The 72,089-nt window shown below is 45.6% G+C and overlaps 1 protein-coding gene across 2 annotated transcripts; it reads right to left on the bottom strand.

Annotated features, from left to right (window-relative positions):
- Positions 1–30,291: 30,291 nt before the first annotated feature.
- Positions 30,292–45,702, bottom strand: LOC115328054 (sterile alpha motif domain-containing protein 3). Of its 2 annotated transcripts, XM_040217929.2 has the most exons (8): positions 45,547–45,702; positions 42,368–42,564; positions 38,167–39,098; positions 36,935–36,998; positions 34,612–34,780; positions 33,597–33,718; positions 31,675–31,793; positions 30,292–30,365 (listed from the first exon to the last, which is right to left on the bottom strand). In XM_040217929.2, the coding sequence occupies exons 2-6, from the start codon at positions 42,561–42,563 to the stop codon at positions 33,601–33,603; spliced, it is 1,479 nt and encodes a 492-aa protein (XP_040073863.1). In that variant the 5' UTR covers position 42,564; positions 45,547–45,702; the 3' UTR covers positions 30,292–30,365; positions 31,675–31,793; positions 33,597–33,600. The 2 variants fall into 2 exon arrangements, with proteins under 2 accessions (XP_040073863.1, XP_040073864.1); XM_040217930.2 differs by lacking the exons at positions 30,292–30,365; positions 31,675–31,793 and having other exon boundaries at positions 33,625–33,718; positions 34,643–34,780.
- Between the last annotated feature and the right edge of the window lie 26,387 nt (positions 45,703–72,089).

Here is a 72,089-nt window from a genome sequence, read left to right as displayed (position 1 = left end):
AGGAAAGAGAGCCGTGTTTTTTCGGCCCGGGTAAGTGAACTATGCAGCACAAAAAAACTCAAACGCCGTGAGAACGTGATAGCGATCGGGAAAGAACGCGGAAGTTTGAGAATATGATGTTACCTGGATCAAAAGATTATTGGTGGTGGTGATGCTGTTTAAAAAAAAAATAATCTGAACGAAGGAGTGGGATGCAGGGTGATAGGTTAGTTTCCCAGAAGAGGGGACAGCTGTATCATCCTGCTGATAAGTGGGGTGAAAGGGGGACAGAGGTGAAGAAGTGAGGGGAGTACACATCAAAGTTGGGATGCGAGTCTTGATGGCAACAAACAGTCGAGGACTGCCATATTCAAAAGCAGCGCGAATAACACACGGACAAAGAGAAGAGAACGCAGATGACGAGGAGCTGTTTTTCGATATGGGTTATTACCAACTAGCCCAACATTCTAGTAAGTCCAGTAACGCTCGAATCCTTGAAACGGCCTTTATAACCGGGTACATCATTTTCTCCCTTCCACAGATAACACGTACAAGGGGAGTTGGCGTTGCATTCTTTGTGAAAGAGGACGTTGTCTTTGAAGTTGTACATACTGCCACTATCAGTGATAAACATATTGAAGCACTTTTTAATAAACTTCCTTGAAGCCAAATAATTGGAGTGGTCTACTGTCCTCCAAGCACCACAATGACATCTTTCTTAGACAAATTATAATCGGTTTTTGTACAAATATCTCATAAGCATACCTGCCGCATTGTAATCCTTTGAGAATTTAATATTGACTTGGCATGGGATACGCACAATGATTATACTCTACTTCTTGAATCCTTTGGCTTACATAATATTATACGTAAACCCACTCGCATTACCAGCACTTCGAGTACGTTGATTGATCACGAGGTTTGATAACATCGATAGCGGTGCGTGTGCCGGAGTTTACTCGGATCCAATAGCGGACCATCTGCCTATTTTTGTTGTCTTGCAAAACCAGTTGTCTGTAAATGCGAATCTTTGTCCTAAAATACGGACCAAGGTAAACTATCTCCTACTACGAAGTATATTAGAACAAACAAATTTCCATGCTATGTATAATCATGACATGAACAATGAATATCAAAACTTTGCTCATACTCTTAAAAACGCAGCATTGCAGAGCGCTGAAAGTAGGCAAACAATATAGAAATTTTTGGACAAACCCCCCCCCCCCCCCCCCCCCCCCCCCCCCCAGTCTCGGGGTTTCGTCCAAAATGTTAAACCTTCACCAGCTTGTCTGCGCCCTAACTTTTTGTTAGATATAGAGAGCGGGTCTGCCCTTGGATGACGAGTCAAATTTTAGGCGTACTGAAAAAGAAAGACACCTGGTGTCATAAATGGAAACACAACAAAAGAAGCAATTATTATTTACGACAATTTAAGCGATTACGAAACGTATATTTTTCTCTCATGCGGAAAAGGAAACGGGAATATTACTCCTGGCTTATCGAACAAGCCAACGGGAATGCACAAAAGATTTTTGATAAAGTTAATCACGCCACCGGCCTTCGCTCGAATCGACATGTGCAACCCGTACTACCCGACCAGAAAATTGTAGACAATTTTAATGACTACTCCACAAACATAGGTCCTCTCCTAGCAGCACAATTGCTACATGTGATTGTTTGCACAAGGTTAATGGCTTCGGTTGTTCATACCTTTGTTACAGGAAATTCAGATGGTTGAAATTATGTCAACGATTAAAAGTCTTCGAGTAAACAAATTGGCCAGGCTCGATACCGTTCCAGTAAAATTAATGAAAGATAGTACAGACATTTTAGGCGTTCAGTTTCTACCCTTGTTTAATAATTTCATTGGAAAGCGCAATATATCCTGATGAGCTCAAAATAACAAAGGTTGTGCCAATTTTTAAAGAGGTAGATACTTCCGAGTCGTCTAGTTATTGGTGCGAAATCCGTTATCGAAATATTTCTACTTTATTTGGCGTCGTTTACAGACCGCCCAATAGTCCTGTATCATATATTGAATTGCTGGCAAACTATCTTGATCGCATGCTCACGCCTAATAAAAAATGTGTGCTCACTGGCGACTTTAACCTACCTGGGATTGACTGGAATGCGTTAGCTATCTCGGGCTATCATGACGTCGAGAGCGCACGCCTGCTTCTTGATTCTGCCTTTTTCCACGATCTTAAACAGATAGTCACTGTTCCCACTCGAGTCACAGAGACAACTCAGTCAATCCTAGACCTTATTTTTATCAAAGATTTTCCCGGTGACTGTACAGTCTCTACCGCAAATGGAATCGCCGATCACAAACTGGTAAATCTAAATTTGCTTATCAAAAAAACAACACCAACGCCCCCCCTTAAGACTTTCATTGATTTTTCAGCTGCAGACGATGAATCAGTTCTTGATTGTTTACATTTTTCTTTCACGAATTTTGAGCGTATCGATGACGTCTCTCTTCTATGGGAAACGTTCAAAAGCCTCGTCACGTCCTGCATAAATCAGTTTGTTCCGATCCGTCGAAAACCAATCAGAAAACACAATCCATGGATTAACCGTGAGATTATTCACCTTAAGAGGCGTGTCAAACGCAAACGAAAGGCAAAAAATAAAAATAGCTCAGAGCTGAACGTCTTGAATGATGAATTACTCAGTAAAATACGCATCGCACGTGATAAATTTTATGGGCAAACTCTTACTTCCTTTTTATTAGAATCACCTCAAAAGTTTTGGCGTTTTCTATCTGATACTAGTGAACGAGTCGAACAACTAAGAATTAATGGTATTGTGTCAACTAACGGTAAAGAAATTGCAAATGAGTTCAATGCCAGTTTTCACAGAGCGTTTACTACACCCGATTCCCTTTTGATTGAGAATGACAATTATGCCTCTTCATCCGCTTCTGTTAAAATGCCAGATGTGGTGCTCAGTCATGAGGGCATATTTTCGCTTTTGTTGAATATCAATGTAAAGAAATCATGCGGTGCTGATGCTATACCTAATTCCTTTCTTCACCGCTACTCGGAAATAGTCTCCGAGTACCTTTACTTGCTTTTCAGTGCCTCACTTAATCAATGTTCCTTACCAGCAGATTGGCTAACGGCTAGAGTAGTTCCAGTATTTAAATCAGGTGACAAATTAGACGCCGGAAATTACAGACCTATTTCTTTAATAAGCACATGTTGCAAGTTACTTGAGCACATAATCGCTAACCATATATCTCGTTACCTAGAGTCGACCAATTTTTTTGACAAGAACCAACACGGATTTCGTAGAAACGTTTCCACAACGACTCAGCTAATATCTGTAGTCCACGATTTTGCAGCCGCGATGGACAATCGTCACCAAATCGACGCAATTTTTTTAGATCTATCTAAGGCGTTCGATCGCGTGCCTCACAATCTGCTCATTGATAGATTGAAAGAGGCAGGACTTCCTGATAGGCTGGTTCGTTGGATACAGGCCTATCTACAAAACCGCTCTCAATTCGTTGAACGTGATGGCTCTAAATCTGATAACCTACAGGTCTTGTCGGGTGTACCACAGGGCTCCGTGCTCGCACCGTTACTTTTTTTGATTTATATTAACAACATTTCCAAAAATATTGATGAATGTGTTAGTGTTAAATTGTTCGCGGATGACTGCGTAATGTATAGCCTTGTCAAAAGTTCTTCCTGTCAGACTACATTGAATGAAAACCTTTGTAAACTTGCGGACTGGTGCGACCTTCAGAAAATGAAAATTAACTTCTCTAAAACCGTCTCAATGACACTGACTACTAAAAAAAAGCCCCTTTCTTACATTTACCATATTGGCAACCAGTGCATTCAAGAAGTTTCCTCTGTAAAATACTTAGGTCTCACAATTAAAAACAACCTAAAATGGGACCAGCACATCAACAACATATGTGCCAAAGCGTTCAGAAAGCTATGCTTTCTTCGAAGAAAACTCAAAGGGTGTCAGTCGGCTGTGAAACTTGTAGCTTATCGTTCTCTGGTTCGCCCAGTTCTAGAGTACGCCTCTATTGTGTGGGACCCGTATTTGGTGAAAGATATTGCGGAGGTGGAGCGGATCCAACGTCTTGCTGCAAGATTCATCCTATCTGACTACCGCACTTCATCATCAGTAACTAACTTGTTAAAGCAGCTTGACCTCGAACCGCTCCACCTTCGCCGACAAATCTCTAGGCTGAAGTTTCTTTACTTACTTTATAACAATTCATCTGGTCTATCAAGTGACACTTATCTTCGCCCTGTGCCACAAAGGTCAGCTCGACTAAATCATTCCAAAGTCATATGCCCATACTATGCCAGAACTAACCTTTTTCAGAAGTCATTTTTCCCTAACACAATTGAACAATGGAACTGTTTGCCGTCATTGCTTATGGAATGTACTCATGTCAACCAATTCGATCATTTGTTAACTAAACTCCTTTTGTTACCCTCCCCTGCTTGGGCAGCGCCGCTGCCTGCAGTATATGTAAATAAATAAATAAATAAATAAATAAAAAAAAAAATACTTTGTAAATACGTTCAGGAATTTATCAGTAAGTACAATATTCTCTGCCCGAGTCAGCACGGATTTAGGCCGAACAGATATACCTCTTCCGCTGTACTTGTGTTAACCCAGCTTCTTAATAAAGTTCTTCATGAGGGGGATCGGTGGCCGAGTGGTCTAGCGCACACCAGCTCGGAGCACGTGAAGCGAAAGCTCGCGCTGCAGAACCCAGGGATCCTGGGTTCGAGCCCCACCCCCTGCCCGTTTCGATCTGGATGAGCATCGTACCGGCGTGCGGTCGTGTATCACTACTGCGTGGTGCACGTTAAAGACCCCAGGCTAGCGGCTGGACCGCACTGGCTAAATTGCTCATCTACAGCTGGGAGACTCGTCGCCCCTGTGAGGCAGACCAAGTTCTAGGCTGTATAAACACACACACAACCCAATTATTATTATTATTCTTTATGACAATAAAATTGCTGTAGTTGTTTATTTGGATATAAGTAAGGCTTTTGATACAGTTAATCACACTATATTATTCAATAAGCTTCATGAGTACGGTTTTAGAGTAAAGATATCAGTTATTTAAAAGTTATCTTTCTAAACGAACACAATGCGCAGCGATTAATAATTGTAATTCTACACCACAAACAGTGCTTACAGGGGTACCGCAAGGCTGTTTTGGGGCCCATTCTTTTTTCCCTTTACGTCAATGATCTTTTTTTCTTTTTAAGTCATTCTGAGGCACTCGTACATGCTGATAATACAGCATTAGTTCTTGTAGGGGACAAAATAAGTGAACTACAAGGTAAAGTAAATGAAGAACTTACTAGGGTCTTAACGTGGTTGACTAGTAACAAACTCACATTTAACACTAAGAACTAAGTACACTGTGTTTCACTCTTGGGGAAAGCAAACGAATTCTGAAGAACAAGCTATACACTTAGATAACGTGCAGTTGCTGCATATTTCCTGTTACAAATATTTAGGTGTCTTGTTTGAAACCGATATTCTCTGGAAGAATCAAATTAAAAAGTAGGGGCTCCAATCTAAGCTGCGAAGGTGGTTGGTCAGCGAAGCTGTGGTATCACCTGCAACGATTGCCTACTGCACTATACGAAATTCCGCCGCCGGTCGCAGCACGCCGCCGCTGGTCGTATTGCCGTTTCTTTTCCCTTTGCCGCCCCTAGTGTTGACGCTGCTCCTCGGGAGTCCTAGCTATGCGTGGCCCATTCATAGCGGTGCTGCAGCAACAATGAAATCGGTTGCTATACTCCGTTTCATCTTACGTGTAAGCGCAGCGGATGTTTCGAGCCATCGGAGCCAATCGGAGGCCGTGTGAGTGTCACGTGATCTTAGAAAGGGGGCACAACGGCGCGCGGAAAGCGTATCACGGGCCACGTCCACAGAGCGGGATTGGCTGGGATTGCTCGTAGCATCCACTGCGTCCGGACGTAAGGTGAAACGGGGTATAGGTGAGTTCTTCTTTTATACATGAAACGCTAGTGACGTCACTCCCCGCGTCGCAAGCTGCCGTCGCCGCGGCAGCTAATGACGTCAACCCTTTTCCAAGCAGCTGCAAACTTAATCTTTACCGGGAAACGTGGAAGTGTGTTTCTATTGCTCACACGCGCCTTATCCTCCGTCCTGAGGTTTTGATGCTTGGTTTGTTGATGCTTGTTTTGTGGTTTTTTTTATTGAAATACTGAGCTGTATGCTGTATGTCTGCCTTTAAAGGAGATGTTATTTTGCCTTCAATTGTTCGCCAGGAGTTTTTTGCTTACATAGCCAAGGACACGAAAATTTCCTTGGCTGGTAGAGGTATACAGCTTCGCTGTAAAACATATGTACAAAACTTGCTCACGGTTTCTACACACTGCTAAAGGCCCGGGAGTTCTTTAATTCGTATACACTGCTCGTTGTATAATTTGCTTTTGTACATAGTTACTTGAGCTACTATACAGTGTCTTGGGGCGGAAGATATACCACGTATTTAGAGGCACTCAGTCAATTACAGAAAAGGACTCTGAGACTCATTACTTACTCTATATATACTGAACCAAGTAGTCATCTATTTCGATCAGTTGGTGTGCTGCGACTAGATTTCCTCTACAAATTAAAGATAGCTAAAACAGTCTTTAAAGCAATAAAAACTAACAATCGACTTCCATTACATCTATTTAAATTACCATTACGGAATACGAGGGCTGCAACAAATAATCTGTTTAATTTGCCACCTTGTAGAATTGTTTATGGAGAAAGGCTTATTGAATTCAACAGTGCCCTAGTATAGAATGATATCCCTACCGACATCAAATGTAATTTCATATGTCCTGTCTATAATTTTGAATTAGTGTGTATATTGTTTTGTGTATACCTTGATAAGTGCGTACATTTGTTTTCTTTGCCTGCCGCATTGCAAAGGTTATTTTTAATGTTGAACCTGCGACTAGCCTTCACGCCTATGAGTCCATGCAACGATTGTGTATTTAAATACAATAACAAATATTAAAGAAAGAAAAAGAGAACATAAATAAAGAAAGGAAGAAAGAACGCTTGTTCGCACTGCACGTGATCCGTTGGGAACAAAATTTTGTCGTACACGGAGAAGGTATGGCGGCTATGTTCACATTTTCAAGGAAACTTTTACGACAGTCTGCAAGTAATGGGCACGTCCATAAAATATGGTCAAGGTCTTCCACCATATTGCAGGCTTTACAAAGCGGGAAAGAAGAGCGCCCAATGAATTGGAGCCTTGCTTTCGTGTTGGCGCATCCGACTCGAAGTCGATGAAGCGCCTGTTCTTTTCTTTTGCAATTTTTCCCCAAATGAGATGTGGAGGAGATCCTGCTGGCTGTCTCAGGGTCAGGTTGTAGCATTCTAATGCTTCTATAAATAAAGGAATTGGCCGAATTTTCTGTGTGCACAAAGAAGCTTGGTGAGCAGTCGGAGTAGGCAGCTGTAGTAAGAGCATCGGCGTCTTCGTTACCTTGGATGCCGACGTGGAAAGGAATCCATTAAAAATAAAAGGTGTTTCCATTTCTGCCTGCCATTTGTGCAAGTTCTGCAGTTGTTCGAGCAAAAGGGGAAGGATTCTTCGGGTTCATGAGTTGGCGTATTGCTCCTTTTGAACCCGCAAAGACTACAACCGATTGGGGAGCTAAAGGGAGGGCTGTCTTAGTGATAGCTAGCCAGATAGCCATTAATTCAGCTGTTGTGGTGTCGAAGCAACTATCAAGCTGTCCCCTGTTGCTCAGGCCAAGCTCCGGGACAGTGTACGCTGCTGTAGCCGTGTTGTTCTTAACACTGCCATTAGTGTAAATATATAACATTCTACCGTAATCTGTGTGTATTAGTTCTAGTGCAATTTTTCGCGATATCACCGCTGCTACCCGCCGACGTTGGGGTAAGTGAAGAATCTCCGTGGCAACTATGAAAAGTAACTTCTGATGTGGTGGTGGCACAGGTGGGACGTTTTCAGGATAGCCGATTGAGGCACGGACAGCTTTGGCGACTTGAACAAAGCGAGAAGGGGTCGGGTTGCAAGTTTGTAGATTAATCTGGAAGTTGACTGGGCGCGGAGAAGTTTAGTCATGTGTCGTACAGCCCTCTCATGGGCCTGCAGCTCTAGTGGTGAATCACCTGCTTTGATTAGTGTAGGTAGGCACTGCGAAATTTTAGGGAGGCCTAAGCATATGCGTAAAGCTTTCCTGTGGAACAGCTCGAGCTTCTTCCATTGCGCGTTTAATATTGTCAGAAGAGGGAGAGCGTAGAGGAAGCGGTTTACAATAAGTTCTTTATAGAGGCTCAGTATTTTATATTGACTGCTTCCCCAGTCACGACCGCCGATGCGTTGCATTGCACCGAGAAGCTTTTCAGCCTGTGATAAGACTTTTTTTTTTACCGCAGGTTGCCAGTTTACTCTGCTGTCAATAATGACACCGAGACATTTGACATTGTTTTCTCTGCTAATCCGCTTGCCATACAACTTCAAGGCTGAATATTCACCTCGAAGGTGTCCACGTGGTCGGTAGGTTAGTCCAATTGTTTTTTCTGTAGATATTTTTAGCCTTGCGTGGTGCAAAAGTAATGTAGCCACACAGAGGGCGTGTTGCAGCGTGGCTTGTACTGTAGTAGATAAAGTGGTGGGCCCAGTGCACCACAAAGCAATATCATCGGCGTAGATCGCGCAATGTATTGAAAATGCTTTCGATTGAGGTAGCGCAGGAGGAAGTCCAGCCATCACTATGTTAAATATTAGCGGGCTTAGGACACTTCCTTGTGGGACGCCTTGAGTGCTATCTCGTGCAGAACTCTGCTCTTGGTAACTTTACGTAAAATATTCTTCCCCGAAGAAAGGCTTTAATGAAGTGGTATATTTTACCACCAGTTCCAATAAGTCTGAGACGTTCAAGAATGATTGTGTCTGGAAGAGCATCGTAAGCCCGATGTATATCTAAAGATGCCGTATGTACGATTTTCTTTTGTGTCTTTGCTTGTTCGGGGGATGAGGCCAGGTGTCCCATTGCATCTGTTTTTGAGCGATATTTCTTAAATCACGAAATCTGATGAGCAAAGGAGTCTGTCTGCTCTAGCTGCCAGTTTAAGCGTCAATAAACCATGCGCTCCATCAAGTTGCAGAGGCAAGAGGTAAGAGAAAATGGTCGGAACAAAGAGGCTTGAGTTCTTTTATTTTTTTCCAAATTTAAGAATTGGCGTTATTGTCGATTTCCGCCAGCATTCGGGGATGTCTCCAGAGCTCTGATGTCGTTGAGATGAGTGAGAAGTACAGGCTGATGTTCGGTGTCGAGATTCTTTAAGGCCTGTTTCGTAATTCTATCTGGCCCTGGTGCCCCTCGTCTTCGGCAACAAGAAAACGCGAAGGTGAGTTCAGCGAGCGTAAAGGTATTAATGCAGGCGGTGGTGCGCCATGCAATGTGTGGCTCGGGTGCGGAGGGGGCATCCCGTGGCAGGTTGACTTTACGCGCGAAATCGCTTGCGAAAATTTCGGTCAGGCTTGACATAGTGATGTTGCTTTTAAAAGCAATAGCCGGAAAATGACAGCTAGGGAAAATCAGAGTGAGAAAGCATTTTACTGTTTTCCAGGGTGTTCGAGACCCCGAGACCGTGTTTAGGAATTCACTCCGTTGATGCCACTGCGTTCTTCCGAGCCGAACTGTGTGTTTTCAGAGCACAGCCTCTATTCACCTTGATACGGTCCAGTCTCCCGCCTTGTCTGTTCTTCTAGCAACTCTTTGAGGTCGCCAGCAGCCGCACGAAGGTTTAAAGTTATAAGTGAGGTCAGAGATGGGCTTCGTTACGGGGAGGTGGGACGGACATCAGCTTGAACAGACAAGAACGATATAGATATCAGCTGACCACTTTATGACTTTTCTTCTTGATTGGGATACTTTTTCAGGCATCATTCGGATGGGGAGATGGTCACTACCCCATGAGTATGGCTCTATTTCCCATACCATTTGGATATCTTGGGAAGCAAATGTGAGGTCCAGTATGCTGGCATTTCTTAGGTGTGCTCGGATGAAGGTTGGTGTCCCTGAGTTGAGGCATTTGAGGCCGAGGTCCCTCAAAACGTCTAACAGTGCTGTGCCTCGTGATGTGGTCACATCACTACCTCAAGCCGGGTTATTAGCGTTAAAATGTCCACACCATACTAAGGGACCCGGACAGCGTGCGCGAATTAGCCGTATTGATCAGCATCCCAAGGCTGACCTGTGCGAACTGGATATGACTCTAACGTCCCGCCCAGACAAGCGCAAAGTAACGTCAACGTGTTCGTCCATTACGGTGTTAATGTCTTCAAGGCTGACCTCCATTTGCAAGATGTATCATTTTTCGAAAAAATGATGCTCGTGACCTTCCGCCTGGATATGTGTTTTGCTGTGATATTCGGCGTATGGTGAAAGCCTGTGCGTACTTCGCCGAAGATATGACTCTTGAAAAGAAACAACATCCGTTTTTGTTTCTCTCAGGCGCTGGCGGAGTTCTCGTAGGCGTTGTTTAAGGCTGTCGGTGTTTCATTGAATCACGGCAGGGGGGACTTGTGCAATTCGTGTCCTAGGACGTCGTTTTTTTTTGTTTTTTTTCTGGATTTACCTTTAGTGCTGGTTATTCAACCCATCATGAAGCACTGAACATTTTAATACTGTTTCCATTGAGAGCAAAGCTTGAACTTCAGCAACTTTGCTGAAGTTCCTCCCGGTAGGGATCGAGTGATAGCTTTTAGAGCCGCAAATAGCATTATAAGCAAAGCATTCTGTTAAAAGTTGCCAGATGGGGCAGGTGTCTTGTGTTGACTTGATTCAGGAGTCCTCAGTGTTGTTGCCCTTCGAGCTCGAGGGTAAGGCGTAGGCCGTCGAATTTCTGATGATTGGCTAGATTCTTCTTGACGGCGGCCGTTGTTTTGTTTAGCGTTGTTTGGGAGATGCGGGAAGTTCTGCTCATTAACCATCAGATTACGCTCCACGGTTGGCTTTACGAAATCCGGGTTCACCGCTGTTGCTTTTGTTTGGGAGATTTGCCGTAGTTCATCTCTGTATTGCGTGCAGATGTTGCTGCCTTCTTGCTGGGGCATAGGTCGTGATGCCGGATGAGGTCCACCACAATTCGCGCAGCAAGATTGACGCCTCAGTGAACAGTCTTTGTGGCTGTGTGAGCTTGCGCAGATCTTGCGTTTCTGTGCGCCTTTGCAGTACTTATCCATGTGGACATGCTTCTGACAACGGAAGCATTGCATGGCAATTCGGAAGTACTTTTGTACGGAATGGCTCGCAAAACCGAGAAACACTTTTGTTGGCATTGGTTTGTGAGGTCGAAATGTGAGGATCACACTCTCCTGGAGCTTGACTGTTATAGTCTCATCGTCAATTCGAATGTACGATGCTTGTCGACGGACTTTTGTAACTCCGGAGTATTTCAAGCACTCCAGCAGCTGCTCATCCTTGTATTCTCGTGGCACCCGTGTTATTTTGCCGACGCTTCTGGAGTAGGATGCGGGAGCACTGCTTGTACACTGAATTCCAGCGAGAGAACAAGCTGACGATGTATCGGGTACCCCTCGAACATTTGCCTTTTGAAAAGAATATGGAGAAAGATGAAAATTTTACCTCAGCCGACGTTCAAGCCTATCGCCAAGATAAGAAGTAAAACTGTGCGCTCCTGAGCACCTATTTCAGTAAAAAAAGAACTCAGCAAGAAAAAAAAATATTATCTTTTCGTTTGACAATGAAATTTTATTTACATAATTACCACAAACGTTCATAATGACCATCCCTGTTTTGGCGATATTAGGCTTAGGTAGACGTCGACTCAAACAAAATTTGTGTTTCTCAATCTTTTTTTTCTCCCTTTCGAATCCTGCTAACGTTACGTTTTTAAGCTTTCGCGTCTATCTATCTAAACCATGAGCGTCACAGTCTCACGGAGTTCAAGCATTCTGCGATGCATAGTTTATTAACCCGGGCTGAAAATCACGGTTTTCCTTTCTTGCGAAATTCCTTATTTTGCTTTCTAGTGGGACTGTCCTACGCTTGGGAGCTATAGGCCTATACTTCTGTTTTATAAGTTGTGCATTCACTAGATCCTGACAAATTGCGCCAAGATCGTGAGCAGTTTCTTTTTGCCTTCTCCATTCTTGGTGAGCTGATTTGAAACCGGGGCGACAGGTTCTATAAAGCCATTTTTTGTGTACTGATGTTTTGTTATTTACACACCAGCTGAACAAGGACGAATCTTGCAGCTCCACCACATGGAGCGTCGTTATTCGGCTGCACTGAAAAATAATTTTTCTGCCTTAAAGAACAATATTATTGTACGATATCTGTCCAGATAAGCATGACTGATAAATTGCTTGCATACGCAGTGCAAAAGGCAATTTTCAAGAAACCTACGACCCTCTTAACAAAAATTCAGGCTAACGTTTATCTTTTTTTTTTCTTGAGAGGGATGGAGGCTGCTGCGATGAAGATGCGAATGCTTTGTTATTGTGCACACCAAGCTTAGTTTTGGACGTCTTGTCTTTGGTCATACGTGACAGCCTGCTCCGTTCTCCAAAAATGACAAATGTTTCCAGGACTTCAATGTGGACTATCCTCGTAGACTCCAAAAGTAGAACGCGCTACCAGCACGTTCGGACTAAAGGCTCATTCACCCTGCCCTATTTCCTTACGCTAATACCCAATTCACACGGCAGCGTAAAGGTAACTTTAGCCACGGCCGGACTGGAAGCGCGCGCTCTCTTTCTCTTCGTACGGCCTTTGGAATCCCCCGGGAGTCAATGGCATTTTTTCTCCTTATGTAGCTCGCTTGCTTGCCGCCAGGGGCGCAACCACCTCACCCCACTTAACCCGACTCGGAGAGTCCCTTCGAGCTGCTTCGCGCTGGTGTTCGAGCTTCGTAGGTTGTTGTTTTGGCAACGGTTCCTCAGAATACTTCTGATTAACCATGCAAAGACGGTCACGGAGAGAAACAAAAAATCAGCTGGAGATTTGCACAAGCCCCCGAGGAAGCACTTTAGGCTGCAATATGCACTGTGCGAAAAGTGTACAGACTACTGCGCCCTCGTCTAGAGCAGCTGGCCGACTTCATGTGCGGCCTATAAAATTATGATGGACACCACGGCAATAGATAGATTGGGCCTGCTTACATTTCACGAGAGTGTGCGAATTATTTATCATTTAAAGTTCCTCCACGTAGAAGGGGTCCGTCTCCTCTTGTTCTTGAGTTCCAACAGACGTCCTGAAGGTAAAGACGAGCATAGGTTTTTCGCAATTGCATTCGCTGTCTCTACTTACTACTTTTCACTCCCGAATCTCTCGGAGGTGTGCGTCAAATATTCACCATTTTGGGCTCATCAAAAGCGCATCAGATAGTGGCTGAGGGTCTAAACGTAAGGATTAGGTGTCCAAGGCTCTAAAAGTCTCGGCCGCAGTTGCGACAACGTTGAGGTACTGTCAAACGCGCTTTGTGCAAACGGCAAAGGCTAGCCCAGGTGTGAGCTGACAGCGACCCCCGCGAATTGCGGCGGGAGGTGGCGATTGCCCCAATTACAAAGGCCGTAAGAAGAGAAAGAGAGCGCGCGCTTCCAGTCCGGCCGTGCTTTAGCTTAGGTCCCTTATCTGAAGGTACCTGTAGTAAACGGCGTTCTTGATCACACGATAAATAAACAGAGCACTTTAAGTTGATGTAGATTGCATTCGTGCTAAACCGCGAGAGGAGCACGGGATAATTATTCCTCAAAATCGGTTTCACGCGCAGTTTTTGTATTGTTTGTGAAATATCACATTTAAAACCTAAATATTATTTGTGTTTGCTTTTGCGGCACCTTGCTATTTTCTCTGAGTACAAGGGCACACCTAAATGAGTTGCTTTAGAACGTCCGACCCGTCTGGCCACACTGGCCCTAAATCATCTGCGTTTACGAGTTTCCGTTGCGAGGTGGGCTACCGCGTTGGCCACCGACGCCAGTCACGCCATCGAAAGAGATAGACGACGACGTGGGTAAAAGGTCCTGGGCGGAGTAGTACGCCCTATTGGAAAATCTCGATGATGGAAAGATGACGGAAAAGGCTCATACAAGCGTAACCGTAATATGGGACATCCTATACAAGCGAAAAAGGCGGCTCCAGTATAGTGGAATAGGGCGGAACGATACAGGTGGGCGGAACCATACAAGCGTGTCGTATTATGGGACATCCTATACCAGCATAGTGGATATAGGCGGAACCATGTAGGCGGACGGAACCATACATGCATAACGTAATATGGGACATCCTATACCAGCAAAAAGGCGATACCAGCATGGTGGAGCCATATGGCTCCAGCGTGTTGGTTTCGCCTTTTCACTGTTGTACAGGGCGATTTAGTTTTAAGCTTTACATATATGTTTAGAAAGGTCGTGAAAGCTATATTAATGCGGTTTGTGCAGGCGAGTTATACGGCCAGGCGTACGTAGTATAGGAGTCGTAACGATCAGTCAGATAATTAAATACAATTTGTTAATCAACTTTTTAATTAGTGAAAATTAAAATATGGTTTCAATTAGAAACTTGCTGAGTCATTGAAAACCACAAAATCAAGTTTTTTTTAGAAGGATATAATTCAGGGGTAGCGTTTTATGCATTCTGTAAAAAGCTTTATTTGGACGAGTTTCTAGGTTTCAGTTTCTTATCAGAGCTCATCTCTGCGCCCACGGTCCTGTTCCCCAGGGGCATAGACACGCAACACACATGCGCCTTGCTTCCCTTCATCCTACGAGGGAGGCGAGGGGGCGGCTTCGCACTGCGGTCACTGGGCAGCTGGACCGCAGGTGCAAAGATGCGCTCTGGTAAGAAACCGAAGTCTGGAAATGCATCCAAATTGACCATTTTTTATAACGCCATAAAATGCTACTCGTCTTATATCTTTACAAAGAAAATTGATTTAGTGTGTTTTGATGATGCTTAGCAGGTTTCTAATTGGAACCATGGGTCTATTTTCACTGATTAAAAATTTGACGAACATACTATACTTAGAGAGAGGCTGAAGCAGTTTTGTATTTGAGAAAACACTTTTAAATCTTGTTCATTCGACCTCCAGAATCTCAAATATCAAAATTATTTGCTAATTTAATTAATCAAGGCTGCATAGTCATTTTTAAAGCGCTGTGAAAGCACCTCCCTAGAGAGCGACGTCACAACAGCAGCTTTCAAAATCTTTGTTCACGCATCTTCAGCGCCTATCAAAGCTATGCACGCACATGCTATTTTTTAAAAGGGCAGAAAAATGTGTCACGACTGGTGCCAGTGCCGGAGAATATACCTAGAAAACTTGCGATTGGACGCGCGGCCCTTAAGCGACACACGCTTGGCGGCCGAAAGGTCTTCTTACGATGTCACTGTTGGTGGGATGTTTTTTGTGTTTTCTCACGTTTAGTTATATCTTTGAGGAAAACGAACGGGATATTCAGATTCGCGGGATAAAACTACGCTAGAATGAACCTCCATCTAGTTTTCTGAAAGAAGTCTGGCACATCTCTGTAATAAGCCGACGGATCATTACAAATTAGCCTTTTATACTATGCCGCCCTGGCCATATAACTCACGTGCACAGACCGCGTAAATGTAGCTTTTACGGCTTTTTTTAAAAAAATCTGTAAAACATAGAAAAAAAACTCTGTAGAATGTCCCCCAATACGATACGATTGTATGGTTCCTTCCCCGCTTGCATTGTTCAAGAAAGACTTGTGGACATCCAGCGTTTCATTGGAATGCTGGATGTCAGCGAGTCTCTACATCAGTGAGTGGTTTCAAACAAGCATGGTGTTTGCACACCAGTAAGCTCTTATCCGAGGCTCACCAGGACCACTAAGAGCAGAGGCGAAATGTCGTGACCTGGTAAATTTGGTTGCAGGTATTTATTTTTACAAGAACTGCATGCAGCAAAGCTTAACTTTGCTTAAAAGAAGATTATTAAAAATTCAATACTGAACAATGGTGTCCCTTGAGCTGTCAGACCAAACTCCCACTCTTGCCACTCAGGAGTTCCTAACTTGTGCGTAGAGGATCAGCACAACCCAGATTTGTGCTGCGAGTGCACCTGCAATATAAAAGTTGAATAAACATGAGATGAAATATGAGACGTTTACAATTCTCTGTAACGTGAAATTAGAGCACAGATTTTGAAGAGGAGGATGGGAAGGTATGCCCCTCCTCCCCCTCCCCTCCTCCTCTTCTGCTCCCTCCCATTTAGCAGGAAACTTCCCTGAATTTAGCGGGAAAATTTCCCCACTAAATTTAGCTGGTTAAGTTTCCCACTAAATTTAGCGCAGAAATTGATGTCACATGACCTCAACACAAATGCAGTTTTTCCGCTAAAAGTAGCAGGGAAAATGACGTCGCATGACCGTGTCACGTCAGCCATAAAAAATTCAGTTTCTCAGCTAGACTTAGCGGAAATATTAACGTCACATGACCACAACATTAATTCAATTTCCTGCCAAGTTTAGTTGGGTGGTTACGCCGACAGCGACGCCGCGAAACGCAGAAACGGGTGCTAAGAGCTGCGCTAAAAACTAAATGCATCAGGTGAAATAAAGTGAACATTAGAGATACTGTAAGAAAAAGAAGAGAATCTAAGATACCTTTCTCAGATCCTTCCTTTTGTCCGTTCTCAAATGTTTTGATTTCAAGAAATGTTTATCTCTTTATTCATACCCAGAGAACCCCTCCCAGTTTCAGCATGAATGCAATAAATCAATGCAGACTAGACCTTGTAAACTATAATCCACATGAAAATTAATGTTTGCCACATAGTCATGTATGAGTCAGTGGCTCAGATCTCTAAATACATTTGTATTGAGGAACATTCTTGAATAAAACTTCTGGGCTTCGAATTCAACAGTTTGTACTTCCATAAGGAACACTGTATGGCACTGATTTTTTTTTTTGTGACACATCAGAAACAGCACAGCACTGTCATCCTCGCATACCTAACAAGAATTTGTATTTTTTTTTTTAGCATGACATGTGCTATTCTAATGCCCATACAGCATCCTTTAACAAAATTTCCTTTGTAGAGCTTTTTATTGGTTCTTATTTAGCTCGCACGACAGATTCGGTACCTTGAATTCTCACTCGGCATCAACAGTTTTATATATTAATGTAATAGCGAAAGACAAGATGTATGGACTTGAGTACGACTCAGCAAGCACAGATGTTGAGAAAAGTACTGAAGAAAACTCAAATGTCAAAATAAAAATAAGCTGGAATGTGGAATTATGGACATGGACATGAATACAGTTAGCAGATTCAATATGAAGAATATGTGTTAGACGCACGCTCAAAGAAACCTGTTGCATCTATATTCATTCAAATTACTTTGCAGAACCCAGCGCTGCAGTCTCAGGTGGGAGTTCGCTGAATGAGTCTACTGAAAATGAGTGTAGACGGAAAAAGCAGTTTGATCTGCGATAATGAGCATTACATAAGTGACATGTCATTATTACTGTTACAGTGCCGAATGTTCCAAACTGTCAGTCGCATCATTCTGTGAGTTCCCTCCGTACATTACAGGGTTTGGCTCTCTCGAATGCTTTGCGAGAAAAATGATGAACTGGAAATATCTAGAGTAGTTCTAGAAAAACTATTTCCAGAATCTTATCTCAGCATCGCAAAGAATATAAAAAGTTTCTAAAGACAAGGTTAGTGCAGGAGTTGAATAAACTAAATACTTTGTTTTTCGAAACCATCTTGCCGTAGTAAACGTATGAAGTTCCCCTAGGTAGAGCTAGTCATTACGGATGATTGTGCCCATTGCGTACCATAAAAATTTAATTTGCGACCTAAAAAAAATTTACAAACTCAATTAACTCTGAATAAGTGGACCACTTGGCATTAAAGATTGGCCTCACCATGACTGGCTGCCAACATCTACATAATAATTTCCATGAACCTATGTATTTCAAGAAAATATTTGGTGCGAGCTGCTTAAAACACAATAGCACTTTTTAGCAAGTGCTGATTGTTGGGCAAGTTGGTACGGTACGTTAGAAAACATGATTGTGCTTTGAAGACGGGGACATAGGAAGGACAGACACCACAGAGTGCTAACTTTCAACTGATTTAATTCAAGAACCTCGGCGTAGAAACACACTGCATCACCGCACCACATCTCAACCAATCCGTGGCCCTGCCACGGACCGCAAGTACGCCAACTCCTTATCCGCCAAGTCAATTGACGCCACACTGACACAACACGTGCCGGAACTATTTATAGCATCAGCCTCCATAATCTCTCTAACAGTCATATCTTTGTGCCTAGCAAGAACAGTAGACTGAGCAAATAATGGTTTGCACTCGCAGTCATGATCTGTCGTGTCACTGTCATGACTGCGGGTGCAAACCATTATTTGTTTCGTCTATTGTTCTTGAGAGGCACAAAAATAGGACTGTTAGCGAGATTATGGAGGCTGACACTATAAACAGTTCCGGCACATGTTGTGTCAGTGTGGCGTCAATTGACTTGGCGGATAAGGATTTGGCGTACTTGCGGTCCGTGGCAGGGCCACGGATTGGTTGAGATGTGGTGCGGTGACACAGTCCGTTTCTACGCTGAGGTTCTTGAATTAAATCAGTTGAAAGTTAGCGCTCTGTTGTGTCTGTCCTTCCTATGTCCCCGTCTTCCAAGCGCAATCATATTTTCTACCGCACTTTTTAACACTAATAGAAAGCCTGTAGTGGGCCACAACTTAAGCAGTTTTCACTTCATTATAAAGAGCAATTACACATATGTGAACCATGAATATAGGCCTGCACTGAATTTTTTTCTTAAGCTGAACGTGCTATGCTCTGTTTACTATATAAATCTTTGCAGAGCTGACAATGTGCAAGTTCCTGTTTTTTTATATTTCACATGTCCCGACTGGTGAGTGTGGTAGGGACATAAGATTGATGACACCAACGAAACACAATGATTATTTTAAGAATTTGTTTGGGTATAGCACGAGCAAGGAGATCTGCGGGAAGTTATTTCTGTGACACCGTCGAACCTACATCCGCGGGCTTTAAGTTCACATGTTAATCATGTCTGCAGACTCCTTTTTGTAATTGGAATTTCATCCAACCCAAGATTTGAATATGTTTTTTTTTCATTTTAGGCTTAGTAGTGCTTTTGCTGTTCTATTAATAGGTAAGAAAAATGCTTATTTCAAGTGGCATACCTAACACCTGGTGGCACGAGGACTCCCCTGTCGTGACGCAGACCGAAAGTCACCGCCAGGGAGATACTGCGATGCTCTTGTTGCTGGGATTACCTCCCCCATGGTCCTGCCCAGACCACAGAAAAAGATTGAGTCCAAGCTTGTGGCCACTAGGATCTCCAGATCTTGAGGCACCCAAGTAGCTGAAAATAAAAACAAATCACAATCAAGTACTTGGCAGAGCTACATTAGAATGGCTAGCATATTCTTTCGTGATCAGCACATAGATCCTCTTATTTTAGTCATAGTCACCCCCCAGGACAAAGCTACGTAGGCGCTAAAATGATGGGTACCGAATTTAGGTGAATGATCAAATGCATTCATTTAACCCCCTTTCGCCCCAACCTGAGACTTCTGTCAAATATTCACATTCAACTGTAAAGACTACAAATAAAACTACTACTGCAATGCAAAGCCGTATAGTGGGAGAGTTTAGCCAGCGGGTGTGGCAACGAAGGCGCCAGAGAGGAGGAAAGGGAGGAGAACGCCGAAGGAGGGAGAGAGAAGGCAGCAGAGAAACAAAGAGGAGACGACCACCATTTTGACGCAAAGCTGTCTGCACGGAGCACTGTTGAGGCTACGTGTCGTCTGCTACGGGCTTATTTATTTTTTTTGCCTAAATAAAAGTGCGTTCAAACATGGAGGAACTTCTTTTTTTAGGTTTTTAAGCCACCGAGGAATAACACTATATCATTTTATTGCCAGAGCCTGCCAAATAAAAGGAAAGAACCGAAATTTGAATATCGATCCCATGCCCGGCGAATGAATGAAAATGGCGGCCCTCCCCGCTCAGCTGGGAGCAGCCTAGAGTTCACGCGCATGCGCTCACGCCTCTTGCTCTGTGCCGCGGGCTGATCAGCTCACTCGGAAGGGAGACGTTACGGCAGCGAAATCATAGACTGCCAGACTCTCCCCATATATGGCTCTGCTGCAATGGAAAGATTTTCCTACCCTCGTGCTCAGCGAGTGTCGACTGTGGATACCAACTCCAGTTCATACACTCGCTGAACATGAGGGTAGAGTGTACCAGCAGAGGGCAGGTGTCTGTATACAAAGAGTTTAGTTGGCACACCAAGAGGCTAACGAATAAGAATGGGTACCACTCTGAGCAAAATGCCAAAAAAGCGTGGATCTCGGCTTGACACTAACAGCAGCACACAGTATCTATTTTAGTGACAAAGGGGTACTAAATCATTATTTTCAGCTTCCTAACTAAACTAAATATTCTTCCCGGCTTGCTTTTTAGGAAAATCTCCAAATTTACAAGAACTACTAAGACAATATCTAAAAAAAAAAAAAGCAATGGCAAAACCAGCAATCGAATTCGCCTGCTCTCCAGTAGCACGACATCTATGGCAGGCAGACCTGCAGAATGAGCAAGCAGTTTAAGAAACAGTATGTCCTATGTATAATTTTTTTTATGCTGCAAAGCAAGCGCTGGAAGGAGGTTTCACGACATTAACGAAATTTCTTGCAATCAGTTGAGAACAAATTAGAGCAGTGAACTTGTCCTTGCTTCTGGCATAACGTTTTAGTGTTGCCCATGGAAACTCACATAAATTTGAAAATAAAAACAAAAAAGACTAACCTTCATAAAAAAATCTAACTTTGGCAAAGAAAAGTTATCTTGGAAAAAATATGTACAATACAGTTGTACAGCGTGCATTTGTGTGCTTAACCAATTTTGAGGCAAATCGGCGACAATGAAAAGAAGACGTTTGAGTACAATTAGAATTAAGGGAAAGACAGAAAGGATGCATACCTACAACAAAAACATTTAGAACGACCACGGGCAGGAAACTCTGGTGAGGCTCTCGGAGTGACTCCCTCATATGGGCCTGCGCAGACCACAGAACAAGATCGGTCAGAGCTTGCAGCCATAAGGTGCTTCATACCATGAAGTTACAGAAGCGGGTGCCATTGGAAGCAAAGTGCATTTCATTTCTCTGAAAAACGAAGAGTTTAATAGGTAGCTTGCATTCATAAGGTGATACAGTCATGAATGCACAGACTTTTCAATGCAGCGCTATATCACCAACTTGTTAACCATGCCGGGCAACACTAAAAACTGAGAGCATTATTTTAAACTATCTCAGCTTAAAGTTAACCACGACAGAAGCTTCAAGCCATCCTTGCAAATTCAGTGCACAAAGCAAGCCATGTGACCTTCTAGTTGGACGCCATGGTACGTCGAGCTTATAATCATGCGTCATGCTGTTTTTGCTGCAAAGGCTTGTAGTTTCAAAAGTGGTCCAGCTTAAAGAGACTAAAAGTATAGACGTTTATGAGTGGGGCCCTCATTTAGTCTGCAGCTACATTGCGAAATAGGACGTTCCAACCGGGATGTTTGCTGCCTGTAACCACACGACCAGCTTGTGCCCAGCGATTGTTCGAGCTGAATACATGTCCTCGACAGTGCCATTATTTGACAAGCATTTCTATGACTGTTAAACATGACTGACTTACAGAGAGACTCCACCTCAACGACTAATGACTTGGGATACCTAACTGAATACTGATATATCAACTAAATGCAAAACAATTACCTGGCAAGCATTAAATTTTTCAAGAGGCTGGGTCGACTCCGCATTAAGTTGAAGGAGTCGATGCGTAATAGGACAATACAAACAAAAATATGCCTTAGAATTCCTTTTGCACCCCCAAAATGATGTGTTTTTGAAGGTAAGGTACACAATGTTCTTGATTTAGAAAGTGCCTCAGCTGTACAAATGCATATGCAATAAGGGCACTTGCCAAGCCTATTCTACTCAGCTCTGTGCAGGTTAAGCTAAGTTAGAGTATAGAAGTACATGCTCACTGACACCATCAGAAAGGCAGGGAGAAGTCTCCGTTGTTCGACCTCCAGCCCGTCTGCTACCTTCGATGACGTTTCAGCGCCTGATGAGCCTGGAGCGAGCACATCTGTCTAAAGCGGGGTGAAAAGCACAAGCATGTGCTGGAGGACGCGCAGTCATTCTCTTTTTGTCATCGGCTATACTACATATTTTTAGTAAGACATATTTTTAAGTGAGGAAAAGTACTGCAAATATGCAGTCCACCTTAAAGATAACAACAGTTGCCATTCACCATTTTCCAAATAAGTGCTCCCACGTACCGGAACATCTACACATGTGGTGCGTGAGTAGGTTCAGGACTGAGAGGCTAGAAAACGAAGCGCTCGCAAGGCTTGTCTGGCCCTTCCAACCATGCGGGTACATTCGTTGCAAGTTCCCGATTTGTAGACAAAATGATTTAGAATGAGCAAATCTTGTCTACGCCCGAGGTAGAACATTGAATTGCGATTCCCCCATATTGTGCGAACCATCCTTCAAACTGCGGTACCACCTGCAAATAAACTATGTTGTGCTGCGGCACGCGTCCATGCTGCCTGCTTCAGAGGAAAACCACTGCTCGTGTTGAAGACGACATCCCACAGTGGACAGGCAACAATTTTTAACGAACAAAAACAAAATTGATATCATTCAATAGACACAGATAGGCTCACAAAGTGTCGGCACCATGATTGTTGTTGTTGGTTTTACTCTTGCATACAAACAAAGGTGACTTCCTCTCTCCTCCGATGGACAGTAAAACCCCCTTATCTTGGTGGCCCCTATTTCTTCTCGAATCGGTCACAGAGGACATAATCGCAGTCACTGAATTCCGCAAAATTAAAGGTCGCGAAAATTAAAGGTTCGCCAACATTAAGGGGTTTACTGTTCTTCTGAGTGTCACATGATGTTAACATTTCAAGGAGGCTGAAGGTATTGGTTTAAGAAAAAATTGACCTATGAAAAAAATGCCCTTCTCCAGGTTAGGCACGCGAGGTTCTTTTGCACTACCTATAAGGTGGCAAGTTTATTTCGGCAGAGCTTTTGGTAAAACGGAGTCACAAAAGTAGCTATACTTGGCGTCAACTATTTTGTGCTGCATTATAAAGCCAGAGTAGATTCCACAGTGCGTGCTTCAGCAGAGCACTGTTTGTTGCGAGAGCATATGTGGTTTAGTGTTGCATCCCATTTGCATAATCTAGAGAAACTAGCGCTGACAGAGTTGGAGCACTCCAAATATTAACAGCCGACTGTAGAAACATTGAGAGATGCACACATGCGAACTGTGCATTTCTTAAAGGTGGGTTCGAGCAAAGGTAAAAACAATATCTATACTTATGGCGGCCATACTTGCCTTTCCCAAGCACGACCACTTTTCCCTCGGTAGCACCATCCAGTAAGAAGCACCAGCAACACGCCCATGAGACGCCGCCGCCTCCTGGATTGAATGACGACCCGCCTGAGGTCTTGGAAGGAGATCCGGAACACTGCTTTAGGCCAGATGTTGTATCTGGTGGGGCAGAGACTAAAAGTAAAAATTAACAAATTTATCTGAAGCGCTACATTCCTATAGGACAGCAGTATTTTTTTTAGGCCAGTGATTCGCTTTAATTAAACACAAATGGTTGGTTTATATGATGAACCATCAGCCCCTATTTTTCTTAAGTGTAACGCAGTGTCTAACGTTACGTCCGACGGAACCCGAAATAAAAATTAAAGTTACGCCCAACGTAACTGTCAAGCATTCGAGTTACGTCCGACGTAACCCAAAATAAAAATTAAAGTTACCGTATTTACTCGAAAATAGGTCGAACTCTATTTGTTGGACCCACCGAGAATAAAAAAAAAAAAATTCAAATATAGGTCGACTTTTTTTTTTTTATTTTTAAGAACAGGGGAAATTTTGGGCAAAAGAAAGAAACCTTTATTTACATCACTTCACAGCTTGGTAGACATCCTCGCAAATCCGCCACAATACTTCACTGACACCGTCGAAAGCGACGAAAGACAAACTACAAAGACGCAAACAAAGCCGCCGTGTCGCCATGAGCAACACGCGAGCCGAGCCGCCTCAAGCAACTAACAAAAGTAACATCTTTTTTTTTTGTTATTTTTTTGTGCGCGTTTGCGAGGATGGAGGACAAAGTGCATGGCGCATCGCGTTCCTCTCCTTCCCCATTGCCCAGCAAGGGGAACGCTAGAGGTGCGATGGCGAAATCCAATGCCCCAAGAGGTGCGCGCGATAGCGGCATCGGCCACCGCTGTTGTTTTCGGTTGTTTAACAAAAGCTTTTGGAAACAAGAAGCGGCGCAGCTCTACGGCAACGCCGGCTCGGTGACTCGATAGCTTCATGCCTCCGGTACGGTCGCAAAATTTGGTCGCGAATGTAGGTCGAAATTCTTTAGTCACGATTTCCGAAAAATAAAAAATAAAAGAAAAGAAAAAAAAAAGGTCGACATATATTTGAATAAACACGGTAGTCAGCTGCGCGACGAGACACACATTATGAAAGCGATTGGTGCGAGCGATCAAGGTGATGAGCGACGTTTTATAGAAGCCCAGGAACCGAGCGGCGCAAGCAGCGAGAGTGAGAAATCTTCGTCGCTCGGCGCCGGCACATGAGCTTCTCGTCGTCGCTCGTCTCGTTGATCGCTATATTGCTTACATGCTGTTCAGAAAGGTGCTCTAAGTGGTTACCATTGCATTGGGACCAGCCTCACATCCAACCGTAACCAGTCTTGACTTTTTTTTAAGCCGCCCAGGTAGAAGTTAGCATCGTACATACATCGTTTTCAAGCATGGCTCCTCGTTCATTGCTCGATTTACTTTTTCGTAAATGACAAACCGCAATGAAGCACAATTATTCTAGTTCAAAATTGTCACGAACACTTGGCACGCATGCTTACACTGTAGCGCACCTAACGTAATTTAAAAGTAGAACGAAAACGGGACGAGATTCGCTTACCGCTTCACGGAAACAGAGTCCTTCGGATCCTGGGCCTAACGGCCGAAATCGGAAGTCGCCTGCGGTCCGGCGATCGGACGAGTTGAGCCGGCCGCGCTGTGCTGACCCCGGCTGACCACGCCTGGTTGAACCATGAGAGGCGTCGTCGAGTTGAGAGCCAGAGACGCAGTAGAAACGGACCGTAAAACATCTGTCCCGTAAAACGCAGAAGGAGCCAGCGCCAAAACCGCTACGTCTGGCTGCGTCGCCATCTCCGCGACGACCGGAAGCGTGTAAACCGGGACTGGCCGGGAAGTTAGAAAAGGCGCGGCAGCGGAAGCCACTGGGCGGAAGCTTTACGTTTCGGTTTCGCTTTTCTCCGACATCGGCCACGGTCGCGGGCTGGTATGTTTCCGGCTGGTTGCGACGACGCGAGGGGCCACGAAAAGACGCCGAGTTGGCCGAGTACGAGTCACGGCCCACGATACGAGCAACGGGCCATTTGCCCCTGTCGACCGGCGATGCGGTATCCGCGGCTTAGTGTCACGATCGGTTTGTTGCCGTGCACGTTGACTCAAAGCTCGAAGTTATGCAGTTCCGTCAGTTCCGTTCCGGCACCAGCCGCACCACGTTTTCCGGTGCATCGCACGTGGAGGCCTTTCGACGCATTCAGTGAACGTAAAGATCGCGCCCGCTGTCTTCGGTGCTGTGGAAGAAGTTGGGAGACGGAAGAAGCATCAAAACCAAGGCGTTTAGGACTCCAGTCCGGGCCGCCGGTCCACTCTGAACGAGAGGCGACGTGTGTGTGCACGCTTTGAGGAAGCCTCCACGTTTCGCCGCGCCAGACCTCGCCGATCGCGACCAGACCCCGAGTCCGAGAGGCTCTTGCGCAGCCAGGAACGGCAGCGAGGTAGGAGCTGCTCGTTCTGCGCAACCATGCAGTGCTCTACAGTGATCGGAGCTCTCGGTGTCATGCGTGCTTGCACCGAAGCCTTTGTGACCCCTTCGGACGCGCAAGTCGTACTTCGCAAAGGTTTGGACGGGGCCGCCCTCACCGAGCAGCTCCGCTAAATTCCGCGTACTTATGATCGCAATAAAAGCTTGCGTTTGTTCTCGGGAAAAAAATTGCGGGACCGCTCTCCGCGCCGCCGACGAGGTTGGCCGCCACCATGTTCTCAGCTGTTCACTCGCTCCCGCAGCGAGCGCCTTCCGATAATCCTCCCCGTTCCAAAATGCGATGCGATCTTCGTTTACATGGGCTGAATGAATGCGCACTCGCCATCTCAATCCACCTCTGTCTAGCGACTTTAATGCGATGCGCTTTGCGCATTATGCCGTTTACATGACCGCATATTGAATGCGGCAACTGGATTCAATGCGACTAAGTCGCATTCATGTAAACGCGGCTTATGTTATTTTTCGACATGTATGATGTATGTAACGATACCGGTGGTAAACGATGGACGTTTTTGTTGGAAGATGGCGGTCGTCTTTCTGCATGTATGGTTTAGTTATACCGGTGGTCTTGTGGTATAGGCGTTTCGTTGGAAAGATGGCGGTCGTCTACGTCATCGGACGCAAAATCATACCAGCCATACCGAGTCATATCGGCGAGCAAACCGGCTGCCAGTATAGACAGACCCGGAGCCATAGCGGTGCCGGTATCTCCAGTTATGGAGAACGCAAAACCAAATTAACTGCATGTATAATAACAATAAATTATGGTGGTGTCATACCAGGACTGTACAAGCAGCAGGTTTGTTTCTTGTACGTTTTTCCAATAGGGCGACTCGTCTAAAACCTCGAAAAAGATCTCGCAGTGGTCCATCGTGTTCGGGTTCGTAACAGACATTGTTTTCCACGTGCCGTCGCTGCCACCTGCTAGCTAGAGAATGCGTTCATCGATAATGTATTATTCCATCACATTTGTGTTCACAAACATGTCATAATTTGCTACTTATATATATATTCAATTCGTTATAATGCATTAAACAAGATATATTTATAGATCTGTGATTTTTATTTTGAGTTCGTGGGCCCGAGGCCAATTCCTTTAGCTGTAAAGGGAACTTGGCGAGTTCCGTTTAACACAGGAGCTCCCTTAGCGAAAGGGACCTTTATGAGCCGTGTGATTACGATCTCCAGCTCCCTTTACTAAAGGTACCTGTGCCAAAGGTACCTTCGTGCTGCCTTGTGAACCGGGTATAAGTTACGTTACGTATAAGTAGGGTTCCGCGTTTTCAGTTTTTATTTTTTCGAAATTGGGCGTACTTTTTAAGGTGTTTATTTTAAAATTAAATTTTCGTGTTTTTTTTCGGCGTATGTTTATTCCCAAAACAGTTTATCGGTTTCTTTCGGTGAATATAAAAGAAGCACCATCGGCCCTTGTAGCTGTGATATTTGCAATCACTCAAAGAATAACGACACATACATACGTAGTCCTCGCTACAACTTCCGTCAGGACACACCTCAAAATCCCGGAATTCACGGGAATAATCTCCAGTGCGCTTATTTTTCCTTCCCATTCTGACGACGTGACCGTCTGAGGTGATAACCGTACAAAAACCAGCGGAATGTCAAAAAAAAAAAATCCATCGTGTTTATGTTTTTAACAACAGGGAAGTTTGAGAGAGCGTGTTAAGAAAGGTATTGACGGCTTTCCTCGATGTCCTTTGAAGTGCATGAAGCGGAAAACCTTATACTAGCCCTCATACGAACCTTTTTTGGGGGGTACCGGAAATTTGACACACTAAGCCCGATCACAGAAAAGACACAAATGTCCCGCGAAGGCCAATCCAAGACCTCTTTTGTTGCATGTTGAACCTTGGAAGAGGGCAATCACGAAGACGTCACATAATGTCGAACCTCGCAAAGCTCTCTCTCTCTCTCCCTCCCAAACCACCTCAGCGCGGCCCTAAAAAACTGAACTTTCTCAGTTAAAACCGAATTCTAAAAAACGGATTAGACGTACTTTTATCGGTTTAAACCGAAAACGCCGATCCTACAAACTGACCTTTTTCGGTTAAAACCGAATTTCCGAGAATGAATTCGGCGTACTTTTTTCGGTGTTTATCGGTTTAAACCGAAAACTCCGAACCCTACGCATAAGTCACCGAAACATTCGTGTCTTGAATGTTGCGTGTCCTGTTTTCTCCTTGAACTGGTAGCCTCGCTTAATATGAAGCATATAGTCCCGGTCAACGTTACTCGAGCAAGCTTAGTTTCGCAGCTCCCTATTCTCGCTTGCAGAGGCAAGTGGCCCAGGTGGCGGTCACGAGAACTAGCGACGCTCCAGTCGGATCTTGCTTCTCATGTTGTCTGCTACCACTGCGTTGAAAGCCTCCTTTCTTTTTCTTTTCTTCCTTTTTCTTTTTTTACTTCCATGCGTATAATGGCAAAAAAAAAAGATAATGAAGATGAAGTGTAATACACCACAGAGATCAGAGTCAGCGCATTGTGAGTGGTTTTTCTTTGAGTGTTTGAACTTTGTTTTTGTGTGCGTCTGTTTCCTTGCGCTGTGGAATGTTAGTATGAATCAACAACTCGCCCAAGCACAAGTATTGCTATTCACACTTGGCGGGCTAGACAATCCTGAAGCAAGACTCGACTGCAGCGCTGCTAGTTCTCGTGACCACCACTGAGCCCGCGTCGCAGGCGGAGCTGTGAAACTGAGCTTGCTTCAGTAAGGTTGGTCCCGGTAACTTCAACGTAATATTTCCTAACGCAACTTAACGTAAGAAAATGGGGCAGTGTGAAGCAGCCTTAAAGACTCTCGGTGAAATTCACGCTTTCAAGTACCGCCAACCATTGTTGTATAAACGCGCAAGACACGCGCCAGGAACGGGTGCTCTGCCCCCATTCCGTTCTAGGCAAGGAGATTAGAAGGGTATGAGAGGGCATGACGTCAGCCGCGTAGCCTCCACAAGCCATGCTTCCTTGGCGACTCGCCTCTTTCTTATTTTCCTCCTTGCCCGCCTCACCTATCGGGCCAACGTGACCACATTACGTGAACGTAGAATGGTTGAAGGTTCTGGGTATCGTGGAGCCTGGCGCTGGTGGTTTTTATTTATGTCATCAGAGCTTGAAACTGTTGTCCGCGCCCAGTCGACCGATTCTACGCTTGCTGCGCTTCGTTATGTACCCTCAACTTTAAAGTAAATGCATTTTCTACACACCGTTACTATCTTGAAAACGATAGTATTCAACGTGGAACGTCAACGCTGTAACGATTGCCTGTTGGCGTGTTTTGGGTAACGTACCTTGCATCTGCGTGCATCACCGAGGAGTGTTCTTTTTATCTCCTGGCCACTAATTACTACAGTAGCCAAAGCAAGAACACATTATATACACCCGACAGTTTGGATCAATACTTACGTATTTTTACGGTGATGATTTTCGCGCTCGTCTGCAAATGATAGCAGCGCTCTCATCGCTTCTTTTCGTTGCGACCGCTATGCAGGTCGTCCACTATGATGTTTTATTGCTGTCTTGACAAACTGAACCAGTTCAACTTGACTCGAAGTTGGGAGATGTTTTCTCGACTATATTCTTGCAAACAAATTGAAATTATGTATGACACTATACACTGTAAAAAATGGGCCGTCGAAATTACGGTAAGTTGACCGGCATTCTGGCTGCCAGCAACTTCTCGTAATTTATACGGGAGACCGTAAATTCAAATTTACTGCCTGACCGTCATCTCCCAGTAAATTAAACGGTCGCAGTAAAAAAAGATACCGTTAATTTTACGGGGCGATGCTGAACACACCGTAAACGAGATTTACTGACTGCCGCTAAGATCACGGCATGGTGGCAGTTTATTTGCCGGTCAACTGACTGCTAATTTAATGGTCACCGTAAAATTGTTGACCGTTTAATTCACTGCCAGTTGGCCATCGTAAGAAGTAAATTGAAGGTGCAAAATGCTGGCACAATGAAGCGCTAGCACTTCGTACAACATGTCAGAAAGTATGCAAAATTCGACAAAAGTAAGCATTGTCGGATTCTATCATCTACCCAGCGCATTGTACGACATGCTTAGCGTTTCACCGCACATGTTTTGCTGCTTCGATTTACTTCCTACTACTGGTCAACAGACAATGAATCAAACAATGGGTCATGAAGTCTCCTTAGGTTAGCCATTTTGTGCCTGTAATATATGTGGCATGCTGTTTATTGTAATTGTAGTGTGGTCTTCATGTCTGCAATGCGATCGTTGTGTATGTACATGCAAATGCAATTAAGCCAGAACACAGCATAAATTGTGTGTAGGATAGAAATAAAAACAGAACATTTATTTACTTGGATGATGAAGACCCAGGTCCATATACCCTCTGATCTGGAAAAGAAAGAAACCAGTTATCAATATAACATATATAAATGTGCCAAAATAGAAGCAATTTAACAGATATGTTGTATAATGTTAGCCACGCTTTATTCACTGTGGAAAGAAACTAATGATGCTGATATTGCTTACAATGTTTGAAAGAAGCTTTATGTGACAACTGAACCCCCCCTCTAGCTTAGCTTGTCCTAATCAAGTAAAACTTCATTATATCTCAGTAGCTATATATTAGCCATGTAGTACATGTATTCTGGTTTTCTCGAATACCATTTCAGTATCCCAGCACAGCCCCTATATACCTGGGCAAATGAATGAGAGGATATGCACAAAGTTTGGCAGAGAGTGCTGCACAAAAATACAGCTATTTTATGGGAAAGCCTACTATTTACTTACTAGACATTTTTCAACTTAAGAGCTGAGTGAGTTTGTTTTCAAAATCAGGGGTTGACATTAATTAAGCAGCACACATAGAAATTTACTCCTCCTCTTCATCGAGAGTTAAGCTGGTTGAGTCTTGTTGGCACTAACGTAGAACTAGTCTTTCTCCACCACCAGAGACTGCAATTCTCTTGCCACCGTGCAGTATTGAAAAGGCATCATTAATCTTTCTCTGACATGTTCGCACCATAAGAGATATGAATAGTCGTGGCCGGTTGCATCAGGGCTAGCTGCGAACGTCAGGCTTAGCTGGCAATAGAATCTCTGTGCACTGTGCCTAGTGTCACTTCAGATAAACAAATGGTTAAAGCAGTGTGCTCAGCACTTCAATTTTAGATGATATCCAAAATAAACAAGGACAGCTTGTGATGCAGCTGCTTCTTACATGCTTCTCATTTCATCGACCTATATTTGCCATGTATAAGGTGCACTATACCTAGTGTGGCATCATTTCTCTTAAAATATATGACTGCATGTTAACCATGTCTCATTTCTAGCATCACATAGACATTTTTTCATGTAATTATAGGCAGCGTAGTAAAGCTATGCTTGAGTTTTAAGTGAGGCTAGGTAAGTTATGTTTCAACCCAATAGTGTTAATGCAGCAAAAGAACCGGCGTCCAGCGTCGGCATGTCGAGAAACCCCTCAATGTTTTGCGCCACGATCCCTTGTGCATGCAAGGGATCATAGGATTCCCCCCCCCCTCCCCACTGCTGCCCTCCCTGCCCTTGCCCCCACCTCCCCTCTCCTCCTCCACCCCCTGCCCTCCCGCCATCGTGTCATACATTAAGGCCGAGCATAAGTGTCCCCCCCCCTTTTTTTTTTCACACAAGCAGCTGGGTGCTCGATCATTATCATACTCACCAAATTTAGACCCAAGTGCCATTGCTTATGGCTGCTGAAATCTTCCTGGTGCCAAGACCTTGCGTTGAATGAGCCCGAGCCCCATGTCGCATGCCTCGTTCCCACATAAGATGACCGACCTTCAACAGACATATTCAAACAGAACAGAATGAGTAGAAAACCACAGACTGAAAAAATCAAGGAAAGTAACTCCAAGCTAGTGCTGATGTGATGTAAACGGTCAGAGTAATTTCGGAGCACCTTCTGGGCCAGCCAAAAATATATTTTTAAGCAACAAAAGGAAGTTTTGGATTTTGAAAGCACACTTCCTATTCATTTTGTTATGAATACTACATTAAGATACATCTGTTTGCCTGTCAAAACTAGAAGACAATGCCTGCTTTCCTTTCCCACCCGTGTTACCACTAGTGTCGAGTTCAGGGTAAAAAATTCTGTAATATAGTTATTCACAACAATTGCATTTAACAAAGATTTTTATGTTTATTCTAACATGTTAATTTAACTAGTAATATATCCGTTCAAGGAATATTACTACTTGATATGTCCGCACTGTTATCAACAATACTAACATCTCCATCATTTAATCCATGCACTAAATAATATACATGTTCAAATTTGCGGGCCATGTTAGTGCGTGAACTTTTTAGGAGACCCTGTACTAGCAAACGACTTGGTTTTTGAAATCTTACACCAACTTAGAATTTTCAGATTATCATTTCTCAACTTCCCTGTCTATTCAAAGACATGTGGACCATATGTTTAAATGACAACTTTCCTTCTCAAGCATGAGCCTCTGCTACAGCGAGACGAGATATGCAGAATCAGTGTGAAACCTGTGGGTACCACCTCTTTGTGGTGCACAAGTGTATGGTTAAAAGTGCGCCCAATGGTGGTGGCTAACTAGATTGGACAGACCACACATAATGCCGAAAATTCCCAAACTTGAAAGCACAGCATCAATTTTACAAAAGTAAAATTGAATAGTATATTGCCCAGAGCAGCAATAAATTTTGATTATTTGCTCAAGCCCACTCTGATGATGGTCCAGCCATGAAGCAAGGTCTTATTCACTGCTTTCTATAATAATGGGATGAAGTAATGTGTGGCGAAATGTAGGCATGAGCAGTATCACAACAATGTAAGAAAAAATTTAGGCAAGCTTGATTATGCTCACAAAAGCTATGAAAGGTCAGAATGTGTTGGGCTCACTCAGATGTATGGTGTGTGTGGTTATGTGACCATCTGACTATGACCGATTCACTATTTGCAGTATGATCAGGTGACCACACACTGGTGATGGTTATGTGATCCCATTATTCCCAGAATGGTGACAAGCTGGGTGGGACTCTGCGAACAATGATGGCGAACACTCATTCGCCAGAATCAATGAAGAACCATTATTGTGAACTACCTCATCACATCCCCTCCCAGACGGGTAACAGTTGCAAAATTGCCTTTAATATTTCACGAACTAACCTTTCCAGGTACCTGTCTACAGCCGGAAATTTTGCTCTAAAATAAGCTGTGTGATATCATTGTTTTGATATCCAGCAGAGATAATTTGATAAAGGGGCCGACTCACGAGAAGTACTAATCAAGCGCCAAATTCAATTTTTTTTTTTTTTGCAAAAATTGAAGTGAGAGCATTTTTTTTTGTAAATCCATCACTGGCAGAAAAACACACTATACCAGTGAGTAATGCTTGTAGTTTGCTAAGTGGTCTGTTACAAAACCTTCACATACTCTTCGTTAGTGGTAAATGTATCCCTGCATCTATCTATCTCTGAGAATTATTCTTCCTCTCTAGTGACAGTGGACTCTTATGCTCATTGAATTATTTCACCTTCTTCTGCTTCTCTTCAAAATAAGTCTCATGTCCACTTCCCATTTATTAAGTGAACACTGTAGTGAATCATACTTACAGCCTCACACATTCCACTCCAGCTCTGCTATTTTCTTGACCAGGTTAAGTACTTTCTTGTTCACTTCCGACTTGGAGCGCTTGGCTCTGGTGCCACGGTCAGGGTTCATGCTCAGGAAACCTCTGCAATAAGCATCAGTGCCATGAAAGAAACATTTCATCCAAGTTGGTAACCTGAAAAGTTAGTCAATTTAGTCATATGTGTCACATATGTATACATGACCGAAGGGAGAGACTAGAAGAAAGTAAAATATTTAGTAAAGAGAATATCAGGAGGGGACAAACTGCGGCTCGTGAGCCGCATGCATCTCTTCATGCCCCCCTATTGCAGCTCTCCTAACCTGAGGACCCACAAGTTATAATAGGTGGGACCAAACACTAAGCTTGTATACAAAAACGTTAGTGAGAAGCGGGAGCATATCAAAATATGCAATATTGCTGGAGTTGTTTCGTTGTAGATGGGCACGTTAAAATGACATGTAATGGTCAGAAGGGGCAAATCAGTTTGAAAGATAAGCTCTATTTTTTTATTTTCTAGTTTATTTCACCTTTACATGCCAGGTTGAGGTAGTGTTAGCTTTGTGCTTAAATGTTTCCCTAAAATTGATTTCTGAGCTTTGTTATTACAATGCAGTCCAGCTGCCTGATGAAATACCAAGACCACTGGCCTATGCATACATGCAATTGAAGCTGTTTGACTGCTCGATCTGTGGACTCTGCTCGGGTGCAATTTCAATAAAAAGTGCAGCATTGGTGCAGGATGTGGGAGCTATAGTTGTTTGGAGCTGGCGGAAGCAATTGGGACAGCCTTCCAATCAGCGAGATATGTGCTCTTCTATTTCACAAATGAGAAGGAAGGTACCAACTGTGGCTCTATGTCTTTCATGACAGTAAATGTGCAAGGTGTTTGCTTTATTTCGATAGGAACAATAAGCCTGGAAATGATATAGATAAAAAGTATGGAGTCCTACTAGGCATCCACATACATATACCAAAATCACAGAACAGGAAATTACCTCTGAAGGAACTCGAGGGTCGATGACAGGCCTTCAGCGTAGCAGATGTTAAAGCAATAGTGACTCGCGAAGAGTGCAGCCCATGCCGTAGGGACGTCTGGTATCTTCTGAACCATGAGCCTGCCATCAATGCTGAGTGCGTACTCGTGGGCAGTCCACAGATCATCCCCTACAAAAGTTTAAAAAATGAGAAAATAGTAAACATTCAGATAAGTAGAGTTGCTGACAAGGCATTGGAACAATGGGGCTGGGCTGCACCTCCAGATCGTGGACATTTCAAATAATTGTAAAAACAAAATGGGAGAAGGGAAGGGGCCCAGCTTCGTCCCTCCCACCCTCACTGCCGGTCTCCCCCCCACATTCGAAACACTTCCAACATTACTTTTTGCCGACAGGAGATGAGATCCTTGGCTCGATTTGCCTTCCCTCCACTATGAGTGAGCTTGCTTGAGTGTAGGCCAGTCAGAATTCTACTCCAGAAAGGGAGAGGATGGCCTGTGAAGGCACCTAGGCAAATGTTCACTGGTTAGTGGAGGGGAGACATGTGCCACCAAAACTGAACAGGAACCTCGAAGGCCCTCTCCCTCCCCAGTTGCACATGACCACCGCATTCGCATGGATACTCGCTGTATCGTTACATCTAGCACATACTTCTATTGGTTGCAAAGAAATCGAATGATTTGTCACTTCTAGCAACTTCGGAAACGTGTGTTGTCGCTATGGGCTATAGGTAGCCATTGTAGATTTCATGAATTGTCCGACAGACATGTGAAACACTTTAAATGATTTGTATTTGATTTAAACTCTGAGACCTGCTTTATATTTAGTTATCAGTGTTTTTAGGTTTTTATTGTTCTAGGATTTGACATACTTCTTTTGGCTTTTATTTAGAAATTTATCTATTTATTTATTTGAAATACTGTGGACCTGTCGTTCCACACAGGAGGGGAAAAAACAACACACAGAAATAACTCAATCATGCACTCACCGTATGAGGCGAGTGCAGGTAGGTTGCAGCAACCCACGCATGCTCAAAAACATTTCCACATGCAAAATTTAACCAAACAATTGATTCAGCTGTGCTTCAAATAATTGAGGACTACAACAATTGACAACTTGCTCAGGCAGGGTGTTCCACTCAATAATAGTCCGACAAAAGAAAGAGTATTTAAATACATCATTTCTGTACTGGTAGGGTTCAATTGCTTTAGTATTGCTTGTTCTTTTGGAGCGTGATGTTGAAGGCAAAAATGTACACTTCAGAATTAATCTTTGTCAAGCCATTATTAGCAACCGCGTATAATTCCTTTAATCTACACACTTTCCTTCTTTTCTCTAAACAATCTAGCCGCACTTCATTTCTCATTGCCGTAACTAACTCTGTGCGCCTATACTCAGAAAAAAAACCGAAGTGCCAGATTCTGTATCCGTTCAATTTGCGCAACCTGCTGCTTCCTGTATGGGTCCCATACGCACCCCGCATAATCCAAGATCGGACATACATTTTCAATTTTATCGGCAAACATTTTTAGAAATGAAAGCTTACCGGTTTTTTTTTGGTGAATACACATCGACTACTTCCATTTTTCAATGAGGTCGCTCCAAAACGCAGTACATTAGACAGATATCTGAATTATATATCCGCAGCAATAATTCCTGACATGACAAACATAACCTTGGTTAGCACTTTGTAAGGATGACGACAAATTCTAAACTGTGAAATTCACAAGCGTAACTATTGGCACTTTTCTGCTCTTCATATTTATAGGATTATCAAAACTGCTTCCCACTAACCAGAGAGAAGCTTGAGGAGGTGTTAAAACAGCTCCCCTCCCCATAAAAAAGAAACAGTGGAAATCAAAGGGCGTGACAAACAACAAAAAACTCCAAATCTGGCTTTTAGAAGACGACACCAACTTGATGCACAAGGACTGAGCCACAAAATGAATGCAGATTGCATCCACGACAAACCCAAGTACTCCCTAAAGAGTATTGTCCTGCAGACCCTCCACCAACAGAACACTTCACAGTTACGTAGGTGAGATAGTCGACTACTCAGTCAAGTGCGACGACATATCCCGTCTCCTCTTGGCTTGCCATAGTGGCCTGAAATACTGACCTTTCTCGTTTAAAACTGAATTTACAAAAATTAAGTTGCCACTTTTACTGCTTTAAACCAAAAACGCCAAACACCATTTTTATTTATATTCTACTTCTGCATTAATAACAAGTTGTAACATTAGAACTTGAACTTCTGGAACTTAGTTCAGGGACAGGGCTAATTTGTAGTACATATAATGATACAATCTATTCATAAACATACCCAGTGCTATAATGCAAGGAGAAATTGGCAGGTCCTCCTCGACTTCAGCAGCAGTTAGAAATGGCTGTAAAAATTGAAAGACGCATGGTTATGTTAAAACAAATCCCCGCTTCCACAACCACTAATTCTTACAAGGCCACTGAAAACATTGGGCACTAAAATGACAGAAGAGACCAGAAGGGACGAACAAGAAGGGCCATGCACACAAGTTCCCTCACTGGGATAGCTTCGGAGTCAATGCACACAAGTTTCCTCACTGGGATAGCTTCGGAGTTAATGTCTCTACGTTGCAATGAATATGTTGAACGCATGAGCGTAAGGAATTCATCGGTGTTGGCTGGCTTTTCACGAAACATTGCCTCCAATCTCTCTTTGTCTCTGTTCATCTCCAGCTCTTCCTCAGGTGTTTAATCTGGGGAACTGCTCTGACACATTTGTTTTTATACAGTCTGGTTGGGACACGCACGTCAACAATATAAATTTATGCGAAAATATGTTTAGAGCAATATTTATCGCGTGATATTTATTTTAATTTCTGTGCGCAAAGTTCATGACATCGTGAAATGGTCATACATTCTTTCCACCTCAACGAGATGGTCATACACTCTCTCCACCTCATTGTCGAGGCTTAAAAAATAAAATGCAAAGCCGATCCACCTCTCCTTCACGTGCCTGAAATGCCGAGAAAAAGCGAGTGGAAAGGAGGTGACTATCAAATAAATTGCGTCTCACGCCATCAATATTGCTCTAAAGAATATTTTTTTCTTTTTGCGTAAAATTACTTTTTTGACACATGTGCCCTAACCACGCTGTTTAAAAAAATTTGTTTTAGTGGTTTTTTTAAGACATTCTGGACTTAGGAATGATAAATTGTCATGGATGTGGTTAAACAATTTTTAATCAGATATTCCTCCTCGCAAAACCACAAACTCTGACAATGTGCCATTGTGGATAGCATTCAGTGCTTAGCAATTTGCTTTAGGAAAGAAATTAGGTTTAATGCAACATGCATTGGCAGGTAACAACTTTAGGTTATTGTGCAAAGGCAAGAAGAAATGGTCCAAGAAGTCAAGAGTGCTTAAGATTGTAGATACTGTCAAAATGATTAAGCTCTCAAAATAGCTGTATGCAACGAGAAAAGCAACAAATGCTTTACTACATTTTGGGTGCAGTGCTAGCAGGAACTCTGACCTGGAGTAGATCAGGCTTGAAAATAAAATGCTACCACTCACATCTTTCCTCAGAATGAGGCAGTCCCTCTCTTCGCCGAACCATGTCACAAGTAGTATCATCAGTGCCAAGCACCCAGCTTCTGGACTTGCATTGTCTCCAGCTTTTGCAATGTCTTCCATTAGCTTGGTATACTCATTTTCTGTCCTCTTGTCCAGTCTCATTAGTTTGAGAACTACATCCTTCTTCTTTTGCAGCGACTCCCTTAGTCTGTCTTGAATATCAAAACTGCATAGGGCACTAAAGTGACAGAAGAGACCAGAAGGGACGAACAAGAAGGGCCATGCACACAACAGTTCTCTCATTGGCATCACTTCAGAGTTAATGTCCCTACGTTGCAATGGATATGTTGATCGCATGAGCTTAAGGACTTCATCGGTGTTGGCCGACCTTTCACGAAACATTGCCTGCAATCTCTCTTTGTCGCTGTTCATTTCCAGCTCTTCCTCAAGTGTGTAACCTGGGGAACTGCTCTGACACCCGTAGCTACGCTCTTTCCTCTGTTTTCGATTTGTGTGCGTCGGCACTGCTATCTTTTCCGTGTCTTCACGTCTCACGTTTTCCACCCTGGCAAGAAGCTGGTTCAGGAGAGAATCATGTCCTGTTCCAACCACTGTTCCATCCAAGACATCTTTGAAAGACAATGGGTACTGGTCCACCACTTTTTTTGCAATCATGTCCAGCTGCTTCCTCAGTGGCCGTGGGCACATTTCCATTGACGTCTTTATGATGAGTCTGACCATTTCCCTGCGATCTTTGGGCAAAGGCCGTTTGTTTTCCTTTAGGGCCTGTTGTAGCCTTGGCGGCATCTCCTTCCACTGTATGTCAAAATTGTTTGCCCAGGTTGAGTCGACATGGTAACTTGTTTTTGATGAGGTGCTGGCTTCAGAAGAGGTAGCCCCAAACTGTTCTGGAGTTTTGCTGTCGGAGACATCTACATAAAGGATTAAGAAAACAGGAAGTTTAGAATATTAGTGCGGTGAGTGCGTGAGGGGTGCGAGGGCGGTGAGTGGCGTGAGGGCTATGAGTGCGTGAAGGCCGTGAGGGCAGTGAGGGGCATGAGGGCGGTGAGTGGCGTGAGGGCCATGAGTGTGTGAGGGGTGTGAGGGCCGTGAGGTTCAGTGAGGGTGAGTGAAGAACTGAAGGTGAGTGTGACTGTGAGGATGAGGGTGAGTGAAGTGCTGAAGGTGAATGTAGCTGTGAGGGTGAGTGAGGGGCTTAGGTGAGTGTGGCTCTGAGGGTGAGGGTGAGTGAGGGTGACCTAAAATGCCGACCTCTGAATTTTGGTGTCCTGGGCTTTTAAAGGAGCTGTGCAACGATTTTAACGTTGGAAGAATTGGGATCTTTTACTTTTGATATTCACCTTGTCACAAATGACAGAAAACACATCTCCTTTCATCGAAATGTTGCGATTCCGCCGCATGATAGCGAGGCAAAACTTAGAATATTCACCGACCTGCAGCCGCGAGCGGCGGCCATGAGAAACACGCGGCATGACGTCAATGGGGAATCTTGTAAAAAGATAGCAAGTTGTGCGAATACCTGCTCGATAAAAGGTAACTTTTTTTATAAATCTTGGCGTTCCAACATATATATAAATGCGTCAAAAACCTGGTATCATCGACAAAACTTTTATTATACGGAGTTTTAGTGGCACAATCTATCCTAGGTCCACAGAACCGTGAGCTCTATCTGCTCCCGCGAACAGCCGCCAGAAGCCGGAGGCGGAGGGGGACAGAGCCGGTCAGGTATGGCGGGACCCGGATGAGACTTTCCTCCTTTCACCATAGTGTTCGCGCTGCGCCCGCCAGCACGTGGTCGCGAGCGGATGAGTTCTCGCTTCTCACTGACAACTGTAAAGAGAGAACTTTTCCGGAACCCCGCACCTACCCCATCAACGTCACTGCGCACGTGACCTGGAAGACGACGTACGAGTTGAGAGGCGGCAGAAACCTGGATCTTTTTCATTTTTTAAAATAAAACTGGGGTATCCAGGCAAAATCTGTTTTCTGTAGTTCACTTCAGAAGTGTCAGGCATCAACTTCCATAATTATTTAAGAAAGCCCTGAAATTGTTGCACAGCTCCTTTAAAGGGCCCATGAAACGATTTTTGGGTTGGGATAAATCATTTTAGATTGGAATTTTACTAATAGCACATCGTTCAGTGGACCAAAAGAAAAAAAGTAGGAAGTCAAAAGCCTGACTTTCAGTGCGAAAATTTGAAAACAGAGCGGACTATTTCGTACCTCCTCCCCTTCGCAACCTCTCTGCCTTTTCACTGTGATACATCCGCGGTCCCAAAAGCGTGTCATCGGGTCCAAACTGACGTCACACGCAACCGGACCTCACTTATTCCCTTCACCTCTAAGCTGACATTGTGGTGGAAGCTACGCGCTTGCCGGACCAATCAGCCGCCTCCCTTTCATCACCTGACTTCATTCTCTGCAGCCACATTTGACACGCTCACGTGGCAAGTGTGGCTGGCCCAAGGAGCACATAGCTTCAACAGCACTGTCAGCTTCGGAATGAACGGGGTGGGGAAAGCAACTTTTGTCTGAATTTTGAGCGACGGGCTAATCTTCTAGCGGAAGAATGGATATGTCCGGGATTACACAAACAAGAGTGCGAGCAAGAGGGGACACCCCCTGTTCGTCTTCTTTAACTGTTTGGTACAATGCGCTATTTATGAGTTGAGGAGGAAAGCTAAACAGGAAAAAGTTGGAAAAGCGTTTCATAACCCCTTCAAGCATAACCAGAATGTTTCGACGAGAAAGCTGCTCTCCCACAAGTTCACCGAACATGATTCGCTGCTGCAGTTAATTGTCGCCAAACTTGTTAATCTGGATTAAACTACCTGCGGAACACAGGCTCTCACTTGTCACAACCACAGTATGTCCGAAAATGCAGTCTGTTTATTTAGGCGTCGATTGTGTTTGGCGTCTGGTTCCATTCGGTGTTGGCACATCTGCAATACTTTTGTTTCCAGATAGTGGAAAAGTTGACCGGCCAGCTAATTGATTTGTTGGGAGATTGGAAAACGAGCAGCAGGAAGTACTAAGATGTGAGTAAAGTAAAATCTGAGAGTTTGTGTCACAAGAATGATAGTATGTCAGCAAATAGGTTGATCCTCACAAGGGAATGCAACCTTGTGTCCAGCAGCTAATGTGCATCCAGCCGTGTGTTGGAGTTGAGTAGGTACTTTTGGCACCTACCAAAGACTTGGGTACATATTAATTGTGGTCCGACTTAACTGCACTTCGAGCAAATAAGCCCTTCAGCCTTGTTCATATATAATTAGGGTTCCATGTTTTCGAATGAATTTAATAAAACCCAAAAAACGCTCGCAGCTAAAACTTTTTATAAAGCTTTTTTGTCAATTCGGATTTTTTCTGAAAAACGCTGATTTTGGAGGTCACGATGGCAAACAAATCTTAGTTATTTTGCCTATGCCTGATCAATGCGAAAGGCCACTAGCCTTGAGGAGATGCGTGATGTTGACGAGGATAATGTATTTTTCGGTGACGACAGGAGGAGCTAAGCATCCGACTCTATTAGCGGTTTTCCTTGTCTTAAGTTTAGACTGTACCATCTCTGATTTCTACAGGAAGTAAGGGCGGCCTTTTTTCTGTCACAGTGGGTGTTATGTTCCCGTCGATTTCATGGGAGGAGTGGCTGCGAGAAGCTGAAGTTTTAACATTCTCCCCTGCACCCGGTTTACAGCACATTCGTGTAGTATCTGTGATAGTGAGGATACGTTTTGGGGACAGAAGCACTTACACTAAAATACAAACACTGTATGCTTGTGTTTATTACATCAGGCTTGTTTGTAATACATCCAAGTTTTGAACTGCAAGGCAGTGCTCTATTTAAATATTTTATACAATAAAAATTTCTGTCAGCGTTCTTTGATGTTTCTTTCACTGACTATTATTTATTCCTGTTGTAATTTTTCTGAATAAATACTGTGAAATTAATATCAAAATATTGTAAAATTGAAGACTGAAAAAAAAAAAACAAAAAAAAAACATTGAATTTTTAATAAAAATAAAACTTCGAAAAACATTTTCCAAATTAAAAAAAAAAAAGATAAACTCCAAAAACACAGAACCCTATATACTATAATGTATTGCAGAGCATAATATGCTCTGCAATACATAATATAATTGCCAGTAATAGTCTGAGTAGAAAAAATATTGTACTTACTCTGTGGCTTGAGGTAGGCGATGAGTTTCCTGGCTTGGATTGGTTTGAGTATGCTTGCGAGGTCTCCCTCAGTCAGAAAGTTGAGGTCACTTGGGCACTCTACGCCAAGGCTCATAAATTTGTTGAGGACGCTCTCAACCTCACCCGAGGTCAGGTTTGGCAAGGCCGCAATTATTTGTTCTTTGACGGCCTGCATCCTACGAAGGAACCCAGTGTTTTGGGATGATCATCATTGCATTCTGTACCTTATACGCAGGTAGTGGGTAATAATCCGTTAGTTGATCAATGTGCATGCATGCAAACTGCTCTGATGCATGCACTGCATATGAATGCAAATGTGGCAAATATGTTGTGCTATAAACTTTCACAGCAGTGAAGAGATTATTTCTGTTATGAATTAACAGCAACATTATTTCACCAAAGCACAACTCATTGTCCATGCAGGTAGGTACGAAGGCACCAAATGAGTAGGATGTCCCTTTGTATGAAACCTCATTTGTAACCATGGTGTCTTCTGACGTGAAGTTAAAACTGCCTAAGCATTTCTGGAGAGCTTCCGAGTAAGTTGAAATTAGAAAAGGCATTCCTGCCTTCATTACAATGTCAGGATCGAAAAATGCCTCAGAGTGCAGGTATGCCTGCAACAGCTGGTGTCGTTCAGAAAGGGTTTTGTTCAGTGCCTTGAAATTTTGCAGGCGTCTCACACAATTTTTGAAAAATGAGTGTTTGCTTTCAAACCTCAACGTCCACAGGTTTATTAGTGGACCAAGCTGTGTGATGAGCGTGGAGTAGTGAAGCAGGTAGTGGTGCTTTGGTTTCAGAGGTGCCATAGGAAATAACTCTTTGCGGTCTGCAAGGTACTCTTCAACTAGCACATGCAAGTAGGCAACCATTTCTTCATTTACTTTGGGAGCGCAGATAATGTCAACCACCTTCCTTAAGGTAAGGTAGAGGCACCAGATGGGATCTTTAGTGTCAACTTTATGGCTAACAAACAGAGGAAGCAGGCGCAGCAAATTCCATGTTTTAACAGCTTCACCAACTAACTTATTTCCTTTTATGTTTACTTCACAGGGTTTGCTAGTTGTGTCAGAGCCCAAGAACTTGAAAGATGCTATCCTGAAGTTCAGGTATTTCAATGAGAACCACTCGCATGTCTCTGTAAAGTGCTTTATGAAAAGGAGAAGGTCGTATGAAACAACACCTTCAAAAAGGTCATGTGCTATGCAAGGAGGAAGTCCCGCATCACATACATGAAAGAATGTCAGACTGTTAAATGGGCTGTTTGATTTCACCCCTTCAACAAACGACCCAGTCTCTTCAACCTCCTGAACTGCCAAATCATACTTTTCTGCAGTCCTTTTTTCACCAAGCCGACACGGATCCTCTCTGAACTCTTTTCGTGTGAGTAGGCAATAGCGGCAAATGAAAGTGGAGGAACTGAAGTTTTCGGTGAAGCCCCCGATAAAGTGAGATCCCAAGTTATCTCCGAGGATACATACGACTGTCCCCTTGACGTGCACACCATCAAAAAGAATTCCGTTCAATTCGAGATCGAGCAGGTCACGTAAAAGAAGAGAAAAAATTTTTTCGATTCCAAAAGTTTTGATGTCTTTCTCAGCAAAAAGAAGAGCCAGCTGAATGTGATCTCTGGTAGATCTCCTGTGTTTTTTGAAATTTGCAAGAGTGAAGTAGACACCAACAAGTTTGTGCTTCTTCCTTGCGGATCCCAAAGGATTCACAACCTCAAAAGCGTCCTGATACAGCAGTAGCTTAAATGTTGGCAGCCCAGTACTAAAGAGAGGATTTGATTTGTAGGCTGAACCGTCTGATATGTCTTGCATGTAGCTCGCGTCCCTGTCATCTAAAGACGTGTTAAGAATGCAGTCAGCAAGCGAACCATCCTGCAGTAGGCTTTTTAAGCTTTCCAGTACTGGCACATATTGAAATGAGCGATCTCTCTTGTTTCCGTCACGCCCAAGATAAATCTGCACTGGCTGGACGTATGAAAACTTTTGTTTAAAGTAGGCTCTTCTTTTGTGTTCACTATTGAACACGGTAGCATTCAGACTGCTGAATACATCGTGGCTGTTTGCATCCGCAACAATTTCTTTAGCATCAGCCGTCCCCAGGCGTTCCTCCAACTTGTCATGCAAGGCTTTAAACATGCACTGCTTACTCGAGCCATGCAGGTTTTCGATTTCTTGCCACAAATGCTGAACTGTGGAAGCAGGTAAGCAGTACTTAGATTCTAGCTTTAGGTAAAAGAGAGCCAGATCGTACTCGACACACTCTTTTAACTCACTTGGAGACGGTGAAAACTGAGGGGTGCCACCTACAGAGTTAGCACCCTCCATGCTTGCATCTTTTGGAGAAGCACTGCTCTGACAACCGGTTGCAACTAACACGTTTGCCTGTTGCCCTGAAGAACTGGTTGCGCCTAAGGCGCTTGCCTGTTGCTCAGAAGAACCGCTCGCTTGTTGGGCTGATTTTACATGTTTTCTTGATAGGTGAGACGCAAACGTAGGTTTCGCAGTGAACGACTTGTCACAGCTAAAATACGGGCAACTGACTGACTGCCCGTTGTCGATGTGCTCTCTAAGATGAGTTACTATCTGAGCCCTACTCGAGCACTCGCGAACGCATCCGTGCACGCCGCACTTTAAGTTTACGTCACCCGTTAAATCGAGCCGAGGTCCACTCGCGCGCAGTTGACCTTTATGAAACCGTAAGATGTGACATCTGAGCCCTACATAAGTAGTGAACTGCAAACAACAAGTTGCGTGTATACATGGAATCTGCCGCGCTCCGAACTCGTGGCTGTCATAATGACGCACATATTCGACTAACGTGGTTGACCCCTTTGAACAGACACGGCAAACAAACATGGTTGTTCAAGCCGTCGCCTCACTAAAGCGAGAGAAAAGAGCTAAGACCGACAAATCGCGAGAATGTGCAGTATTAATCTGAAGCTATCTTTGGCTGGTTCTCAATCGCTTGTGCTCCCTTCCCGAAAAGGAGCGCGAACGACGATCGCCAGCCGGCCAGCGATGCACTCCGTCAACGCACGTGCTGCCGGTTTGTCGGTGCCGGCTCTTTCTCGATCTTGCCGGCCACGGTCATTAATTTTCTCAGAATCGGATCGTGCTTGCCACATTCATATTCAAAATGATACTCACGTTATGTTCGTTTACTATCGGGCCCGCCAAACGCCTCGGGTACTGCGCCGTCAGCCGTCTTGGTAGCCACGGTCGTGCTCCCTACCGCAAACTTTCCTCGCTTTGTTTTCTTCCTTCGGGAAACAAAAGATGGCGACCCGACGTTGGGAACGGCGCGAAAGCGCGATGGGGAGGGCTGTGGGCGAGGGTCAAGGCGCGAGCCGCGAACTGGAGAGCAGCCCGACGACGCAGGCGCAGAAGGCCTCCAACACATCACGTGCGTCCCGTGCGTGTGTCTGGAGCGTGGCGCGGAGTGTGTAGCGCGCCTCGCTTGGGGCGTTCTGCTTCTTTCCTTCCGTCGCCGTACCTTCTCTCGCTCCTTTTCTTTCCTCCGTCGCCGTACTCTTTTCACTCGAAAAACATTGTCAACATACCGTATTTTTTTTTACGGTGGGCGCCCCGTGACGTTCACGGTCAGGTGACTGTTTATTTCACGGTCATTTTTTACAGTGTATATAATGAGTTTTAACTTCACACAAGCAAACTAGTATATAATTCACGCTGTGAAAATATGTACAGTCTCTGCAGTTTAACTCTTGCTGAATTCTTTTCACAGTGATGTCCATCGACAGAAACATGCATTAGACTCAGATATAATGTTACCTCAAATTTTCTCTGCCTTGTTTTTGTAAATGTTTGCTCCTGGCTCATCATCCTTGTTTAAAACCGAGTATGTGCACTCACTGGCCCTGGAACTGTGTCAGCTTTGTACCTCTTTTTCTGCTCTTCTGCGGGTGGAGGCTGTGCGTATATAGAAGTTCGGCTTGGTGTCAAAGTACTTCTGGGCGGTGCATCACATAAGGTGAAATGCGTGGCTTTGCATTGGGTCGTTGTCAAATATGCGTTCATTGAGGGTGCTGAACATGTCCTTCCCAATGAATGATTTGAGAACATTGCTAAATAGCTTTGGGAAGAAATTCTTTGACGATGTGGACGAGTGTGCCAGGGTAAATCGGATAGCTTTTTCACTTTTTCGATAAATCCACACATCTCCAGATGGGTAGAGCAGCCCTCCCAAGGTTTTATGTAGACTAAGTGAGTAGATCGGATCTGCGGGAGCTGTGGTTGTGAGGGCATCAGTGCAGTGTGCACAGTGCAACCTTTTTAGGAGGTGACGAGCCGCGAACCCAGCAATGTAAGCAATAATTCTTTCGGATAATTCTGACACAAATCATGGATCGGCAAGTAATCGTGGTCGAGAGGAACATCGTCATCTCTATCCATGCTGGTGCCTTCTGATTCCTTCCCGAGGCCCCTTCGAGCGGTGGATCCATTGATGATATCCAGGGAGTCTTGTTTCACTGAGCTGCTGACGTGAAGGATTTCAATGTTCTCAAGTAGCAGGCAGCTTCGAGATGTGACATCTCGCACTTCGTTTACCACAATCAAATTCTTGGAGGCTGCAGCAAACTGTTTCGCAGATGGATTATCATTGCATCCCCCATGTGATCTGATGGCCCCGAAGAAAAGTTCGAGCTGGTCTTGGCTAACTTTTATGGTTGGGGGGTACTTCAGTAGTGACTTTTCCTGAACTGGGTGTTTGTAAAGCTTGAGGACGCTGTTGATGCAGGTGAGAAATCCAATGAAGCCCTCCCGGTTGGTTATGGTCATGAGCCTTCTCGTCCTTGATTTCTTTAGAGAAGAGAAATACTTTGTCGCGTCGTTTAGGATAAGACGAACATCCCGGATGTTCTCTTGACACATCGGTTTTTTCCATAGTCTTTGGTTTAAGTGTCTGGAGTTCAGAATGTCAAACACGTCATTGACCTTCCTCAGAAAACGCACTGTTGGCTGTGCTCCATAGAATCCCGGAACTCTGAGATTTCGGCACTCTTCTATCGCACTCGTAACTGATGTGCTGAAGACTTGCGCTGCAAGCGAAACCTTCACTGGTTGGCTTTTCCAGTGGACATGTAATTCCTTCCGTTTGTTTGTCAGATGTAGGCCTTCTTTTTTCTGCACCTCATGGAGTTCCTCGATGAGTCTCCAGTGGATGGTGCCCCCATCTCCATCTACAAGAGATTTTTTGATACAAAGACAGTTTCGCCACAATTTTAGCATGTGACAGGGATCAAAGAAAACAAAGACATGTTTTTGAGTTTCAGGGTGGGTAATGACCGTTTCCAAATTTTCGGTGTCAAAGCTGCAGCCCAGATTGCGCAGCATTCTGATGTTTGGAGCTTCTCTGTCACACGTAAGTGGCACGGCTTTGGTGTTACACTCGTGAACTAACCTGAGGGCTTGCTTCACCAAGTTAGCACGTTGCTCTCCCCCTAAGCCATCTAAAAGGAAGTAGCAGAGGGGACGTCTCCAGTGGCCTTTAATACCAACAGCCATTACAACAAACGCATCTTTAGCAACAGGCAACGCATCATCGTGAACCTGCCCGCCCAAGTCAACAAGGCCATGAAACTTCCGCCCATCCCATTCGGTGTGGCGTCTCACCGCCATCTCAACCACTAGCAGACTACACAATGTCGGGTGCCCGGTTGTTGCATTCTAAGTTACTTTAATCTTCAGAGCAGCAAGTGCTTCTTTAGAAAACCCCGCAGATCCATCCGTGGTCTGGTACCCCTTAGTCACGGTTCTTGGATGTGGTAGGCACGTGTCGAAAACTTCGTTTGCATAGTTATAGGCACTGGGTAAGTAAAAATGTAACGTTAGAGCAAACGCCCGCAGTTCTGGTGAATATGTGACCGGCTGAGGTGCCCCAGTCTTCTTTGCAACTTGACGTCTCAGCAGGTCATTGCTGGCTTTACCGAGGCTCTCAAGTATCGAAACATTCGCATCAATCAAGATGCGATTCTTGGTAATATCGTCAATGACATCCTGCGTGTTGGCTGGCTTCTTCTTGAGGCGTCGCTGAGACTGCTGAAGTGTTTTGATCTTTTCTTGCTGGCTGTCTGGAGGTTGCAGTAGCGTGTAACCTCCTTCCACAGAAAGGCCTTCTTGGGAGTATCATCAGCAGGCTGAGCCTATAAGACTGCAGGTTTTCATCACAAATTCATTGTCAATCATCCAAATTTGTGTCACAGTTGGGTACTTTTCACTCCCCTTGCATGTGGCCTTTCGTGACCATGTAGATCCGGACTGGTGACAGAGGAAACAGATTAGAAGGCAACTCCACTCAATTTTTTTTTCTAATTTTTGGGTCATAACTGTTTTCAGCTATAAGACAGCGACCCAGAATCACGCACTATCATTTGTTTTTCGGCAGTGTGCGTAGCTCTGTAGGTAAATGGCCTTAACGTTTCATTTACAACATTACTCATGCGTCAGTTTCGTGCCACCGCAGGGTCTGGACCAGTCTGGGCAACTTATTAGTGAGCCGAGTGCCAGCATTTCCCACTTTTGCCGACGAAATGAGTTGCAATGATGCTCATAGCTAGCGCTCGTACTAACAACGAAGCGCAACACGCGTTTGCCTTTCTGCATTGTGCCTTTGGTAAGCAGAAGAAAGAAGAAAATTAGGTGTGTAATGGCACAACAGCAACTAAGGCCATAGCGTGCCAAACACATGGTAAGTTAAAGGCAATACTAAAAAAAACCTATAGTAGGTAGTTCCATTTTAAAACTATAGGGAAAGCATGTTTAAAACTTTACAAGACGCAGGCTTATTAAGGCCTCCGACATTTTTAACTAATGCTCCACTAACCAGAGGCACTCTAAAGGAATTTCATTCACACTAGGAAGTATGGGAGAATGTGCCGACGATACAAGATCGCCGGCCCTCTGCCACCGCTAATCTTCAGGCAAACGCAAAAGAAATGAAAACAAACTAAAATTCATAGCTGATGTAGGATGCCAATGCGATCTAAAAACTTAAAACCTTGACGGTGCGGCACAAGACGTTCGTCACCCAATAATAATGCCGGGTGGAACGGGACGCGATTGCGGAAAAAGGCAGAGAAAAAAGTGGTGCGTTCGTGATGGCACTTAGGACATGCGAAAAGAATATGCAGGACACCCAACGACTCGTTACAGTGTTCAAATTTCTGAGCTGCCTCTGCCCGTGGGAGGTACCCATGCGTGAGATGGGTGTGTCCTAACCTCAGACGACACAGCACAACCTGAAAGAAGCGCTCCCTGTGTCGGCAACTTGCCCATTTCCGCAGGGTAGGTTTCACGCAATGAAGCTTGTTGTCTATTTCCGTGTCCCATTCTGACTGACAGTTTTTCTGGGTTGCTCTTTTAAGACTGTTTTAGTAATCAGTGTATGGAATGTCCTTGATATCCACTAGCCTCTCAATGCACGCACTGGCAGCTCTATCAGCATCCTCATTTTTCTGAATACCGACATGACTTGGCACCAGACATGTACAAATTACTCAGAAAAGGTAGTTAAGTTAAGTTACTGAGTATCGACGCCAAAAGTAATTGGAGTAGAGTAGAAATTACGCATTAGTAATAGTAATTGAGTAAACTACTAACTACTCTAAAAAGTAGCGAGTTACTTTCAAGTTACGTACTTTCGAAGTTACTTTTTTATATTTTTGTGGTAGCAAAATGAACAGCAGTTTTGATCAATGAAAAACCCTGCGAGCCTAAAATAAATGCAGTCTATTTATAGCTTGCGTTTTCGCCAAAATAGTTTATTCGGTCGCAGAAGCAATTGACTTTCAAAGTTCTTGATAGGAGAGTTTTCGCCTTTTTGCTTTCAAAGACGTCCCCAGCAAAGCTAAATAGACGTTCCACCGTGGCACTGAATGGAACGACAGCGTTGAATTTGAGAAACAGGCTGTGCAGGGTCGAGTAAGCGAGTGTCGGTATCTTAGGTGTCCATGACGAAACATGTGAGGTTTGCCTCGGATAGAGAGTCTTTTATAACAATCTTTCCTACTTTTTTCTTTTTTCGTCGTCAAGTTGAGATTGTTATGACTGGCCCCTCTTTATTCCGACGTCCTTCTGAGAGTACGCTGAGCGAGTGCACCAGACCGTCAAGAGTTCAAGTCTCACGCCACGACAATGAGATCATCCGGACGACTGCGCGTCCCGTTGTAGTGCTAATGCTACGCGACTGAAAAAAGAAATGTTTTGGTCTAACAGAAGATGAACCGAAGTATGCTTCGCCGCTGACGCCGGGTCCAACAAAAGGATCTCCCAAGGGTAACTCGCAATCCTCGCCGGCGACTACAATGTTGTGACGCGCCTGACACGCCTGATAAGTAAATCGTTTTTAACAAAGAGGAGGTCTCCCTGGCGTGGATGGTCGGAAGGACACGAGGGATTACGTGAACAAGCATCGACGCTCGTATACAGTTGCAGCTGGAAGCGGCAACGTGCTTCCATGAACGGATTATCCGTGCCAGGGATAGTGCGCGGGGGAGTCCGGCTTTGCAAAGGCGTATGCGCTGACGACAAGGCGACCATGGGAACAGGCGCACAGCTGCGAGGTCATTCCAGTGGCGCCTCCCGTGGAACCTACCGCTGGAGTCAGAACTCTCTAAAGACAGATAACAACTCTCGGAGTGTCCCCGTCTTTCACGGTTGCAGCTGGAAACGCGGCGCCTGCGTGCATTACCGGATTAGGTCAATACCCGACCAAGGCTTGTTAAGCATCTCTTCCTGCATTCGTGCGTGCAGGTGTTATGTTTTGGCTGCTCGTCGCCACCTTGACCCAAGGACGCCTTCCCGAACAAGGGGGCCCCATGTTAGGGAATGCCTCTTCATCTGCCGGCGTCTTATTCAGTTCTGCGCTCAAACTTCCGTGATGGGCAAAATTAGCACTATATAATTTCGAAAGTAGTTAGTAATTTGAGTAGAAGTTACCTGAAAAAAGTAGTTGAATTAAACTACTAATTACCCAAATCAAATTGTAATTGAAAGTTACCAAGTTACTCAAAAAAGTAGTTAAACTACAGTAGTTTGAGTAGAGTAGTTGAACTACGTCCAAGTCTGCTTGGCACCCAACAGAAATTGATGTGTATGTGTGATTTAGCTGCAGTGTGCACAATGTTCCGGATCCTCGTAACGAAGGTATTCTTTGGTACTTCCAAAGAAGCAAGAGCCTTTAATGCGCTGAGAGAGTCAGAGTAGGTAACAGAATACTGGATAGAGTTTTCTATAATGAATTCAACAGCTAAAATTAAAGCATATAATTATGCACTAAAGATCGAGGCTCTGGCATCAAGACGTCTAACAACCTTCCATGTCTCGCTTACAACAGCACTACCAACAACAAAGTCACTCTTAGTTCCATATGTGCAGAAGCTCCTACAGTTGCTGTACGTATAAGAAACCTGGGAAAACACCTGCTGCAGGGCAGCAACAGGAGTGTGCCGCTTATTATATTTAATCAGAATAAAATTGATTATGGGTGCTATGCACTCCCAAGGAGCTACTGCAGGTGGGAGTTGAGCAACTAGGCTGCAACTGTCAAGGTTGTACGCCTGTGAATATGTTTTAATTCTCTGCGTAAAAAGGAGTACGACAGATGGCTTGTTCTGGAATGAGGTTTCGTAGCGATAATCGTGGGTTGCTTCTTGGATTGGATAAGAAGGTATAGAGCAAATTCTTAATATATAATAGAACCCTAAATAAAATCGTCTCTTTTCAAGCGAATATCCATTACACTCAGCATATGGGCTAGGTATAGAGGACATCCGAAAAGCTCCAGTGGAAAGCCTCAGGCTTTGATGGTGGGTCGGGTCCAACACCTAAAGGGTAGATTGGCGTGCATATTCATACACTACGCATCCATAGTCTAATCTGAACGAACCATGCAGCGATAGAGACGAAGGCGGCATTCCCGATCGCTACCCCAAGACTTGTGTAAAACCACCTTTAGGAGGTTCATTGACCTTGAGCACTTCTGTTTCAGGTTGAGTGTATAACTACGGAAATTGAAGTTTTTATCAAATATCACTCCTGGGAATGTGTGTTCATTACGAATAGGAATTTCCTGACCCCTTAAGGTTAGACTAAGCACTAGGATCATGCCCCTACGTAAAGAAAAGTTGACACATACTGACTTCTCTGTTGTAAAGCTTGTGGGGATTGAAAAGGACGACAATAAGGATGGCTCGTGAGGCGGGTCAAGCTAGCGCGCGCTCAGGACGAGCGCGGGTTAGAACGGGTGTGGACACCAGCGAAACGGTTGTCTGTCCTTGAGTCTCCACATTGGCGCCACAGCGTGGGGCCCGAACCCAGGTTTCAGTACAGTGAGGTACGTTTGGCTGGCCTTCGCAGTTGCTGAGCCTATACGGACATTGGATTACTTCACTGCCGAGGTTGTTATTGTGACCGTTAGTATGTCAACTTCGCCCCCGCTTACGCGATCCCATAGCCGCTCCAATGCAGCGAAGACAGCTCGGGCTACCGCGACTGGTGATAGAGCGGAGGACTCGCGACCGGGCTCTGATATACCTACGGCAGACTTGGAGGTTTCGTTGCCCGCTGAGGGCCCTTCCCCACCGGTGCCGCTTAAACCTCTCACCGCGTTGGGCACATTGCCTGAACAAATGGCATTGTTCCTGGCGGAGATGTCGCGGCTCCTGCAGGAACAACGCCGTCCGCTGCCACCCCCCGTTCCAACACCTCGGACGGGGACATTGCGTTTACATGCCGAGATTCCGAAATATTCAGGCTACGCGGATAGAAAATCGGTTGCCGATTTTCTTGACGAATTGCGTGAATACCAGGCGGTGTCTGAAATGTCTGAGGTTGAACTTCTTTCATGCGTACTACCGATCGCCCTCACGGGAAGCGCCGCGACATGGCGTCGGAGACAACCACCCTTCTCGACGCTACAAGACTTTTTGGAGCAGTTCAAAAATGAATTTCTGCCTCCCGATTACGGCGCCCGAATGCTTGATGAGCTTAGGGCGCGCACTCAGCACCGTGACGAGTCCCTAGTCGAGTTTGTTCGGGCGCTCCAAACTCTGTATGACAGGGCTGACCCTAGCGCGTCCGACTCAGACAAGGTGTCGCGGGCTATCTGGCAAAGCCACCCGCAGTTTCACCCCTACCTGCGTGGGCGGGTGTTCCGGAGTTTGGACGAGTTGGCCCAAGCAGCCAACCAGATCCAGGCGGACATCCTGGCCGAACTAAGATATCGGCCTCCTCCACCGCCGGAGGCTTGCCTGGAACCGTCCTGCGCCTGGTGAGGCTCCCAGTCACAGGGACCCCTCACGCAGGCATCAGGGTGGACATCAACCTGATAGCTCTCCTACTGTACCTGGTGGGCCTCACCACAGTTGGAATCCATATCCTGAGCATAAATCGCTGGTTGACCTTCAATCAAGATCCCACAGGATCTCCAGCTAGATTTCAACTTGACACCCAAAACCGGGACCAAGAGACGGGAGATGCTAAGGCACTCCAACCAGAACTAGGGACTTGGACATTCCATCAGGCTGAAAAGCCTCGGAGGGGGGTCTGCCTGGAAGAAGACAGCCATAGTGGTGATGAGAATGTAAAACAGTGCAGTGAACTTCATGCTGTGCTGAAATATCCAGTCACTGACTTGGCTACAGAGTACCAGGGACAGCTACTCTTTGGACTATTGGCCATATGCCTATGGTTGGCAACCATCTACATTTTCAAGGTTCTCACAGACTCTGTTAGGCATGAGGTAGCCTCTCAGCTGTATCAACAAGAGCTCCGCCTTCAGAACTGCCAGAACAAGAGGATTCAGACCAGAAAAACAAAAAGAAGGCACAGACATACTCAGTACTCTCCTCCTCACAGTGAGCAGGGTACATTGGTCCAAACAGAGGGTCCACTGCCGAACCCCATTTCTGAAGGCCTAAAACTTGTGACTTCACCAGAACCCACCAAGGACAATGCCGGTAAGCTTGCCCTCATTTGCTTCAAAGGCGGACCTTGATAAGTGGTTTGCTGAAGAGTTTCCCAACGTGAATGACGAGACCTATTCAGCCTCTTATTATGAAGGGCTACCAGACTCAACCAACTACATATACGAGATCAACAAACAAGTGACTCGTGCATGGAAAGATGCCTGGATTAGCAGGTATCTTCATGATGGACTCAGGTGTGCACCACCATTGAAAGAACAGATGTGGTTGATGAACAGATCATTCTTCGAACGCGTGATGATCCGTCTGAACTGTGAGGCCTCAAAGCCAACCTCCTCTTTCACCTTCCTGCTAGGTCAGTACAAAAATTACCTAGCACCTGGGTCAAAATGCACGGACCCTGAGGTCATTGACCACTATCAAAAAGCATGCACAAACTTCCGGACTGCCCTAAATCTCACTGAGCCAGACTCACTAATGGACATTCCGTACGGCTCGGTGGCCACCAGAGTCTCAGTCCCATCACAACTAGTGAACACCTTCCGAGCAATGATTGCACGGATGAAAAAGCAATCAGACATCCGACTGGGATCGACTGTAGACAAGAGAGACTCGAGCAAATTGCTAACCGGAGTCAAGGCATTCCTTAGATCAAAGGGGAGAATACCAACCCCTGTGCCACTGAACAAAAGGAATCAACTGAGTGTTGATGGCAGAGAACCAGATGGGGCAGGAACCAAAGAAAGCGGTACTAAGGGGGCCTACCTGGTGACCACAGCAATAATGCAACTTAAGGCCAAGAAAGGCCAAGAGATCGAAACACTGGTGCAGAACTTCAAAGAGCAGTTCTCCAGCATAGCAACCACTGAGAATGCACTGCCCAGAGAGCGATACCCAAGTGCCACCTCAGCTCCGCTCCGCTGCTTCCGGTGCGGAAGTTTCGGCCACTTTCGCCAGGACTGCACCCGGCGGGTTTCGAACGACAACTCGGGAAACGAGGTAGGCCGCCGATAGCAGGGCCCTGTTTGTCGGTGGCTTCTCCTCGTTGCAGGCCCTCGGTCACCCCACCGTCTCGGTCCTTCAGCAGTCCCGGCCCAGCCTCACTAGCAGCCCCGCCGGAAGCCTCCTGTGATGAGCCCGACGTCGCAGCACCTGGTGTGGCGCCCGCTCGAGCGCCCGATGATGCTCCCGCTCACGGATTACGCGGTGACGCTCTCGGAGGCGCTCGCGGAGATGCCCCAGGTCCTGGCGTGGCGCCCGCTCGAGGGCCCGATGATGCTCCCGCTCACGGATTATGCGGTGACGCTCTCGGCGGCGCTCGCGGAGATGCCCCCGGTAGTACCAGCACCGGTGCTTTCCTCGAAGCTTCCCACGGAGTGGTTCTTAGTGGCGTCCTGGTCCCCGATGAGACGACTCCGGAGAACAGACGTGACGACAACGGCTGCACCAGAGGACGTTCCCCATCCCTTCCGGCGACGGACACTGACGGAGCGCTGTGCTGCAGATCTGCCCGCCGCCTACGACGAGGAAGAATACGCCGACATCTGTGAACTTTGCCGCGTCCCATTCATTTCATGCGAACGACATCATCAAGGAGCCCTTCACCACGACCGAGAAGACCGCCAGCGGGCGCTGGCGCGGGCTGGATCACGGGCCCTCACACCTGCCGACATCGAGGCCGCCCTCCTTATTGTTGGCCGTGCCCGCCCCGACCGCCTGCGCCCAACACTAACCTTTCCACCAGAACTGGCGAACGTCAGACTTAGCGACGATGAAATGTAACCACCACATCAAACTCTATACCCTCACAAGCAAAAGAATACCTAAACCGTTCCGCTACGTCCACATACAAGCCATCTTTCGCCACATAGAAGCCATCTCTTGGGGCGGGCACCGCCCATCACCACGACCTCACCAACCACCCCCCACCGACGAGTCGTGACCTGGAAAGCACGTCTGTCCTGGCCACCCTGGCATCACTTGCCGAGGCACAGCTCCCAACGCAACCCTATCGTTGACGGAGGCTGTGCAGTGACTGGAATCACGGCATCACTATGCCCCCTGCCAAAAACTCCACAATCATGACGTGTGCTCGGGGAGGGGACCAACGAAAACCACCTGATGAAGAAACTCTCCGCCTGCCCGCCCCCCCCCCCCCCCCGGGAGGGGGAATGATGTGGGGATTGAAAAGGACGACAATAAAGATGGCTCGTGAGGCGGGTCAAGCTAGCGCGCGCTCAGGACGAGCGCGGGTTAGAACGGGTATGGACACCAGCGAAACGGTTGTCTGTCCTTGAGTCTCCACAAACTAAACCCATTGGCATCAGCCCACCTCATCAGACTAATAATACCCAGATGAATTTCCCTCTCGCAGACTGAAAAGTTATATGAACAACAAGAAATCTGCAAGTCATCCACGTAAAGAAATTAGAAAAGTGACTGTGGGAAAGATTTTGCAATAGAGTTCATTACTATTAAAAGCAGAGTTACGCTAAGGACACCACTTTTTGGAACTTCATTCTCTTGGACAAAACTACGAGAGAAGGTTGTGCCAAGCTTGACATGAAAGTATCTGTCTTCCAAGATGTTTTTGATGAGTGAGAGCATTTGGCCATGAATTCCATACGAGACAAGATCGTTCAAGATTCCATACCTCCACGTTGTGTCGTAAGCCTTCTCTATATCAAAAAAGACGGAAACACAATGCTGTCTATTAACAAAAGCCTCACGAATAGTTTTCTCGAGTCAGACTAGGTGGTCCACCGTTTATCTGTGTGCACGGAAATCGCACTGAAACTTGTCGAGGAGGTCGTTTTCCTCTAGAAAATGGACCAATCTTGAGTTTACCATCCGTTCAAAGTTTTTCGTCAAGGAACTGGAGAGGGCTATGGGCCGGTAACTTGAGGGTAATGATAGATATTTTCCTTGCATGGGGAGCGGGATAACCTTAGCTCCTTTCCAAAAATCTGGGACGACACCTCTCCAGATCTCGTTAAAAAAGTTTCAAAGCGCCTGCAGGCTATTGGAATGCCAATGCTTGAGCATAGAGTAGTGAATTCGATCGGGTCGCGGGGACGTATTTTTACTTTTATTTAACGCTGCCTGTAACTTTTGAAAAGTAAATGGTCTATTATAGGGTCCTCGTAGTCCTCCAGAAATAGTATTCTCTTCTTCTCTACAGCACTTTTATGCTTTAAAAATGCTGCCGAGTAACGCGATGAACCTGACACAGATACAAGTGCTACCCAAGAGTATTGGCCTGCTGCTCAAGACTAAGCGGTACACCACCTGGCAGAACAAAAAGCGGCATGGAGAAGGCTCGATAATCCCCATTAATCTAATGCACTTTTTCCCAGACAACTTTTACACTGGTGTGACTAATAACGGACAAGGTATATTTCTTCCATGTCGTATTTTTTTAGAGCGCAGCTCTTAGGGGCCCGTTCCCGGCTTGAGCGGCGTCGGCATCGCCGTCGGCGTCGGCGTAACCAAGGTCACATGACCCCCCAAGGTCATCCCAAGGTTACGTGACCCCCCCCGAGGTCACGTGACCCCCCGCCGAGGTCACGTGACCTCCCCGATGACGTCATCGTCACTGATGACGCCACCGGCATCCACATCGTCATCATCATCACTGATGACGTCACCAGTGACGTCACTGATGACGTCACCGGCATCCGCATCGTCATCATCACTGATGACGTCATCAGTGACGTCACTGATGACGTCCCCGGCATCCGCATCGTCATCATCACTGATGACGTCATCAGTGACGTCCCTGAAGACGTCACCGGCAACCGCATCGTCATCATCACGGATGGCGTCATCAGTGACGTCACTGATGACGTCACTGACATCCGCATCGTCATCATCGCCGATGACGTCATCAGTGACGTCACTGATGACGTCATCGGAATCCGCATCGTCATCATCACTAATGACGTCATCAGTGACGGCACTGATGACATCATCGGCATCGTCACGTGACCCCCCAAGGTCACGTGACCCCCCCAGGTAACTTGACCCCCCCAGTGCCCTTCCCTCCTCCTCGTCAAGAGCTGCGCTCTAATTCGGTGTTACAGGGAGTTGTAAACGGCTTTCACTTTTTATTGAAGACAAATATATCGAGCCTTCGCCCGAGCCTGTTTGAAGGCTAAAACATTTGGAGGGGTCGGGTACCGGCGTAGCACACTCCACGAACAATTTTGTTTCTTTCAAGTCTCACTGTACTCCTTAGTCCACCAAGGTTTCGGCTTAACAGGGAGGCGTGTAGAAGACTGCGGAATAGCTTTATGAGCTGCCTCAATTATAGAGGCAGTAAGGCATTTGCAGGCATCATTCACATCCAAGCCAACTAAAGTTTCAGGGTTAATTTCAGATGAACGTTGAAACATGGCCCAGTTTGCCTGCTCTACTTTCCAGCGTGGCGAACGTGTCATGAGTGAGGATGAAGGAGCAGTGCACTTTAAAATAACGGGGAAAAATTGGGTTGTGGGGATATTTATACAGCGTGTAGTTGGTCAGTTATTTAAGGTTGCGACGAGTCACTCGCTGTAGATGAGCTATTTAGCCAGTGCAGTACAACCGCTAGCCTGGAGTCTTTAACGTGCACCACGCAGTAGTGATACACGACCGCACGCCGGTACGATGCTCATCCAGATCGAAACGGGCAGGGGTGGGGCTCGAACCCAGGATCCTTGGGTTCTGCAGCGCGAGCTTTCGCTCCACGCGCGTCGAGCTGGGTGTGCGCTTTAGCTCACTCGGCCACCGATCCTTTTTTTTTTCCTCATTGCATGGTAGGTACAGCAACATTCATGTCATTCTAACAGCGCTGTACAGCTCTTTTGCACAGCGTACTAAAAATCACGCATTTGGAGGAGTGATTTTAAAATACTAGTCCACTCCGGTTCAGGTTCACAGTCCAAATACACACTCTACTTGTTTTACAAGGTTGAAGAAATATATCCGCACTTCTTTTGCGTCGAGGTCAGCATGTCGAACAGCCATACGTGATCTCCAAATGCTGCACAAAGCTAACAACATAATCATGTCATAAGGAACTTCATTATCATTATCTACACTAAGCGAAACGTATCCCTGTTGGGGTAACAGGTAGTTCTTTCTTTAAAGTGCGTTGGAGGACGTCCCAGGAAAATACCGCGTCCCAACAAAAAATAAACACATGTTCAAGAGTCTCAGGTTTTTTACATAGAAGGCAATTTACCGACCATGGCACATAAATCCCTTGTTCTTTAAGCCAAACCTTAACTGGCAAGGTATTCGTGTGTAATTTATAAAAGAAAGTCTTGACAGCCGCGGGAACACACATCCTTTTTACACGTCTAAGCACATCGTGGCCACGTTGGGACACACCTCGATACAAGGGGATAGGGAAAACACTTACAACTAAATCGCGATGGAGCGCTTTTTTACTGACATCACAAAGGTAATTCAAAGAAAAACGTGCTGTCAAAACCCCCATCGTGTAAACAACCTCTTTCAAAAAACCAGTGATTCTTGTTGGCTCACCACCATGAGAAAAAACAAGAAAAAATGGCAAATGTGGTGACACCTTTGTTTGAATCAGTGTGCGAATGAATGGGTGCTCATGGTCTCTCAAAAATAAGAAGCGTGACACAAGCTGCTTGACAAAAAGGTGGGAAAGCCCCACGCCACCGTTACAAACTCGATGAAAAAGATTGTCTCGTCTCATGGGCTCATACTTCGAGCTCCAAATAAACGTATCAAAAATTCGATGAAATTTATGAACATTAGTTCGCTCGCAATGAATGACCTGAAGAGCATACCAGAGCTTCGCGATAAGAAAAACGTTACAAACAGTCGCTCGGGCAAAAATGGACAGCTCGGGTTGCTTCCAACGAGAAGCACGCCTGTCCAGGTCGGTAGCGAACCCCGACCAGTACGTTTGGCTATTCCGGAAACTTTGCAATGGCACCCCGAGGTATTGTCACGGCACTGTGTCCCAGCATAAACCCTCAAATTCTGAGGGTGTAGTGGCCCAAGCGCCATGCCAGAAACCACGGCACCTCTCCAAGTTTATAACAGCACCAGTAGCGTGGTAAAACCTTTTAGCCAAAGTTATGACTTCGGTGACGCTTTCTTTGTCCCTACAAAAAACAGCAATGTCATCGGCGTAACTCATTATTTTTACTTCTGCATTATAAAATTGGAAACCTCGGACACGTTGACTATTTTTTACACTTAAACAAAAAAGCTTTAAATACAAATTAAACAAAAGGGGAGACATAGGGCAACCTTGTCGCATCGACTCTCGTACGTTAATAACAGAACTGAGCTCTTTGTTCACTATAAGCCTTGTTGTACAGTCCTTATAGGCCATCTTTACACCTTCTAGGATGGCGTCACCAACATTGACATGACTCAAAACATCAAAGAGTACATTATGGCTAACACGGTCGAATGCCTTTCTAGATCTATCTGTAGCACTGCAACCTGCTCGGTGCTGTCACTGCAGGCCTCCGGGACGCTATGAGCCACATGCACATTTGTCAAGAGAGTCCTCCCCTGTATCCCACACGTTTGATTCTCACTTATTATCTCACATGCGACACCTTGAAGGCGACGCGCCAGAATTTTCGCGAAGATCTTGTAATCGGTATAGCATAACGTTATTGGGCGATAACCGGTGACACTGCGCAGTTTCACTGTGTCATCATATTTCGGTATCAGGACCCAGTGTAGGCACGAGAAAACGAAAAGGGCAAACATTCTCTTTCATATGCAGTATGAGTGACGTTAAAAAAAACACTAGCTATTAGGCTGTTAAAGTTCTTGTAAAATTCTGCGCCCAATCCATCCGGTCCCGGCGTCTTAGAGTTCGGCTGGTCGTCGATTGCGCGCTCCACTTCTTGGATCGTAATTTCTTGCTCAAGCTTTTCGCGTTCATCATTCGATAGCCTTGGCAGTTTTTCTAAAAGCTGGGCATAAATGTCCGTATGACACCCCTGCGCTTTGTTAGCAAAAAGCTGTGCGTAATGCTCGAGGAAGGCCTGTGCTATTGTCTCGTGATCCGTAGTAATCATTTGCTTGAATTCAATTTCGGCTATTTCGTTCCGAAGTGCGTAACGCTTCTCGTCTGCCAAAGCACGCTTAGTGGGTTGTTCGCCCATCGAGTATTTTTCTGCACGGGCGCGTACTACTGCACCACGATAGCGCTCGCGGTGGAGCTTATCTAATTTTTTTCTGACATACTTCCCGTCTTTTACCCCATTACCGGGTCTTTTGCACTCTGCTTTACACAGCTCTATCAAGTCCTTATTTAAACTGCGTTCCTCACACAAAGAATTAACGACCTCTCAATGGCGATTGCCTTGATTTCTTGTTTTGCCAGTTCCCATTTCTCGAAAATGTCCCCTCCCGGCTCTTTAAAAGCATCTTTCAAAAACTTTTCTGCGTTTTTCACGAAGACGTTGTCTTTCAGAAGCTTTATGTTTAGTTTGTATAGGTTCCAATTAATTTTTTTCTTTTCAGGTGCTCTGTCGCCTATCGTTGCGATAACCAGACTGTGGTCTGAGAAAAAGACTGGAGTGAAATGGGTACTTTCCTAAATATTCTGCTAGATGGGCAGAAACATACACCCTGTCCAAACGCGCACTGGACGACGCTTGAAAATGGGTAAAACGCATTTCCTTCTTCGCGTTCCTTACAGTGCCCACATCAACCAAGTCAAAATCCTCCAACATTTCGCCCAAAAGTAGTTCACTCTTATCAGCGTTCCGTCTTATTAGTGATCTATCCAACTGTCGTGCAACACAATTAAAGTCACCTACAAGGACTAGGGCTCTATCGCTATCAAGATACCGACGTAAACCGCCAAAAAATAAAACGCGGTCAGTGGTCTAATTTGGGGCATAAATGCAAATATACCTAAATTGATTTGATGTTAGCACAAAATCACACAAAATAAAACGTCCTTCAGTGTCCGTAGTAACGCATAACTGCGACAACGGTACCGACTTCTTCAGAAGCAGGAAACACACTGCCGAATGACCAACTGCATGCGTCGCACATATTTTGTAGTTAGGCATGAAAGGCCTAACTGCTTTTTGTACCTGTTCCGCCTCAGTCAATTTAGTTTCTTGCAACGCCAAGAAATCGGGTTGCTCTTTCGACAATAATCGCTGTATTTGGTACTGCTTTTTTCTAGTGCGTTGCAACTGTAATAGCTGATTGAGACTCACAAATCATGCGCTGTGCTTCGGTGCAAACACTGAAAGCCTAAGCAGTCAGGGTCGAAGTTGTCTTGGTGTAGCAATCACGAAATCCAAGAAGCCAGGCAAAGAACGCCCTACTTGATTTCCCTGCGCCGTCGTTCCTCTTTAGGATCGTTGGGCGCGGGCTGGTAACGCCCCTTCGTGCGTTCCATTCAGAGGTGTAGTTGGCGTGCTCCGTTTCCTGCTGCCGTACCGTCATCGAAGGCTCGCTTAGTCGACTCAGTGGTGTCGTCCATATCTGAAGGTCCGTCGGGGCTTGCGTCGTTCGATTCCTTGTCTGCTCCGGCGGTGGTGGTTTTGGGGTTTTTTGGCGCAGCAGCACCGGGGCCATAGTGCGCCAGAAACATTGTGTAAAGAAAGCCTACATTTTTTAAGGACTGACTAAATCCTCAAAGCGGACCTTACTAGGAACTAGACTTATAATTTCCGCAGAATGTTAGTTTCTTCCAAAAAATTGAAAACTTGTGAGACTGGGACAAGAGGCTCGTCACCCAGTAAAAGTGCCAAGTGAAATGGTACATGTTCCCGATAGAAAAACAGATTCGACGGTTCTCTTCAAAGTGTGGACAAACTATCAAAATGTGAAGTATACTTAATGGTTCAGAACAGAAGTCACAGGTCGGTTCACTCTCCCTACGCAAGAGGTAGCTATGGGTAAGGTGGGTATGTCCTATTCTCAATCGGCATAAAACTATCTCATAAAAACGCTCTCGGTGTCTGGCACTGCGCCACTCGCTCAGGATGGGCTTAATCATATGGAGTTTGTTTTGCAGCTGGGAATCCCATTCCCTCTGCCAGGCATATTTTATTTGCCTTTTTAGTGGTACTCGGTAATCAGTAGCAGGGATGCTGTTATGGTCAACTGTCCTATCTACACACGCAGAAGCTGCACGGTCAGCTAGCTCGTTGCCTTCAATGCCAATATGGCCAGGGACCCAGCAGAATTCTATCTGTATTTTCTTTGCCAGTGCTTGTGTTAGTGTATTACAAAGTTGCACAAGCAGAGGGTGCTTCCAAGATGTTGGAGAGTTGAGTGCTTTCAGTGAGCTCAGAGAGTCGGAGAAAATGGCAGACTTTCTAGGTCGATGTCTGACAATGTGGTCAACTGCAGTTATCAGACCATAAAGCTCGGCAGTAAAAATTGAGGCATTTTTGTTTAACCTTTTTACAGATCTGTAGCCCTCGCCGATAGCAGCACAGCCAACGTAGTCTGTGGTTTTTGATCCATCAGTAAAGAAGTGCTTGTAGCCATTGTACGAGGTACACAGCTCTAGGAATTCTTGCCTGAAAACACTAGGGTCAACTGTATCTTTTTTGTGCTTGGTCAATGAAAGATTACAACTAGTATTGGCAACTTTCCAGGGTGCAGTTCTTTGTTGAATTTCAAGGACAGGAGAGAGAGCATCAAAATTGTATTGTTCTGTAGCAATTCTTACACGTAGTGCAAAGGGAGGGGTTACAGATGGTTTGTGCTGAAATAAGCGCTCATAGTTTATGTTTTAGAGCGCAGCTCTTAGGGGCCCGTTTCCAGCCTGAGCGGCGTCGGCGTCGCCGTTGGCGTCGCCGTCGGCGCAACCGCGCCCCTCCCTCTCCTCCTCCTCCCCTCCTGCTCCTCCCCCTCCTTCTCCTCCTCTTCCCCTCATTGTGTAGTATGGTCCGGGCGGGTCACGTGACCTCGGGGGGAGGGGGTCACAATGACCCGTTTCCAGCCTGTGCGGCGTCGGCGTTGGCGTCGGCGTCGCCCCTCCCCCTCCTTCTCCTCCCCCTCCGCTCCTCCTCCTCCCCCGCCAAGGTCACGTGACCCCGGGGGGTGACTCCCCTCCCCCCACCGAAGTCACGTGACGGCCCGCCCAAGGTCATGTGATCCCGTCCCCTCGAGGTCACGTGACCCCCCGGACCTCTGCTGCCCTCCTCCTCCTTCCCCTCCTCCTCCTCCCCTCATTGTCTAGTATGGTCCGGGGGGTCACGTGACCCCCCGCTGAAGTCATGCGACTTATTTTCAGGAAACAAGCTACACAAGTACTCGGAAGAGAGGGAGGGGGAGCAGGAGGGGAGAAGGACTAGCAGGCATGATCACGAGGGAGGAGGAGGAATATACCTTCCACTCCTCCTCCTCAAGAGCTGCGCTCCAATTCGGCGTTACAGGAAGTTGTAAATGGCTTTCTTTTTTAATTATTTCATAAGCAGGATTTTGCGGAAAAGAACGGAGTCTTAAAAAGTACTGAACAGCGATAAAAAGTCTACGTCTCTCGAGCGAGCACTCATGCGATTCAGCGTATAGGCTAAGTACCGGCGACGTACGGAATGCCCCCGTTGCCAAACGGATCCCCTGGTGGTGAATAGGATCAAGCATCTTGAGGGTGGATGGTTTCGCAGATCCGTAAACAAGGCTTCCATAATCCAGGGTAGAGCGCACTACAGCCCTGTAAATTCGTAAAAGACATACCCTGTCCGCGCCCCAGGTGTGATGTGAAAGAACTTTTAAAATGTTGTTTCTGCTGGCATTGCAGCTTCAGTGCCTTGATATGGGGGCCGAAAGTAAGCTTGCTGTCAAACGTCACACCGAGGAACCTGTGTTCCTGTCGGACGGGAAGGGGTGTGCCATTTATGTGAAGCGATGGTTCGGGAAACATTCCCCTTCTCCGGGAGAAGCAAACAGCCTCGGTCTTCTCAGCAGAAAACTTGAAACCAATCTCATCAGCCCATTTACTCATTTTATTAATGGTTACTTTGATTTGGCGCTCACGGATAGCTAAATTACATGACGAAAAGCAGACCTGGACGTCATCAACATAAAGCGAGTAGGAGACCGAAGGTGGTATTGCTCGGGACAGAGAGTTGATTTTAATAAGAAAGAGGGTAACGCTCAGGACACATCCTTGTGGGACTCCATTCTCCTGGATGAAACATGACGAAAAGGTTGTTCCCAATCGCACCTGAAAGGTGCGATCCTGCAAAAAGTCTGCGATGCAATTAAACATATTCCCGCCAATATTCATCTTGATAAGGTCTTGAAGGATACCGTACCGCCAAGTGGTATCGTAAGCCTTTTCAAGGTCAAAAAATACTGAAAGGCAAAACTGCTTGTTTATAAAGGCCTCTCGGATGGCCGTTTTCAATCGTACGAGGTGGTCGGCAGTGGACCTGGCGGCACGAAAGCCACACTGTAAATTGCTTAAAAGCGAGTTCCGTTCAAGAATGAAGACAAGCTTATTGTTAACCAGCCGCTCGAATGTCTTTCCCAGGCAGCTAGTCAGGGCTATAGGCCTATAGCTGGAGGCTTTTTTTTCTGTCTTTTCCCGGTTTGAAGATAGGGATGACAATAGCCTTTTTCCACACGCTTGGCAGCTTCCCCTCTGCCCGCACTCTATTGAAAAACTGGAGGAGAATGACGAGAAATGCTTCAGGCAGATGGGAAATCATAGTGTAATGAATGTCATGAACCCCGGGAGATGTTGCTTTTGCTGTGGCAATGACTCGACGCCGCTCAGTAAGAGTAAAAGGTCGGTCATATTCTTCGGCACAGCCATCAGATCGGCGGGTCGGGACCTTCTCAGTTTTGGTTTTAAAGCGTAAAAACTTTTCCGTATAATTCTTAGAGCTGGAGACCTGCGCAAAATGTCTACCCAGTGCATCAGCCTGTTCCTGCAAAGATGAAAACGCCTCTCCATCGTCGGCTGATAGCAGGGGGATTGAAAAGTGGGTGTAATCACCATCCATTCGCCTTACCTTGTCCCATACAATTTTGGCTGGAGCAAAACTAATGGAGGAAGTATACGAGTGAAAGGAACGGCGTTTCGCTTGTCTCCTGACGCGTTGGGCTTCTGCTCGCAGGCGCTTGAATGCGAGAAGGTTGGTGGGGGTGGGATACCGCCGAAACTTTGCCCAAGCGCAATTCTGGCGACTTCTAGACTTTCGGCACTCCCTATCCCACCAAGGCTTTGGGCGCTTGGGTAGCTTACCCGAGGTTTGTGGAATAGCAGCAAGAGCTGCATCAACAATGGCAGTTGTGATGATTTCATTTTCTTCTTCAATAGAGTGTGCTACAGGCAGGACAGAAGACGTTACACATTCCTGGAAAAGTTCCCAGTTTGTTATAGAAAGTTTCCATCGAGGAGGGCAACAGGGGAGAATAGGTGGGGGCTCTGTGGTGGTGAGACGGATAGGGTAGTGGTCACTGCCACGTGGGTTGTTCAGGACAGTCCAGGTAAAATTTGTGAAAATGGATGAAGAAACAATGGATAGGTCAATGCAGGAAAAGGAGTGGTGAGTCGAGCTGAAATATGTGGCCTCACCAGTATTTAGGGGACTGGCCGCTCTTCGGGAGAGAAACCTTTCTATAACAGATCCTCGGCTGTCGACCCGTTCACTTCTCCAGAGCGGATTGTGGGCATTAAAATCTCCTAGGAGAACATAGGGTTCTGGAAGCTGGTCTGCAAGGCGTTCAAGATCGGACAGCGTCAGGGTAGATGAAGGGGGTATGTAGAGGGAGCATATGCTAATAAGGCGATCTAACATCAACTGTACTGCGACAGCCTCCAGAGAAGTGTTCAAAGAAATTTCAACAGCTGGTACCGTTCCGTCCACAACAATGGCAACTCCTCCGGAACTGCCAGACGCTGTTATGCGATCTTTGCGAAAGACTTAAAATGATCGCAGAAAATTACTATTCGACGGTCCCAAATATGTCTCCTGGAGACATACTGCAGAGGGTGTGTACTCCTGAAGCAAGGAGTAAACATCATCCAGGTTGTGAAAAAGTCCTCTGCAATTCCACCATAAAAAGCCTCCTGCCATAAAAATGTGTTAAGCTAAAAGGGCGTTAGGAATGTGGACCAAATTTTAAAATCGCTAAAAATGAATAATAAAATTAATATTAAAAAGCAAGGTTATTTTGATCTCAAAATATTTATCACAATGCAATACACATAAAAAAGTAGACAATGTGAAATTGGAGAGCTCCAGAATTAGAATATATGGGGTATATACATGAAGAAAAATGCATGGGGTGAAATTAAACGTCTTGGGTAAAGGGTTCATTTCGGAGGCTTAAAGGGACACTGACAGGGTATTTATGCTCGCTAAGGTTTTTAGTTGTACATGACATATGAGAGCTCAACTACCCAGAACAGAATTTGCGGCTTAAAATTCGGTTTCTTTCCGCCCGAAAACCACCGATCGAGAATTGGCCGGTTCGAGTCTCGCTCACTCTCTTTTTCGCTGTCACGGGCCGTTTTCTAAGGTATCGATGCGACCACCAAATTTAATCAAAGTCGTGGGTCACTGAAGGCACACACTCAATATTAAAAATAGAAAAAAATATGAAACCCATTTTTTGTGGCTTCTAAAAAGCTGTAAATACGTTGATTGAAAAAAAAAAGTTCCACAGACAACCGGAAGCATTCTGTGCGTTCGTCGTTTCGCGTATCGTGGGACTCGCGGGGACGGCGATGGCAGCGGACGACGGGCGTGGGGCCTCTATTTCAGAACTGTCGTTCGCGGTACCGGCGAATTCTGTCTACCGTTAAAAGAGGCATTTGGGACTGATCAAAAGAATTGGTATTCATCCCGTACGACACGCCCGGCCACCAAGCCGATTTGCACGAAGACGTCGCCGAGCCGTCGCTCCCTTCTCGTGGCTGAAGACAACGCTCGCGCAAACGTCAAGCACGACGTGTCTACTTCGAGTTGAATATGCACGCGTACGATTTCTTTACTAGGTGCGAATGTCCCCAAAGCGTGGTGCTTCCCGACTTCGACCCGGGAGTGCTTTTGCTAGAGAAAAATCGACAGCAAACTTTTCAACTTACAGTTTACCGGCTGAATTATTACCAAGGAAAGAGATCCGCCTGAAACCAGTTGCCCCAGTAGCTCAGTGGCAAAGACGTCCGATTCACACGCGGTAGGACCGGGTTCGATCCCCCGTGAATTTTTTTTTTTTTTTTTTCAAACATTTTCCGATGTTTACATACCTTTTTCTTTTTTTACAGTCATCACTGAAGAAACAAACAAAAAAATAACAAACAAATGTTGTGGACGATACTTCGCTGAATTAAACGGTATGGGATTTCCGTTTTGACACCTGCGAACTCAATGTAATCACTTTCTACAAAATGCAAGGAGCATATAAATCAGGTAACGTCCGCTTTCCGAGGTGCCCGTAAATGTTCTACAGGAATTGCAGCCAGCCATTGGTCCCGATCCCGTTGATCTTTCGGAAACTCTGTCGCACAATGCCACATTTTTCCGGATGCAGGACATGTGAGCCAGCTCTTCACGCAACATCTTGGGTTTATTCTTTTCGGAGCCGATCATGGAAATTCACCACGGGCACTCACTACTCATCTCCAACTCCTCAATGTACAAAACAACTCATCTTGGAGTTCAGGACAACGAGCGGAACAAACATAACTGCAAAAGCGAACAGTTCCCGTACGCCGCATGTCGTGTTGTCTGCTACCGAAAAGGAGGAGAAAAAAAAAAAAAAAAAAAAAAAAAAACGCACGGTCGGGTGTAGCCACGTGATTTCCGCCAGTCACTCTCTTCTCTCCACTTCTCCGACCTCCGTCGGGTTTCGGTTTCGGTTTCGAGCAGTTGCGTCTTTTGGCTTTATTAAAGAAATACGCTACTCTGTTGCAAAATATTAATTGGGTAGTCCTCCGACACCATAATGAAGCGCCTGGCAAAAAATAAAAAAAAATTTTTGGGGGGTGTCAGTGTCCCTTTAACAGGCATTTTTGCTTTGTTCTTGGATTTTTGGGTCTGCCAATCCGTGTCTTCGAAGTCAGACACAGGTTCGTGGATGGATCAGCAGCCTCAGCTGCTACTCCCATCTCCCTAGCTTTGCAGGCAGGTGTGCTTGCAGGCTTCGGTTGATCGGGTGTTGGAGAGGGCGGTTGCCGCCCTCGGCCCGATCCACAGGGAGGAGTGGAGGAGGAGCTGGGCAAATTGTCCTGCTCCATCGGTTCCACTCCATTAGAGCCAGGGGCGGTGCGAGAGTCGCGCCGCTCCCTAGAAAAGCCCCTCCCAAGCGAGTTGGAGCGAGGGTTTCGCTCCTTCTCCCTCAGGGGGGGTCCAGGAGGGACAGGGGGCACGGCTGCCGCCGTCCCACTCTGTGAGAAGGCAGCTTGTTTGCTCCCTCGAGGTGTCTGAGGGGGCAGCTGCCTGCGTTCAGAAGTTGGGGCCTTGAGGGCCACTGCCAGCATCTATGGCGAGACCTGGGTGGCCCTCGACTCAGAGCGTGGTGCAGGGCCCCTGCGCAACACCTCGGCATAGCCTCTCTTTGAGAGGAACGACAACCCTTTCTTAGCCTCTGGGTATGCGATATCTTCCTTGGCTTTTAGTGAAAGAATTTCTTTTTCCTGTTTCCACAGAGGACAGGTGCGGGAGTAGGCTGGGTGTGGTCCACTGCAGTTACTGCAGCGGGCCACTGCGTCGCAGATGTCAGCGACGTGGTCCTGCCCTCCGCACTTCGCACAAGTCTCTTTTCCTCTGCAACTCCGTGAACTGTGGCCAAATCGTTGGCAGCGGAAACATCGTTGCGGGTTGGGGATGTAGGGACGAATGTGGCAGTTCAGGTAGCCTGCTTTGATTGTTGCGGGAAGAGCATGTTTCTCGAAGGTCAGGATGACGTGCCTTGATGGAGTTTCTCTGCCATCTTTTCAGAACATTATGCGTTTTACAGCGACAACACCGGCGCCTTTAAGTCCTTCAAGGAGTTCTTCACTTGTTTCCAGAAGGTCGTCTTTCGAAAGAACTCCACGGATGGTGTTGAGTGTGCGGTGAGGACTCACCGACATTTTCACATCTACAATGTTTGTGAGCTTACATAATGCTTCGCTATAAAGTTTCGTATCCACCTCAACAAGGAGGACTCCAGAGTGCAGTTTCTTGGCTTTATACGAGAACCCGATAAGGTGTTCCAGAACCTTCGACACAATAAAAGGAGATATCTTTGCAACGGGTTTTTGTTCATCTAAAGAATGAACATCAAAGAACTTAGTAAAGTTTTCCACAGGAGGGTCTTTTTCGATGGTTTTGTGCTCAAGGCACCGCCTTTTCCAGGGCTGTCGTGAGCTGGGTTTAGGAGGAGGGGCAGCCATAAGAGGCGGAAAGTGTTCAGAACCTGTGGTGTGCCGCCCACCACGGAGCCCAACAAGGGAATAGTTAACGGACCATAACAAAAAGGGCTTTGCTGGAGCCGTTACACTATTAGCACTGCCCAGGTACTATAACCAAGTGTGGTTTTGGACAAGGGGTCTGTCGCCACCCAAGGTTAGCCCTTGCCGCCAAAGGAGTTGAAAAAGGAAAGAAGAGAAATGAGGAGAGTGAAAAGTATGAGAAGATAATGGCGAAAGAAGGGAGGGAATAGTAGAAGTGGCGACTGACTGAATCATCCTGGTCGGGCCAAGCCAGGACTCCCGTCTACGGGAAGCGGGGGCCGAAGTGGTGTATTGCCTCGCCCGGGGGGCCCCGAAGGGTCCGAACCTACCCCGGACTCGGCTCAACCACCAGGATGCCCTTTTCCCCGGACACGGGAAAGCCACGCACAGCCAGACGTGGGCGGGTGAACCCGCATGGCTCGGGGTCCGTGGTGACGCCACTCACCAAACACCTGCTTTCACAGGTGCCCCCTGCGGGGCTTTGGTAAGCAGGGTTTGTCATCAATCTAGCTTTTTTTTTTCACTTGCAGGAATCAGTAAACCTCCTTGCACACGTCGCCAGCTGAAATAGCAGCGTTAAAGGGGCGATGCAAAAAGTTTCGTACTTGGCACGAATACCGCTTAGAACGGATCCCCAACATTAATGACCTATGAAACACGCGTTCGTGTTTTACCACACGCAACGACAGTCGCAGTTTTTTTGTGTTTTTTTAAGTGAGTAGCGTTCACCTTTTTAACTCGCAGCCAGAACAAGGGGCCACGTGGTCTGGAGCCGATGATGTGCCGCCAATGTTGATCATAGCCACGCGCTGGGGTTGTCAAGGCACAGGGCATGCGCTGAGTTCCAGGCACTGTTAAGGTTTGGCTATTGTCGTCATTGCCGCGACTGGACACGGGCCACTATCGGAATGCTTGTTCATCTATTGATTATCATGAGCCCGATTAGAGTGCTCATGCAATGCTCAGACCCAATTTATGAGCGGGATTAAAATAACGTCACTAGGCGATACTGCGACCACCCGGCTACGTCATTAAGATTTGCGAAGGAGAGATTTAACGAAAACGCTCTCTTTTGGTCGTGAAAACGTACCGCAACAAAGGAGTTTCTTGGCGTTAAGGCCCCCCCCCCCCCCCCCCCTCCGCCTTAACGCCAAAAAAAAAAATCCTTTCTTGGCGTAGTTGACGTAACTTTTCCTGCTGTTTTCTGACAAAAGGTAACCCTTTGGGTTCGTTAAAAAAAGGTTACCTCGACGTGTGGAATCGGCTAAGATTGTAATTTGTCGCACTAAACTTATGTCCGTCAGTTCTTTTCATTAGTCCTTCCTCCGAGC

Source organism: Ixodes scapularis, unplaced genomic scaffold (assembly GCF_016920785.2).
Source record: "Ixodes scapularis isolate PalLabHiFi unplaced genomic scaffold, ASM1692078v2 PGA_scaffold1__304_contigs__length_218370807, whole genome shotgun sequence".
In the NCBI taxonomy this organism is placed as follows: Eukaryota; Metazoa; Arthropoda; class Arachnida; order Ixodida; family Ixodidae; genus Ixodes; species Ixodes scapularis.
Note: the sequence above shows the minus strand (reverse complement) of the source record. Positions and strands in the feature narration are given on the sequence as shown.

Bases quoted from the DNA above. Each gene is read 5' to 3' on its own strand.
- LOC115328054 (XM_040217929.2), bottom strand. From the start codon at position 42,563: ATGCAGGCCGTCAAAGAACAAATAATTGCGGCCTTGCCAAACCTGACC. The intron at 36,999-38,166 runs GTGAGTGGTAGC...CAATTTTTACAG, and splicing joins GCCTCATTCTGAGGAAAGAT to CCATTTCTAACTGCTGCTGA. The intron at 34,781-36,934 runs GTATGTTTATGA...AAACTTTTGTAG, and splicing joins TCCTTGCATTATAGCACTGG to GGGATGATCTGTGGACTGCC.